The sequence below is a fragment of the Coregonus clupeaformis genome, chromosome 40 (assembly GCF_020615455.1).
Source record: "Coregonus clupeaformis isolate EN_2021a chromosome 40, ASM2061545v1, whole genome shotgun sequence".
NCBI classification, from domain to species: domain Eukaryota; kingdom Metazoa; phylum Chordata; class Actinopteri; order Salmoniformes; family Salmonidae; genus Coregonus; species Coregonus clupeaformis.
Genome location: NC_059231.1, coordinates 8,017,978 through 8,090,066, shown reverse-complemented (window position 1 = coordinate 8,090,066; position 72,089 = coordinate 8,017,978). Strand labels below are relative to the sequence as shown.

Genomic DNA, 72,089 nt, shown 5'->3' with positions numbered 1-72,089 from the left:
ATGAGTTCATGGGAGGCCACCCCAGACCACATACAGTCAGGAGACTGTAGAGATACAGTCTGTCTGCCACCACGCTGCCCTAGGTACGACCAGCACCTAAACAACACCAGCAGTACACACAGTCCCTTAGCTAAAGGGGAGACAAGGGGCGTCTGTAATGCCACACTATGTCTCACAGAAATCTATGACCAGAAGTAGTGCACTACATAGGGAATAAGGACCATAGATTCATAGATTCAGACAAACTCATCATCACATTACAAAGTGGTTCTCTCTCACCCTGACTTAGGCTGGATATCCAGGAAGTCCCGCTGATGCGTCCATGGAACAAAACGTACACAGGTTCCTCTCTCCACCTTCTCCATACCAGACTTGATTATCCTCTCATCCAAATCACCTGTGGAGGGAAAGGGAGAAACACATTCAAGAAAAAGAAGAAGACGACTGAGGAGGAGAAGATGGAGAAGAAATTCAATCAGTCAACAAAACATCCCTATTGTGTGAATATTCACCTCCAGCCCACATAGTATATACAGTGGGGAAAAAAAGTATTTAGTCAGCCACCAATTGTGCAGGTTCTCCCACTTAAAAAGATGAGAGAGGCCTGTAATTTTCATCATAGGTACACGTCAACTATGACAGACAAAATGAGAAAAGAAAATCCAGAAAATCACATTGTAGGATTTTTAATGAATTTATTTTCAAATTATGGTGGAAAATAAGTATTTGGTCAATAACAAAGTTTCTCAATACTTTGTTATATACCCTTTGTTGGCAATGACACAGGTCAAACGTTTTCTGTAAGTCTTCACAAGGTTTTCACACACTGTTGCTGGTATTTTGGCCCATTCCTCCTTGCAGATCTCCTCTAGAGTAGTGATGTTTTGGGGCTGTCGCTGGGCAACACGGACTTTCAACTCCTCCAAAGATTTTCTATGGGGTTGAGATCTGGAGACTGGCTAGGCCACTCCAGGACCTTGAAATGCTTCTTACGAAGCCACTCCTTCGTTGCCCGGCGGTGTGTTTGGGATCATTGTCATGCTGAAAGACCCAGCCACGTTTCATCTTCAATGCCCTTGCTGATGGAAGGAGGTTTTCACTCAAAATCTCACGATACATGGCCCCCATTCATTTTTTTCCTTTACGGATCAGTCGTCCTGGTCCCTTTGCAGAAAAACAGCCCCAAAGCATGATGTTTCCACCCCCATGCTTCACAGTAGGTATGGTGCAACTCAGCATTCTTTGTCCTCCAAACACGACGAGTTGAGTTTTTACCAAAAAGTTATATTTTGGTTTCATCTGTCCATATGACATTCTCCCAATACTCTTCTGGATCATCCAAATGCACTCTAGCAAACTTCAGACGGGCCTGGACATGTACTGGCTTAAGCAGGGGGACACGTCTTGCACTGCAGGATTTGAGTCCCTGGCGGCGTAGTGTGTTACTGATGGTAGGCTTTGTTACTTTGGTCCCAGCTCTCTGCAGGTCATTCACTAGGTCCCCCCGTGTGGTTCTGGGATTTTTGCTCACCATTCTTGTGATCATTTTGACCCCACGGGGTGAGAACTTGCGTGGAGCCCCAGATCGAGGGAGATTATCAGTGGTCTTGTATGTCTTCCATTTCCTAATAATTGCTCCCACAGTTGATTTCTTCAAACCAAGCTGCTTACCTATTGCAGATTCAGTCTTCCAAGCCTGGTGCAGGTCTACAATTTTGTTTCTGGTGTCCTTTGACAGCTCTTTGGTCTTGGCCATAGTGGAGTTTGGAGTGTGACTGTTTGAGGTTGTGGACAGGTGTCATTAATACAGGTAACGAGTGGAGGACAGAGGAGCCTCTTAAAGAAGAAGTTACAGGTCTGTGAGAGCCAGACATCTTGCTTGTTTGTAGGTGACCAAATACTTATTTTCCACCATCATTTGCAAATAAATTCATTAAAAATCCTACAATGTGATTTTCTGGATTTTTTTTCCTCAATTTGTCTGTCATAGTTGACGTGTACCTATGATGAAAATTACAGGCCTCTCTCATCTTTTTAAGTGGGAGAACTTGCACAATTGGTGGCTGACTAAATACTTTTTTCCCCCACTGTATATATACACACACACACACACACAACATATTAGTGTAAAGGTACAGGACCAACTATATACTCTCTCTCTCTCTCTCTCTCTCTCTCTCTCTCGTTTTAGAACACCTATTCATTCAAGGGTTTTTCTTTATTTTTACTGTTTTCTATGAAATAACACATATGGAATCAACACCAGATAAGTGTTAAACAAATCAAAAAATATTTTATGTTTGAGATTCTTCAAATAGCCACCCTTTGCCTTGACGACAGCTTTGCACACTCTTGGCATTCTCTCAACCAGCTTCATGAGGTAGTCACCTGGAATGCATTTCAATTAACAGGTGTGCCTTGTTTTAAAAGTTAATTTATGGAATTTATATACTTCTTAATAAGTTTGAGCCAATCGGTTGTGTTGTGACAAGGTAGGGGGAGGGTATACAGAAGATAGACCTATTTAGTAAAAGCGCTATGATGAAACTGGCTCTCATGAGGACCGCCACAGGAATGGAAGATCCAGAGTTACCTCTGCTGCAGAGGATAAGTTCATCAGAGTTACCAGCCTCAGAAATTGCAGCCCAAATAAATGCTTCACAGAGTTCAAGTAACAGACATATCTCAACATCAACTGTTCAGAGGGGACTGTGTGAATCATGCCTTCATGGTCGAATTGCTGCAAAGAAACCACTACTAAATGACACCAATAAGAAGAAGAGACTTGCTTGGGCCAAGAAACACGAGCAATGGACATTAGACCGGTGGAAATGTGTCCTTTGGTCTGGAGTCCAAAGGAGGAGGTGTTATGGTGTGGGGGTGCTTTGCTGGTGACACTGTCAGTGATTTATTTAGAATTCAAGGCACAATTAACCAGCATGGCTACCACAGCATTCTGCAGCGATACGCCATCCCATCTGGTTTGGGCTTAGTGGGAATATAATTTGTTTTTCAACAGGACAATGACCAAACACACCTCCAGGCTGTGTAAGGGCTATTTTACCAAGAAGCAGAGTGATGGAGTGCTGCATCAGATGACCTGGCCTCCATAATCCCCAGACCTCAATCCAATTGAGATGGTTTGGGATGAGTCGGACGGCAGAGTGAAGGAAAAGCAGCCAACAAGTGCTCAGCATATGTGGGAACTCCTTTAAGACTGTTGGAAAAGCATTCCAGGTGAAGCTGGTTGACCCCCCTTGGTATTTTTCTTATTTTGTTGCCTTACAACCTGGAATTAAAATGGATTTTGTATCATTTGATTTACACAACATGCCTACCACTTTGAAGATGCAAAATATTTTTTATTGTGAAACAAACAAGACAAAAAAACAGAAAACTTGAGCGTGCATAACTATTCACCCCCCCAAAGTCAATACTTTGTAGAGCCACCTTCTGCAGCAATTACAGCTGCAAGTCTCTTGGGGTATGTCTCTACAAGCTTGGCACATCTAGCCACTGGGATTTTTGCCCATTCTTCAAGGCAAAACTGCTCCAGCTCCTTCAAGTCAGATGGGTTCCGCTGGTGTACAGCAATCTTGAAGTCATACCACAGATTCTCAATTGGATTGAGGTCTGGGCTTTGACTAGGCCATTCCAAGACATTTAAATGTTTCTCCTTAAACCACTCAAATGTTGCTTTAGCAGTATGCTTAGGGTCATTGTCCTGCTGGAAGGTGAACCTCCGTCCCAGTCTCAAATCTCTGGAAGACTGAAACAGGTTTTCCTCAAGAATCATTCCTTCAATTCTGACCAGTTTCTCAGTCCCTGCCGATAAAAAACATCCCCACAGCATGATGCTGCCACCACCATGCTTCACTGTGGGGATGGTGTTCTCGGGGTGATGAGAGGTGTTGGGTTTGCGCCAGACATAGCGTTTTCCTTGATGGCCATAAAGCTCAATTTTAGTGTCATCTGACCAGAGTACCTTCTTCCATATTTACATTTACATTTACATTTACGTCATTTAGCATATGTTTGGGGAGTCTCCCACATGGCTTTTGGCGAACACCAAACGTGTTTGCCGATTTCTTTCGTTAAAGCAATGGATTTTAACTGGCCACTCTTCCGTAAAGCCCAGCTCTGTGGAGTGTACGGCTTAAAGTGGTCCTATGGACAGATACTCCAATCTCCACTGTGGAGCTTTGCAGCTCCTTCAGGGTTATCTTTGGTCTCTTTGTTGCCTCGGATTAATGCCCTCCTTGCCTGGTCCATGAGTTTTGGTGGGTGGCCCTCTCTTGGCAGGTTTATTGTGGTGCCATATTCTTTCCATTTTTTAATAATGGATTTAATGGTGCTCCGTGGGATGTTCAAAGTTTCTGATATTTTTGTATAACCCAACCCTGATCTGTACTTCTCCTCAACTTTGTCCCTGACCTGTGTGGAGAGCTCCTTGGTCTTCATGGTGCCGCTTGCTTGGTGGTGCCCCTTGCTTAGTGGTGCCCCTTGCTTGGTGGTGCCCCTTGCTTGGTGGTGCCCCTTGCTTGGTGGTGCCCCTTGCTTGGTGGTGCCCCTTGCTTGGTGGTGCCCCTTGCTTGGTGGTGCCCCTTGCTTAGTGGTGTTGCAGACTCTGGGGCCTTTCAGAACAGGTGTATGTACACTATCGTTCAAAAGTTTGGGTCACTTAGAAATGTCCTTGTTTTCGAAAGAAAAGCAATTTTTTTGTCCATTAAAATAACATCAAATTGATCAGAAATACAGTGTAGACATTGTTAATGTTGTAAATGGCTATTGTAGCTGGAAACGGCTGATTTGTAATGGAATATCTACATCGGCGTACAGAGGCCCATTATCAGCAACCATCAGTCCTGTGTTCCAATGGCACGTTGTGTTTGCTAATCCAAGTTTATAATTTTAAAAGGCTAATTAATCATTAGAAAACCCTTTTGCAATTATGTTAGCACAGCTGAAAACTGTTCTGCTGATTAAAGAAGCAATAAAACGGGCCTTCTTGAGACTAGTTGAGTATCTGGAGCATCAGCAATTGTGGGTTCAATTTCAGGCTCAAAATGGCAGAAACAAATAACTTTCTTCTGAAACTTGTCAGTCTATTCTTGTTCTGAGAAATGAAGGCTATTCCATGCAAGAAATTGCCAAGAAACTGAAGATCTCGTACAACGCTGTGTACTACTCCCTTCACAGAACAGCGCAAACTGGATCTAACCAGAATAGAAAGAGGAGTGGGAGGACCCGGTGCACAACTGAGCAAGAGGACAAATACATTACAGTGTCTAGTTTGAGAAACAGACGCCTCACAGGTCCTCAACTGGCAGCTTCATTAAATAGTACCCGCAAAACACCAGTCTCAACGTCAACAGTGAAGAGGCGACTCCGGGATGCTGACCTTCTAGGCAGAGTTGCAAAGAATAATACATATCTCAGACTGGCCAATAAAAAGAAAAGATTAAGATGGGCAAAAGAACACAGACACTGGACAGAGGAAGGTTGTAAAAAAGTGTTATGGACAGACGAATCGTAGTTTGAGGTGTTCGGATCACAAAGAACATTTGTGAGACGCAGACCAAATGAAAAGATGTTGGAGGATTGCTTGATGCCACCTGTCAAGCATGGTGGAGGCAATGTGATGGTCTGGGGTGCTTTGGTGGTGGTAAAGTGGGAGATTTGTACAGGGTAAAAGGGATCTTGAAGAAGGAAGGCTATCACTCCATTTTGCAACGCCATGCCATATCCTGTGGACGGCGCTTGATTGGAGCCAATTTCCTCCTACAACAGGACAATGACCCAAAGCACAGTTCCAAACTAAGCAATAGCTATTTAGGGAAGAAGCAGTCAGCTGGTATTCTGTCTATAATGGAGTGGCCAGCACAGTCACCGGATCTCAACCCTATTGAGCTGTTGTGGGAGCAGCTTGACCGTATGGTACGTAAGAATTGCCCATCAAGCCAATCCAACTTGTGGGAGGTGCTTCATGTAGCATGGGGTGAAATCTCTTCAGATTACCTCAACAAATTCACAACTAGAATGCCAAAGGTCTGCAAGGCTGTAATTGCTGCAAATTGAAGATTTTTTGATGAAAGCAAAGTTTGAAGGACACAATTATTAGTTCAATTAAAAATCATTATTTCTAACCTTGTCAATGACTACATTTCCTATTCATTTTGCTACATTTCCTATTCAAACTCAAGGAAATGTCTAAGTGACCCCAAACTTTTGAACGGTAGTGGGTGTGTGTGTATGTATGTGTATATGTATATATATATATATATTAGTAGAAAGGTACAGGACCAACAGCCCCTATCTGAAACACTACTGCGTAGCCTACGGGTAACTTACTGTAGTCCAAGGAGAGCCTGTATGCGATGTAGACGTGTCCGTCCACTGACTTGGACCACAGACAGCTGCGTGCGAAACAGGCCTTAGAGCGCCTCCCGGTGGTCACAGCGATATCTCCTTCCCTGAAACTAGTGCCGTCTGGAACCTGGGCAGCTAGGGAAGGCAGAGACAACACAACATGGGGACTCAGCCCATAAAACACCATACAGAGTGGCCAACATAGGTCAGCCCTGTCTACAAGTATCAAATCAAATGTATTTATAAAGCCCTGTCTACATCTACTAAGTATCAAATCCAATCCCATGTATTTATAAAGCCCTGTCTACATGTACTAAGTATCAAATCAAGTCACATGTATTTTATTAAGCCCTTTCTACATCAGCAGTTGTCACAAAGTGCTTATACAGAAACCCAGCCTAAAACCCCAAACAGCAGCAATGCAGATGTAGAAGCACCGTGGCTAGGAAAACCTCCCTAGAAAGGGAAAGGGATGGTCAATCTGACAGAGCTCCAGAGTTCCTCTGTGGAGATGGGAGAACCTTCCAGAAGGACAACCATCTCTGCAGCACAACACCAATCAGGCCTTTATGGTAGAGTGGCCAGACATGGTAGACCCGGCTATCCTCACCATAAGGCGATAGTTCTCCTGTATATTAAGACTACAGCGGCTACAATGAGAAGGCATAATGTTACTTAGCTTTTTTGGGCCGGAGGAGGTCCTGCAAATCTATGTCCAGATAAACTGTCCTGCAGATCCATGTCCAGATAAAGTGTCCGCAGTGAAAAAGTTGAATTAAAAAAGTTTAGAGGCCAAAACTAAGACGTTGCTAAACTTCTTCTTTGAGTTTTTATTGGCGGACCGTAACCAGAGAACAGAGGCATACACCGCCACCTACTGCCGATCACGACCTATCTATACCACTATATTCTCTATCTATACCACTATATTCTCTATCTATACCACTATATTCTCTATCTATACCACTATATTCTCTATCTATACCACTATATTCTCTATCTATACCACTATATTCTCTTAATAACTGACCCTGAATTTCGAACAAAATCTAAACTGTACTCTTTCAGTCGGATTTAAATGTCTATTCAGATCCCTACACAGGCTCAGGAACCTGGGAGTGGGGAACCTTTTCATTCAGTACTCCCTGTAACATTTTGGCTGTAAAGTCCTGGAGATCCAGAAATCTATTTGCCGCCTTCACAATGAATATGTGATGATGATGTCTAGCTTCTTAGATTTTTTTATTAGTTTGACTAATTTAACACGCAATTTATCACTTGTACTATAAACGCAACAAAGTCTATTTTCTTCACTGTTAGTTTGTTGGGATCCTTCTCCTGCATGGCAGACTGTGGGACATCCACTACCATCTCCTCTCTACTCACTCATTCACCTATTTTCACTGCCTCCACATAGGAGACCTGCTGGATAGCCCTGATTCTAGCTACTGCAACCTCCTTCATCCTTGCACTCCGGGAACTCAGGAACGTGATTCCCATCACAATTACAGCAACATGCTTCATCTGACTACGACCTTCTGTACATACGGTCTCACCTCATATCTCCGCGGTCAAACGACCACCCCTCATCACTGTCAAACGCTCCCTAAAACACTTCAGCGAGCAGGCCTTTCTAATTGACCTGGCCCGGGTATCCTGGATGGATATTGACCTCATTCCGTCAGTAGAGGATGCCTGGATGTTCTTCAAAAGTGCTTTCCTCTCCATCTTAAATAAGCATGCCCCATTCAAAAAATTCAGAACTAAGAACAGATATAGCCCCTGGTTCACCCCAGACTTGACTGCCCTTGACCAGCACAAAAACATCCTGTGGTGTACTGCATTAGCATCGAACAGCCCTCGCGATATGAAACTTTTCAGGGAAGTCAGGAACAAATATACACAATCAGTTAGGAAAGCAAAGGCTAGCTTTTTAAAACAGAAATTTGCATCCTGTAGCACTAACTCCAAAAGGTTTTGGGACACTGTAAAGTCCATGGAGAATAAGAGCACCTCCTCCCAGCTGCCCACTGCACTGAGGCTAGGAAACACTGTCACCACCGATAAATCTACGATAATCAAGAATTTCAATAAGCATTTTGCTACGGCTGGCCATGCTTTCCACCTGGCTACCCCTACCCCGGCCACCAGCTCTGCTCCCTCCGCTGCAACTTGCCCATGCCCCCCCCGCTTCTCCTTCACACAAATTCAGATAGCTGATGTTCTGAAAGAGCTGCAAAATCTGGACCCCTAAAAATCAGCTGGGCTAGACAATCTGGACCCTTTCTTTCTAAAATTAGCAGCCGAAATTGTCGCAACCCCTATTACTAGCCTGTTCAACCTCTCTTTTGTATCATCTGAGATCCCAAGAGATTGGAAAGCTGCCGCGGTCATCCCCCTCTTCAAAGGGGGTGACACTCTAGATCAGGGTTCTTCAATCCTGGTCCTGGAGGGCCGAAACACTTCTGTTTTTTATTTCTACCTGGTAGTTAATTGCACTCACCTGGTTTTCCCAGGTCTGAATTAGCCCCTGATTAGAAGGAGAGGATGAAAAACAGGGTGTTTGCCCCTCCAGGACCAGGATTGAAGAACCTGCTCTAGATCCAAACTGTTACAGACCTATATCCATCCTGCCCTGCCTTTCGAAAGTATTTGAAAGCCAAGTTAACAAACAGATCACCGACCATTTCGAATCCCATTGTACCTTCTCCGATATGCAATCCGGTTTCCAAGCTGGTCATGGGTGCACCTCAGCCATGCTCAAGGTCCTAAACGATATTATAACCGCGATCGATAAAAGACAGTACTGTGCAGCCATCTTCATCGACCTGGCCAAGGCTTTCGACACTGTCAATCATCGCATTCTTATTGGCAGACTAAATAGCCTTGGTTTCTCAAATGACTGCCTCGCCTGGTTCACCAACTACTTCTCAAATAGAGTTCAATGTGTCAAATCGGAGGGCCTGTTGTCTGGACCTCTGGCAGTCTCTATGGGGTGCCACATGGTTCAATTCTCGGGCCGACTCTAATCTCTGTGTATATCAATGATGTCGCTCTTGCTGCTGGTGACTCTCAGATCCACCTCTATGCAGACAACACCATTTTGTATACATCTGGCCCTTCATTGGACACTGTGTTAACAAACCTCCAAACGAGCTTCAACGCCATACAACACTCCTTCCGTAGCCTCCAACTGCTCTTAAACGCTAGTAAAACTAAATGCATGCTCTTCAATCGAACGCTGCTTGCACCCGCCCGCCCGACTAGAATCACTACTCTCGGCGGGTCTGACTTAGAATATATGAACAACTACAAATACCTAGGTGTCTGGTTAGACTGTAAACTCTCCTTCCAGACTCACATTAAGCATCTCCAATCCAAAGTTAAATCTAGAATCGGCTTCCTATTTCGCAACAAAGCCTTCTTCACTCATGCTGCCAAACATGCCCTCGTAAAACTGACTATCCTACCGATCCTTGACTTCGGCGATGTCATTTACAAAATAGCTTCCAACACTCTACTCAGCAAATTGGATGTAGTCTATCACAGTGCCATCCGGTTTGTCACCAAAGCCCCATATACTACCCATCATTGTGACCTGTACGCTCTCGTTGGCTGGCCCTCACTACATATTTGTCCACAAACCCACTGGCTCCAGGTCATCTATAAATCACTGCTAGGCAAATCCCCGCCTTATCTTAGCTCATTGGTCACCATAGCAACACCCACCCGTAGTCTGCGTTCCAGCAGGTATATCTCACTGGTCATCTCCAAAGCCAACACCTCCTTTGGCCGCCATTCCTTCCAGTTCTCTGCTGCAAATGACTGGAACGAACTGCAAAAATCTCTGAAGCTGGAGACTCTTATCTCCCTCACTAACTTTAACATCAGTTGTCAGAGCAGCTTACCGATCACTGCACCTGTAAACAGCCCATCTGTAATTAGCCCACCCAACTACCTCATCCCCATATTGTTATTTATTTTGCTCATTTGCACCCCAGTATCTCGATTCGCACATCATCTTCTGCACATCTATCATTCCAGTGTTAATACTAAATTGTAATTATTTTGCACTATGGCCTATTTATTGCCTTACCTCCATAACTTGCTACATTTGCACACACTGTATATAGATTTTCTGTTGTATTTTTGACTTTATGTTTGTTTTTACCCCATATGTAACTCTGTGTTGTTGTTTTTATAACACTGCTTTGCTTTATCTTGGCCAGGTCGCAGTTGTAAATGAGAACTTGTTCTCAACTGGCTTCCCTGGTTAAATAAAAATAAAAACCGAAGTTTTAACTAAGTTGGGAGAACAATTTCATCAAACGACAGTAAAACTGACAGGCTTTGCTCCTTCTTTCCGTCTATCATGTGATTGAAGTGACGTGCGTCTACCCCTCCTGGAATGTTAACCCTAAACCACACAGCCTCTATGTCCAACGAGACACCAGAGATGACACCTTTAACCGGTGCCCTACTCTGAAAACATCATACGTCGCCATCTTGTTGAGCCACAGAGCTTTCTCCTTTTACGCTTTTGACACACACAAAATCAACATCATACAGCTCCTGGTCTCTGACCGGTTCCACTTTTCCCAGTTCGTCCTTCACCATCTTCCAGACCCCAAAAAAACATCCTTGCTTGTGAATCACACTCCAAACCAACACTCCTGTCACCCACATTGAGAGACGGGTCGGACCAAGGTGCAGCGTGAAAAGCGTACATGCTTATTATATAGAATAAACATACAAAACAACGTGACGTGAAAGTGCTATACAAATAATATAATAATAATAATAATATGCCATTTAGCAGACGCTTTTATCCAAAGTGACTTACAGTCATGCGTGCACACATTTTTGTGTATGGGTGCTCCCGGGGATCGAACCCACTACCTTGGCGTTACAAGCGCCGCGCTCTACCAGCTGAGCTACAGAGGACCAGCCGAACAGGAACAAGATCCCACAAACAAGGACTGCATCCAGGCTGCCTAAGTATGATCCCCAATCAGAGACAACGTGCGACAGCTGCCTCTGATTGGGAATCACACCCGGCCAGACATAGAAATACAACAACCTAGAACTAAACATGCACACCCTGACCAAACTAACTAGAGTTCTAGAGGTCAGGGCGTGACACCTCCAAACCAACACTCCAAACCGACACTCCAAACCACACTCCAAACCAACACTCCAAACCGACACTCCAAACCACACTCCAAACCGACACTCCAAACCGACACTCCAAACCGACACTCCAAACCAACACTCCAACCCAACACTCCAACACTCCAAACCAACATTCCAAACCAACACTCCAAACCAACACTCCAACCAACACTCCAACCAACACTCCAACCCAACACTCCAACCAACACTCCAACCAACACTCCAACCCAACACTCCAACCCAACACTCCAACCCAACACTCCAACCCAACACTCCATTTCCACCTTTAGCCATTTTTACTCCACTCTTCTTCACCATCCTCACCAACTGTAGTCACGGCAACAAAATCGCACAAAGCTTCCGCTTCCGCCATTGGTCCTCCAAAGTCGGAGCTCTAGAAAGATGGCAGAGTTTCTGACTTCCTCCTCACTTCTGCTAAACTTGTTAAATACAGAGTTTTAAGTTATTTAGTTATTAAGAGTAAAAAGCTAAAAGGTTTGGCAGGTAGCCAAGTAGCAACAAACACTACAGTAGTACGGAGACAATGCGGAAGTGCGATGCGTCACCAGTCACGTGATTAGTCCTCTGAGAACTGCTCTGACTAGTGGAAGGCTGTAGACCTTTAGCAAAAGATGAAGGTTTTTTTTACCTTGGAACTCATTGGCCTCCATGATTTGATCCATTGCTGTCATCTCACTGTGTACAATGTGATCATCTAAAACATAAAAGATGTTAATCGTGGTATTCTCGTATTATGAAATGTTGGGTAATATGTGAGTTGTTTACCTGAATAACTCCTGGGGACTCTTTTGGAGCTCGTTGAAGAACTCTACCAAATAGAGCAAAATATCATTTTCATTGTAAAAACTCTACATGAAACAGTTTGGGTTACAACAGGTTGTAGTTGCAGTAGTGTTTACCTGAGCAGGTATGGCCCAGGCACAGGTAGTACAGCTGGAAACCACCATGGACAGCAGGGTCGTCACAGTCAGGTCCATCATGGGAATCAGGAAATGTTGAGTACTGCTGGCATCAGCCTTATATACAGCAGCTTCTAGGGATAACTTTACAAAGCATTCCAACCTAATTGTAGAGCCTTCAACCTGCTGTTTAACATAATAACCGGTATTCCAGTTTAGGGCTTGGTGGGACACGCCTCGTAAACAGCAACATCATTCAGCACCGTAGAGTCATGTCTGTATGCATAATGATAATGACTCCAGCTTTGGAGTGGTATGATTCAGCAACAAGGCCAGAGGGGGTGTGGTATATGACCAATATACCACGGCTAAGGGCTGTTCATACGCCTGACGCAACACGGAGTGGATAAGCCTTATCACTATTATAAACCGGTTAGTTATTGTGTCTTGTTTCAGTTAGTTAATGTGTCTTGTTTCAGTTAGTTAATGTGTCTTGTTTCAGTTAGTTAATGTCTTGTTTCAGTTAGTTAATGTCTTGTTTCAGTTAGTTAATGTGTCTTGTTTCAGTTAGTTATTGTGTCTTGTTTCAGTTAGTTATTGTGTCTTGTTTCAGTTAGTTAATGTGTCTTGTTTCAGTTAGTTAATGTCTTGTTTCAGTTAGTTAATGTGTCTTGTTTCAGTTAGTTATTGTGTCTTGTTTCAGTTAGTTATTGTGTCTTGTTTCAGTTAGTTAATGTGTCTTGTTTCAGTTAGTTAATGTCTTGTTTCAGTTAGTTATTGTGTCTTGTTTCAGTTAGTTATTGTGTCTTGTTTCAGTTAGTTATTGTGTCTTGTTTCAGTTAGTTAATGTGTCTTGCGAAATCAGCCACACATTAGATATTGTACCAATTATTTCTGACTTATAGTTAATATTAATGGGGCTTGCGCAGCGAGAGACCCCACTTTAAATCTTTAACTTCTTATTATTCAACTGCTAAATAGCTAAATGGCATATTATTGTTATATTATTAACTAATACCCTTGTATTTCATTGTTTCTTTTTGCACTGACTCTATGCACACTCACAGGTCTCTATTCACACTCACAGGTCTCTATTCACACTCACAGGTCTCTACACACTCACAGGTCTCTATTCACACTCACAGGTCTCTATTCACACTCACAGGTCTCTACACACTCACAGGTCTCTATTCACTCACAGGTCTCTATTCACACTCACAGGTCTCTATGCACACTCACAGGTCTCTACGCACTCACAGGTCTCTATTCACACTCACAGGTCTATGCACACTCACAGGTCTCTATTCACACTCACAGGTCTCTACACACTCACAGGTCTCTACGCACTCCACAGGTCTCTATTCACACTCACAGGTCTATGCACACTCACAGGTCTCTACACACTCACAGGTCTCTATTCACTCACAGGTCTCTATTCACACTCACAGGTCTCTACACACTCACAGGTCTCTATTCACTCACAGGTCTCTATGCACACTCACAGGTCTCTATTCACACTCACAGGTCTCTATTCACACTCACAGGTCTCTATTCACACTCACAGGTCTCTATTCACTCACAGGTCTCTATTCACACTCACAGGTCTCTATGCACACTCACAGGTCTCTACGCACTCACAGGTCTCTATTCACACTCACAGGTCTCTATGCACACTCACAGGTCTCTATTCACACTCACAGGTCTCTACACACTCACAGGTCTCTATTCACTCACAGGTCTCTATTCACACTCACAGGTCTCTATGCACACTCACAGGTCTCTATTCACACTCACAGGTCTCTACACACTCACAGGTCTCTATTCACTCACAGGTCTCTATTCACACTCACAGGTCTCTATTCACACTCACAGGTCTCTATTCACACTCACAGGTCTCTACACACTCACAGGTCTCTATTCACTCACAGGTCTCTATTCACACTCACAGGTCTCTGCACACTCACAGGTCTCTATTCACTCACAGGTCTCTACACACTCACAGGTCTCTATGCACACTCACAGGTCTCTATTCACACTCACAGGTCTATGCACACTCACAGGTCTCTATTCACTCACAGGTCTCTATTCACACTCACAGGTCTCTATGCACACTCACAGGTCTCTATTCACTCACAGGTCTCTACACACTCACAGGTCTCTATGCACACTCACAGGTCTCTATTCACACTCACAGGTCTCTAAACACTCACAGGTCTCTATTCACTCACAGGTCTCTATTCACACTCACAGGTCTCTATTCACTCACAGGTCTCTGTGCACACTCAGCAGGTCTCTATTCACACTCACAGGTCTATGCACACTCCACAGGTCTCTATTCACACTCACGGTCTCTATTCACTCCCAGGTCTCTATTCACACTCACAGGTCTCTAAACACTCACAGGTCTCTTGCACACTCACAGGTCTCTATTCACACTCACAGGTCTCTAAACACTCACAGGTCTCTATGCACACTCACAGGTCTCTGTTCACACTCCCGGTCTCTACACTCACAGGTCTCTATTCACTCACAGGTCTCTATTCACACTCACAGGTCTATGCACCTCACAGGTCTCTATTCACACTCACAGGTCTCTAAACACTCACAGGTCTCTATTCACACTCACCCACATCATATATCCTGTTGCCTAGTCACCTTACCCCTATACATATCTACCTCCATCACTCCAGTATCCCTGCACATTGTTAATATGGTATTGGAACTGACCCTGTATATAGTCACCTGACCCCTATACATATCTACCTCCATCACTCCAGTATCCCTGCACATTGTTAATATGGTACTGGAACTGACCCTGTATATAGTCACCTGACCCCTATACATATCTACCTCCATCACTCCAGTATCCCTGTCCCCTTCCCCCTATACATATCTACCTCCATCACTCCAGTATCCCTCCACATTGTTAATATGGTATTGGAACTGACCCTGTATATAGTCACCTTACCCCTATACATATCTACCTCCATCACTCCAGTATCCCTCCACATTGTTAATATGGTATTTGAACTGACCCTGTTATAGTCACCTTCCCCTATACATATCTACCTCCATCACTCAGTATCCCTGCACATTGTTAATATGGTATTGGAACTGACCCTGTATATAGTCACCTGACCCCTATACAGTATCTACCTCCATCACTCCAGTATCCCTCCACATTGTTAATATGGTATTTGAACTGACCCTGTATATAGTCACCTTACCCTATACATATCTACCTCCATCACTCCAGTATCCCTGCACATTGTTAATATGGTATTTGAACTGACCCTGTATTTAGCTTTTTTATTTCTTGTGGGTTTTTGTTCTACCTTGATATTTTTTAGTACTACAGGGATATTTGGGTTTAGAGGTGTCATTTAAAAAAACTCACCCCCTCCCCAACATAACAAATATTTTCATGACACTCCCTTGTGCCGTAGAAAAAGAGCACACCCTCTCCCCTCATATAATTAACTCAGAATAATGTTTACGATCACAAATAACAATAACTGTAGTGACCCTGTGTTTATGAATGTGGATATCAACTTTTGTCTATTCAGCATGCTTTTTGTCGCACAGTCGATGACACGCAGTGCTCCGGGCCCAGAAGGTTGAGGTTCGCTGACCACCACGGACGAGCTCACAGCTCTCCCTGCCTGTTTCATTGGACTACGGTCGAGCCGGCTGCAGACAATGATCATCTAGGTGGAAATCAGATTTTTCAACATTTTGATGCTATATTAATAATTATTACTGTCAAGAGTAGACCCACAACTGATCCAAATGGAACGAATGAAATTAAATAATCAAATCACAGGGCTTTTGCACCGTTATTCAAATGACATTTTCACTGCAGTTTACAGCCCAGAGTAATTTTGTACTCACTTGAAAACAATAATGCAGTTATTAGGCTAGTCTAGGTTGGATAACTGTATTGCCCCTAAACAAGATCAGTAGGGGAGTTTTTTTTTAAACTGCGTGTCTCTGGCTTCACTGTTCTTTCATGCGCATCGCCACACCATGGCCTTTCCACTTATATTGAAAGGTGGTGCGCTCTGAATGATTCGATGTGTGTATGCGTGCTATCACATTTTGCAGATCTGGACAAACTATCCACCTACCACTACTGTCACTATGAATGGTGGATAGAGGACAGGACAGGACAGACTTGCAAACCTATGTGTTATTCAATCATTTCACCACACACGTGCGTGAACAGCAAAGCTCTAACGTAGAACTTGTTCTATTTGAGACGCCTGATGCGCTGGAAGTCCCGCCTCTTCCATCTACTCATTGGTTTTCAGGAGCATACAACTCCCCACGTGGGTATCTGAAAGATGAACGAGGAGAGATTCATCATAAGATTAACTAACTAAAAAACTCAAGAGAGAGCATCATTTTGAGGTCATATGAATTTAAAATGTTAACTACTCAGCCATTTTTCAAGTCATGTCCCCTGTCCTTGGCCCCCCTTCCTTCACCAGTTGGCTGCCATCTGACAATGGCCCAGAAACTACACCTGAACTATCATCATAACTCATTTCACATAGGCCTATATAATAATAGATGTAGTCTAAAGACAGATTGTTTAAATTGACAATAGTCTGATGGGTGACAATATTATCAATTGACTTGTGAATGAAGAGACTGCAGGCGCTGGCGTGGTAAGAGCTTAACAAAAGCAACTTGTTCAAATCGTCCTTCATGCAGGTAAGCGCTTCAAATCGTCCTTCATGCAGGTAAGGCGCTTTGATTTCCCAAAGAAAGAAGAAAGAGGTTCTATGGTTTCTAAATCAACTTCAAATTAAGGCTTGGGCTCTATTTCAAAAGATCACCTTTTTTTTTTGTAGAATATTACAGCCGCTATTCAATGCGTTCTCCATGTGAGCATTTGAGGCAGCATAGCCACAGGTTACTAAGCAACAGACTAGTAACATAATACAACTTAAAATATGATATGATGTTCTTTTGAAATACAATTCATTCTGGGTTTTTTATGTTTCTAAAGACCTGCCTTAAAATAATTATGCATTTATTTGTGATGGTGTATTTCTTTGTTATGGTGAATTTGAGAAATATTTTGACATATTTACGGATGATGGTTTTATTTACAAAATATTTAATATATTCACAGATCGTAGTTTTATTTGTGAGTTACGTTTAATATATACGCACGGATCGTGGTAGACACACGTACAGAATAAAGATACAAATCTAACTCAGTAAAGGTATGCACTATGAAATGTGCTCTGGCAACAAATAGATAGTGTGTGTGTAAGGATGCTCTTTTAGCGCCGCATACAGGTACAGTTTAATAATGTGCAGAATGCCTCCAAAAAACTTCCAGGTGCATTTAACATTCCTGTAGCATTGAAGACAGTCGCAGGGACCCTACATTGAAGACAGTCGCAGGACCCTACACTGAAGACAGTCCAGGACCCTACACTGAAGACAGTCGCAGGACCCTACACTGAAGACAGTGCAGGGACCCTACACTGAAGACAGTGCAGGACCCTACACTGAAGACAGTCGCAGGACCCTACACTGAAGACAGTCGCAGGACCCTACACTGAAGACAGTCGCAGGACCCTACACTGAAGACAGTCGCAGGACCCCTACACTGAAGACATGTCAGGACCCTACACTGAAGACAGCTCGAAAACAGCTGAAACCACCACGAGGAGAAGCATGACGTTTGTCTGACCTGACTTCACCCTCCGACGTTTCTTCCTGAGCGAAAAACAACTCGAGGTAAAGTAGTCGCACATTCTTCACGAGTGCTACCGTCAACAGCAATTAGACCAGGCTACTAGCAGTTGCAGGTATGCTAGAGTTAATCGAACCATTCTTTTCGAAATATAATAGGGTTGGTTGAACAACTTCAAGACGGCATCATTAATGTCAGTGAGAAGTGAACATCACTAAGGAAGAGAGGGACGTGAGAAGGGCATCAGAAGAGGGTGGTAGCCTACAGTTTTTCCACAGGTAGCCTTGTTCTCACCTGTGAAGGAATGCTGCTGCTCGCTGTCCGACCAAGGGGGTTCAATTGAAGACTTATTGGTCAGATTTCTCCGACTGGTTTAGCTAATCACATTATTCACATTACCACTTTATTTCCATGGAAGCCTCCGACACGCATTGGTTCTAGTACATTCAATAAGAAATACATTATTAGGTGTGCTTGCTGAAAGCAAAACACAACTGTAGATTTCTTACATACTCATATTAGTATTTGATTTAGCTGCTCCAAAACCGCCCTAAAAAAGCCAGACTACGGTTTGCAACTGCACATGGGGACAAAGATCGTACTTTTTGGAGAAATGTCCTCTGATCTGATGAAACCAAAATAGAACTGTTTGGCCAAAATGACCATTGTTATGTTTGGAGGAAAAAGCCTCTCCTATCATTGCTACGCTGACGATACACAACTAATCTTCTCCTTTCCCCCTTCTGATAACCAGGTGGCGAATCGCATCTCTGCATGTCTGGCAGACATATCAGTATGGATGACGGATCACCACCTCAAGCTGAACCCCAGCAAGACGGAGCTGCTCTCTTCCTCCCGGGAAGGACTGCCCGTTCCATGATCTCGCCATCACGGTTTGACAACTCGCTGTGTCCTCCTCCCAGAGTGCGAGAGGCCTTGGTGTGACCCTGGACAACACCCTGTCGTTCTCCGCTAACATCAAGGCGGTGACCCGCTCCTGCAGGTTCATGCTCTACAACATTCGGAGAGTACGACCCTGCCTTACACAGGAAGCGGCACGGGTCCTAATCCAGGCACTCTGTCATCCTCCCGTCTGGACTACTGCAACTCCCGCTGTTGGCTGGCCTCCCTGCCTGTGCCATTAAACCCCTACAACTCATCCAGAATGCCGCAGCCGTCTGGTGTTCAACCTTCCCAAGTTCTCTCCGCTCACCCCCTCCTCCGCGAACACTCCACTGGCTTCGGTTGGAAGCTCGCATCCGTTACAAGACCATGGTGCTTGCCTATGGAGCAGTGAGGGAACGGCACCTCTGTACCTTCGGGCTCTGATCAGTCCCTATACCCAAACGAGGGCATTGCGTTCATCCACCTCTGGCCTGCTGGCTCCCCTTCCACTGCGGAAGCATAGTTCCCGCTCAGCCCAGACAAAACTGTTCGCTGCTCTGGCACCCCCAATGGTGGAACAAGCTCCCTCATGGCCCTAGGACAGCGGAGTCACTCACCACCTTCCGGAGACATTTGAAACCCCACCTCTTTAAGGAATACCTGGGATAGGATAAAGCAATCCTTCTACCCCCTCTCCCCCAAAAAAAATTGTAAAGTGGTTATCCCACTGGCTATAGGGTGAATGCACCAATTGGTGAGTCGCTCTGGTTAAGAGCGTCTGCTAAATGACGTAAATGTGCCCTTGAGCAAGGCACTTTAACCCTAATTGCTCCTGTAAGTCGCTCTGGATAAGAGCGTCTGCTAAATGACTAAAATGTAATGTAAATGTAATGCTTGCAAGCCGAAGAACACCATCCCAACCGTGAAGCACGGGGGTGGCCGCATCATGCTGTGGGGGTGCTTTGCTGCAGGAGGGACTGGTGCACTTCACAAAATAGATGGCATCATGAGGAAGGAAAATTATGTGTATATATTGAAGCAACATCTTAAGACATCAGTCAGGAAGTTAAAGCTTGGTCGCAAATGGGTCTTCCAAATGGACAATGACCCCAAGCATACTTCCAAAGTTGGGCAAAATGGCTTAAAGGACAACAAAGTCAAGGTATTGGGTGGCCATCACAAAGCCCTGACCTCAATCCTATAAAAATGTGTGGACAGAACTGAAAAAAGCGTGTGCGAGCGAAGGAGGCCTACAAACCTGACTCAGTTACACCAGCTCTGTCAGGAGGAATGGGCCAAAAATTCACCCAACTTATTGTGAGAAGCTTGTGGAAGGCTACCGAAATGTTTGACCCAAGTTAAACAATTTAAAGGCAATGCTACCAAATACTAATTGAGTGTATGTAAACTTCTGACCCACTGGGAATGTGATGAAATAAATAAAAGCTGAAATAAATCATTCTCTCTACTATTATTCTGACATTTCACATTCTTAAAATAAAGTGGTGATCCTAACTGACCTAAGACAGGGAATCTTTACTAGGATTAAATGTCAGGAATTGTGAAAAACTGGGTTTAAATGTATTTGGCTACGGTGTATGTAAACTTCCGACTTCAACTGTAAATGTAATTAGGCCCTAATCTTTGGATTTCACATGACTGGGTGCAGCCATGAGTGGTCCTTGGAGGGCATAGGCCCTTCCACTTGGGAGCCAGGCCCACCCACTTGGGAGCCAGGCCCACCCACTTGGGAGCCAGGCCCACCCACTTGGGAGCCAGGCCCACCCACTTGGGAGCCAGGCCCATCCACTTGGGAGCCAGGCCCAGCCAATCAGAATGAGTTTTTCCCCACAAAAGGGCTTTATTACAGACAGAAATACTCCTCAGCACCCCCCCATCCCCACTTAGACGATCCCGCAGGTAAAGAAGCCGGATGTGGAGGTCCTGGGCTGGAGTGGTTACATGTGGTCTACGTTTGTGAGGCCGGTTGGACGTACTGCCAAATTCTCTAAAACGACGTTGGAGGCGGCTTATGGTAGAGAAATTAACATTAAATTATTTGGCAACAGCTCTGGTGGACATTCTGCAGTCAGCATGCCAATTGCACGCTCCCTCAAAACTTGAGACATCTGTGGCATTGTGTTGTGTGACAAAACTGCACATTTTAAAGTTGCCTTTTTTGTCCCCAGCACAAGGTGCACCTGTGTAATGATCATGCTGTTTAATCTCTTCAGGATCGGACCCTTTTTTTCCATTTTCGCCTAGGACGACATACCCAAATCTAACTGCCTGTAGCTCAGGACCTGAAGCAAGGACATGCATATTATTGATACCATTTGAAAGGAAACACTTTGAAGTTTGTGGTAATGTGAAATTAATGTAGAAGAATAAAACACATTAGATCTGGTAAAAGATAAATCAATCAAAAAAACATGAGTTTTTTTTTTTGTTCCATGCGTCTTTGAATGCAATTAAAGGCCACAATATAATATTGCAGTTGAGGCGCAATTTAGATTTTGGCCACTAGATGGCAGCAGTGTGTGTGCAAAGTTTCAGATTGATCCAGTGACGCATTGCCATACTGGACTATTTTGTATCAAGTCTGCCCAAATGTCCCGAATTGGTCAATTGATACATTTACATTTACATTTTCGTCATTTAGCAGACGCTCTTATCCAGAGCGACTTACAGATTGGTGCATTCACCTTATGATAGCCAGTGGGACAACCACTTTACAATTATTATTATTATTCTACTTTTTTTTGGGGGTGGGGTAAGGGGGTAGAAGGATTACTTTATCCTATCCCAGTTGTTCTTAAAGAGGTGGGGTTTCAGTGTCTCCGGAAGGTGGTGAGTGACTCCGCTGTCCTGGCGTTGTGAGGGAGCTTGTTCCACCATTGGGGTGCCAGAGCAGCGAACAGTTTTGACTGGGCTGGAGCGGAACTGTGCTTCCACAGAGGTAGGGAGCCAGCAGGCCAAAGGTGGATGAACGTAGTGCCCCTCGTTTGGGTGTAGGGACTGATCAGAGCCTGAAGGTACGGGAGGTGCGTTCCCCTCACAGCTCTGTAGGCAAGCACCATGGTCTTGTAGCAGATGCAGCTTCAACTGGAAGCCAGTGGAGTGTGCGGAGGAGCTGGGTGACGTGAGAGAGCTTGGGAAGGTTGAACACCAGACGGGCTGCGGCGTTCTGGATGAGTTGTAGGGGTTTAATGGCACAGGCAGGGAGCCCAGCCAACAGCGAGTTACAGTAATCCAGACGGGAGATGACAAGTGCCTGGATTAGGACCTGTGCCGCTTCCTGTGTAAGGCAGGGTCGTACTCTGCGAATGTTGTAGAGCATGCACCTACAGGATCGGGTAACCGCCTTGATGTTAGCAAAGAACGACAGGGTGGTGTCCAGGGTCATGCCAAGGCTCTTTGCACTCTGGGAGGAGGACACAACGGAGTTGTCAACCGTGATGGCGAGATCATGGAACCGGCAGTCCTTCCCCTTGAGGAAGAGCAGCTCCGTCTTGCCGAGGTTCAGCTTGAGGTGGTGATCCGTCATCCACACTGATATGTCTGCCAGACATGCAGAGATGCGATTCGCCACCTGGTTATCAAAAGGGGGAAAGGAGAAGATTAATTGTGTGTCGTCTGCGTAGCAATGATAGGAGAGACCATGTGAGGATATGACAGAGCCAAGTGACTTGGTGTATAGCGAGAATAGGAGAGGGCCTAGAACTGAGCCCTGGGGGACACCAGTGGTGAGAGTACGTGGTGCAGAGACAGATTCTCGCCACGCCACCTGGTAGGAACGACCTGTCATGTAGGACGCAATCCAAGAGTGAGCCGCGCCGGAGATGCACAACTCGGAGAGGGTGGAGAGAAGGATCTGATGGTTCACAGTATTAAAGGCAGCAGACAGGTCTAGAAGGACGAGAGCAGAGGAGAGAGAGTTAGCTTTAGCAGTGCGGAGAGCCTCCGTGACACAGAGAAGAGCAGTCTCAGTTGAAACCTGACTGGTTTGGATCAAGAAGGTCATTCTGAGAGAGATAGCAAGAGAGTTGGCTAAAGACGGCACGCTCAAGAGTTTTGGAGAGAAAAGAAAGAAGGGATACTGGTCTGTAGTTGTTGAAATCAGAGGGATCTGTCCCAGCTTTGACACACCTGTACTGTCTCCTCCTTCTAGATGGTAGTGGGGTAAACAGGCCTTGACTCAGGTGGCTGAGGTCCTTGATAATCATTTAGTTCAGTTACCTTCGCTTTCTTGGGTACAGGAACAATGGTGGACAACAGACTGGGATAGGGAGAGTTTGAATATATCCGTAATCACTCCTGGGCAAAAACCAAAACGTGGCACCCAGGACCGAGTTTGGGAAACCCTGATCAGAGCATATTATAAATCATATATTAACAAGATGTTTCCGGAATGTTAATGTTAAGTGGATTCCATATAAAATATATCTTCATGAGAAGGCCATAAACAGTACCTAGAAATGCCTTATACTGTTAGAAAGTTCAGATTTGTTGCTTTAAAAAAAATAGTATCTATGATTTGTATGCACTTTTTGAACTAGTATAGTAAATACTAGAATGCACTGCTATAGGAAATAGTATGACAAATAGTACATTGTAGATTTCATTTTCAAATGTCATATGCTATGAACAACCTATTCCTGAAAAAAATGGGGGAATAGGATTTGAACGTTTTTTTAAATAATCTACATATACTCACAATAAACTATAGAACTGACATGCTACAAGACTTCAGCTGCCTTAATACTGTATTCATCTTTTATATGAGTGGTCAGTGAAAATCTGACTCATTTCCTGGGGCACTGCTCTCATTCATTGCTGTCTCTATCCCCCTGTGATTACTCTAATGATTCGTCACGATCTCGATTTGGCTTTACATAAGCGATTTGGCTTTACATAACTTGATATGCCTTGATAAAACTGTTACATTAAAAAAAAAAAAAGTCCCCTATATGGAGGAATTAACATTTAAGAGGTTTTAATACGAGATCATTTCAGTATCACGTATTAATGTGATCATTATTTTTGTATTTAGGTGATAAAATAAAATGATTTTTTTGTGTGTGTATGGCAGCACTGCACCACCATACTTTGAAGACCCAAATGTTTCAGATACAAATTGTGTCTAGTACACATAAAATATGAACTTCAATTGACAGCACAATTAGGGACAGTTACTGGGGGAGTGTAACTGCTGGGGGAGTGTAACTGCTGGGGAGTGTACGTTTTCTTTGTCACTTGGGGTAGGGTAGTGTGGATTGTTTGTGGGCACAGGGGAGGGTAGTACGTTTTTTTCCCCTGGTTTAGAGTCTGCATTTTCCTATTACACCGGCTCTGATGCTCGTCGGATGTGGCAGGGCTTCGCAAACTATCGGACTACAAAGGGGGAACCCAGCCGCGAGCTGCCGAAAGTGTCGTGAGCCTACCAGATGAGCTAAATGCCTTTTATGATCGCTTCGAGGCAAGCAACACCTGAAGCATGCATGAGAGCACCAGCTGTTCCAGATGACTATGTGATCACGCTCTCCATAGCCAATGTGAGCAAGACCTTTAAACAGGTCAACATTCACAAGGCCACGGGGCCAGAAGGATTACCAGGACGTGTACTCAGAGCGTGCGCGGACCAACTGCCAAGTTTCTTCACTGACATTTTCAACCTCTCCCTGACTGATCTGTAATACCAACATGTTTCAAGCAGACCACCCTAGTCCCTGTGCCCAAGAAAGCAAAGGTAACCTGCCTAAATGACTACCGCCCCATAGCAATCACTTCGGTAGCCATGAAGTGCTTTGAAAGGCTGGTCATGGCTCACATCAACACAATCATCCCAGAAACCCTAGACCCACTCCAATTCGCATATAGCCCCAACAGATCCACAGATGATGCAATCTCTATTGCACTCCACACTGCCCTTTCCCACCTGGACAAGAGGAACACCTACGTGAGAATGCTATTCATTGACTACAGCTCAGCGTTCAACACCATAGTGCCCACAAAGCTCATCACTAAGCTAAGGACCCTGGGACTAAACACCTCCCTCTGCAACTGGATCCTGGACTTCCTGACGGCCACCCCCAGGTGGTAAGGGTAGGCAACAACACATCTGCCACGCTGATCCTCAACACTGGGGCCCCTCAGGGGTGCGTGCTTAGTCCCCTCCTGTACTCCCTGTTCACCCACGATTGCATGGCCAAGCACGACTCCAACACCATCATTAAGTTTGCCGATGACACAACAGTGGTAGGCCTGATCACCGACAACGATGAGACCGACTATAGGGAGGAGGTCAGAGACCTGGCAGTGTGGTACCAGTACAATAACCTCTCCCTCAACGTGATCAAGACAAAGGAGATGATTGTGGACTACAGGAAAAGGAGGGCCGAACAGGACCCATTAACATTGACAGGGCTGTAGTGGAGCGGTTCGAGAGTTTCAAGTTCCTTGGTGTCCACATCACCAACAAACTATCATGGTCCAAACACATCAAGACAGTCGTGAAGAGGGCACGACAACATATTTTCCCCTTCAGGAGACTGAAAAGATTTGGCATGGGTCCCCAGATCCTCAAAGAGTTCTACAGCTGCACCATCGAGAGCATCCTGACTGGTTACATCACCGCCTATTATTGCAACTGCTCGGCATCCGACCGCAAGGCACTACAGAGGGTAGTGCGTACGGCCCAGTACATCACTGGGGCCAAGCTTCCTGCCATCCAGGACCTCTATACCAGGCGGTGTCAGAGGAAGGCCCAAAAAATTGTCAAAGACTCCAGTCACCCAAGTCATAGACTGTTCTCTCTGCTACCACACGTCAAGCGGTACCGGAGCGCCAAGTCTAGGTCCAAAAGGCTCCTTAACAGCTTCTAACCCCAAGCCATAAGACTGCTGAATTATTAATCAATTGGCCACCCAGACTATTTACATAACCCCCCTTTGTTTTTACAATGCTGCTACTCACTGTTTATTATCTATGCATAGTCACTTTACCCCTACCTACATGTTAAAATTATCTTGACTAACCTTTTTAGTTTAGTTTATTTAGTAAATCTGAGTCCTTTAGGTGCCTTTTGGCAAACTCCAAGCCGGCTGTCATGTGTCTTTTACTGAGGAGTGGCTTCCGTCTGGCCACTCTACCATAAAGGCCTGATTGGTGGAGTGCTGCAGAGATGGTTGTCCTTCTGGAAGGTTCTCACATCTCCACATAGGATCTCTGGATCTCTGTCAGAGTGACCATCAGGTTCTTGGTCACCTCCCTGACCAAGTCCCTTCTCCCCCGATTGCTCAGTTTGGCCAGGTGGTCAACTCTAGGAAGAGTAGTGGTGATTCCAAACTTCTTCCATTTAAGAATGATGGAGGCCACTGTGTTCTTGGGGACCTTCAATGCTGCAGAAATGTTTTTGGTACCCTTCCCCAGATCTGTGCCTCGACACAATCCTGTCTCAGAGCTCTACGGACAATTCCAAAGACCTCATGGCTTGGTTTTTACTCTAACATGCACTGTCAACTGTGGGACCTTATATAGATAGGTGTGTGTCTTTCCAAATCAGGTCCAATATATTGAATTTACCACTGAAGGATGATCAAGGATGATCAATGGAAACAGGATGCACCTGAGCTTAATTTCGAGTCTCGCAAATAGTCTAAATACTTATGTAAATAAGGTTTTTCTGTTTTTTTATTATTATGAATTTGCTAAAAAATTATAAAACCTCTTTTCGCTTTGTCATTATGGGGTATTGTGTGTAGATTGATGAGGAAAAACATTCATTTAATCAATTTTAGAATAAGGCTGTAACATAACAAAGTGTGGAAAATGTTTAGTGGTCTGAATACTTCCCGAATGCACTGTATATACAGTACCAGTCAAACGTTTGGACATACCTACTCATTCAAGGGTTTTTCTTAATTTTTACTATTTTCTACATTGTAGAATAATAGTGAAGACATCAAAACTATGAAATAACACATATGGAATTATGTAGTAACCAAAAAAGTGTTAAAGAAATCAAAATATATTTTATATTTGAGATTCTTCAAATAGCCACCCTTTGCCTTCATGTTAGCTTTGCACACTCTTGACATTCTCTCAACCAGCTTCACCTGGAATGTTTTTCCAACAGTCTTGAAGGAGTTCCCACATATGGTGAGCCCTTGTTGGCTGCTTTTCCTTCACTCTGCCGTCCGACTCATCCCAAACCATCTCAATTGGGTTGAGGTCGGGTGATTGTGGAGGCCAGGTCATCTGATGCAGTCTCACAAAGACACAGCGGTTGGAACCAAAAATCTCCAATTTGGACTTTCCTCCTGTCTAATGTCCATTGCTCGTGTTTCTTGGCCCAAGCAGGTCTCATCTTCTTATTGGTGTCCTTTAGTAGTGGTTTCTTTGCAGCAATTCGACCATGAAGGCCTGTTTCACACAGTCCCCTCTGAACAGTTGATGTTGACATGTGTCTGTGACTTCAACTCTGTGAAGCATTTACTTTGGGCTGCAATTTCTGAGGGTGGTAACTCTAATGAATTATCCTCTGCAGCAGAGGTAACTCTGGGTCTTCCATTCCTGTGGCGGTCCTCATGAGAGCCAGTTTCATCATAGCGCTTGATGGTTTTTGCGACTGCACTTGAAGAAACATTCAATGTTCTTGAAATGTTCCGTATTGACTGACCTTCATGTCTTAAAGTAATGATGGACTGTCATTTCTCTTTGCTTATTTGAGCTGTTCTTGCCATAATATGAACTTGGTCATTTACTAAATAGGGCTATCTTCTGTATACCCACCTACCTTGTCACAACACAACTGATTGGCTCAAACGCATTAAGAAATACAAAAATTCCACAAATTAACTTTTAAGAAGGCACAACTGTTAATTGAAATGCATTCCAGGTGTATACCTCATTAAGCTGGTTGAGAGAATGCCAAGAGTGTGCAAATATGTCATCAAGGCAAAGGGTGGCTATTTGAAGAATCTCAAATATATAATATATTTTGATTTGTTTAACACTTTTTTGGTTACTACATTATTCCATATGTGTTATTTCATAATTTTGATGTCTTAACTATTATTCTACAATGTAAAAAATTCTATACAATTAAGAAAAACCCTTGAACGAGTAGGTGTGTCCAAACCTTTGACTGGTGGTATATATATATATATTTGATCATATTACTCCAGTGCTAGCTTCCCTACACTGGCTTCCTGTTAAGGCAAGGGCTGATTTCAAGGTTTTACTGTTAACCTATAAAGCGTTACATGGGCTTGCTCCTACCTATCTTTCCGAGTTGGTCCTGCCGTACATACCAATACGTACGCTACGGTCACAAGACGCAGGCCTCCTAATTGTCCCTAGAATTTCTAAGCAAACAGCGGAGGCAGGGCTTTCTCCTATAGATCTCCATTTTTATGGAACAGTCTGCCTACCCATGTGAGAGACGCAGACTCGGTCTCAACCTTCAAGTCTTTACTGAAGACTTATCTCTTCAGTAGGTCATATGATTGAGTGTAGTCTGGCCCAGGAGTGTGAAGGTGAACGGAAAGGCTCTGGAGCAACGAACCGCCCTTGCTGTCTCTGCCAGGCCGGTTCCCCTCTCTCCACTGGGATTCTCTGCCTCTAACCCTGTTACAGGGGCTGAGTCACTGGCTTGCTGGTGCCCTTTCATGCCGTCCCTGGGAGGGGTGCGTCACTTGAGTGGGTTGAGTTACTGACGTGATCTTCCTGTCTGGGTTGGCGCCCCCCCCCCCCTTGGTTTGTGCTGTGGTGGAGACCTTTGTGGGCTATACTCGGCCTTGTCTCAGGATTGTAAGTTGGTGGTTGAGGATATCCCTCTAGTGGTGCGGGGCTGTGCTTTTGGCAGAGTGGGTGGGGTTATATCCTTCCTGTTTGGCCCTGTCCGGGGTTTCTTCGGATGGGGACACAGTGTCTCCGGACCGCTCCTGTCTCAGCCTCCAGTATTTATGCTGCAGTAGTTTATGTGTCGGGGGGTTGGGGTCAGTTGGTTATACCTAGAGTACTTCTCCTGTCTTATCCAGTGTCCTGTGTGAATTTAAGTATGCTCTCTCTAATTCTCTCGTTTTCTCTTCCTCTCTGAGAACCTGAGCCCTGGGACCATACGTCGGGACTATCGGGCATGCTGACACCTTGCTGTCCCCAGTCCGCCTGGCCTTGCTGCTGTTCCAGTTTCAACTGTTCTGCCTGCGGTTACGAAACCCCTACCTGTCCCAGACCTACTGTTTTCGACTCTTAATGATCGGATATGAATTGCCAACTGAGAGACCTGAGCCCTAGGACCATACGTCGGGACTGCCGGCCGTGGTGACTCCTTGCTGTCCCCAGTCCGCCTGGCCTTGCTGCTATTCCAGTTTCAACTGTTCTGCCTGCGGTTACGAAACCCCTACCTGTCCCAGACCTACTGTTTTCGACTCTTAATGATCGGATATGAATTGCCAACTGAGAGACCTGAGCCCTAGGACCATACGTCGGGACTGCCGGCCGTGGTGACTCCTTGCTGTCCCCAGTCCGCCTGGCCTTGCTGCTATTCCAGTTTCAACTGTTCTGCCTGCGGTTATGGAACCCCTACCTGTCCCAGACCTGCTGTTTTCAACTCTTAATGATCGGCTATGAAAAGCCAACTGAGATTTATTCCTGATTATTATTTGACCATGCTTGTCACTTATGAACATTTTTGAACATCTTGGCATGGTTCTGTTATAATCTCCACCCGGCACAGCCAGAAGAGGACTGGCCACCCCTCATAGCCTGGTTCCTCTCTAGGTTTCTTCCTAGGTTTTGGCCTTTCTAGGGAGTTTTTCCTAGCCACCGTGCTTCTACAACTGCATCACTAGCTGTTTGGGGTTTTAGGCTGGGTTTCTGTACAGCACTTCGAGATATCAGCTGATGTATGAAGGGCTATATAAAATAAAATTGATTGATTGATTGATATATATATATAGATAGATAGATAGATAGATATACAAATATATTCACCAAAAAATACATAGGGGATCGGAAATGATGCAGACAATTTCATTGATGGAAGCTGCAATCTATCTGCAATATTAAAGCTGATCTACCAATGTTATTTTATTTTTTATTACAACAATTCGTATTATTTTTTAAACAATTACGAGACAGCCTACAGGGAGGAGGTAGGCACTCTGACGGCGTGGTAGCTGGTAAACAACCTCTCCCTCAATGTTAGCAAAACAAAGGAGCTGATTGTGGACTTAATAATAATAATAATAATAATATGCCATTTAGCAGACGCTTTTATCCAAAGCGACTTACAGTCATGCGTGCATAATTTTTTTTGTGTATGGGTGGTCCCGGGGATCGAACCCACTACCTTGGCGTTACAAGCGCCGTGCTCTACCAGCTGAGTTACAGAGGACCACACTTCAGGAGGAACCAGGCTAGACATGCCCACATCCTCATCAACGAGGCCACCGTGGAGACGGTCAATAACTTAAAATTCCTCTGCATACACATCTCAGAGAAGCTGAAATGGTCTAACCACACAGACACTGTGGTGAAGAAGGCACGACAGCGACTCTTCAACCTCAGGATGCTGAAGAAATTTGGCCTGTCCCTGAGGGCCCTCACATTGTTCTACAGAAGCACCCCCCTGGAGACACCACTAGTCAGCTACCTGCTCCCTCCTCCCCCCTGGAGACACCACTAGTCAGCTACCTGCTCCCTCCTCCCCCCTGGAGACACCACTAGTCAGCTCCCCCCTCCCCCTGGAGACACCACTAGTCAGCTCCCCCTCCCCCTGGAGACACCACTAGTCAGCTACCTGCTCCCCCTCCCCCACTGGAAACACCACTAGTCAGCTACTTCCCCCCTCCCCCTGGAGACACCACTAGTCAGCTCCCCCCCCCTGGAGACACCACTAGTCAGCTACCTGCTCCCCCTCCCCCCTGGAGACACCACTAGTCAGCTACCTGCTCCCCCTGGAGACACCACTAGTCAGCTACCTGCTCCCCCCTGGAGCCACCACTAGTCAGCTACCTGCTCCCTCCTCCCCCCTGGAGACACCACTAGTCAGCTACCTCCTCCCCCCTGGAGCCACCACTAGTCAGCTACCTGCTCCCTCCTCCCCCCTGGAGACACCACTAGTCAGCTACCTCCTCCCCCCTGGAGCCACCACTAGTCAGCTACCTGCTCCCTCCTCCCCCCTGGAGACACCACTAGTCAGCTACCTACTCCCCCCTCCCCCCTGGAGACACCACTAGTCAGCTACCTGCTCCCCCCTCCCCCCTGGAGACACCACTAGTCAGCTACCTGCTCCCTCCTCCCCCTGGAGACACCACTAGTCAGCTACCTGCTCCCCCTCCCCCTGGAGACACCACTAGTCAGCTACCTCCTCCCCCCTCCCCCTGGAGACACCACTAGTCAGCTACCTACTCCCCCCTCCGCCCTGGAGCCACCACTAGTCAGCTACCTGCTCCCCCCTCCCCCCTGGAGACGCCACTAGTCAGCTACCTGATCCCTCCTCCCCCCTGGAGCCACCACTAGTCAGCCCTCTGCTCCCTCCTCCCCCCTGGAGACACCACTAGTCAGCTACCTGCTCCCCCTGGAGCCACCACTAGTCAGCTCCCCCTCCCCCTCCCCCCTGGAGACACCACTAGTCAGCTCCCCCTCCCCCCTCCCCCTGGAGACACCACTAGTCAGCTACCTGCTCCTCCTCCCCCTGGAGACACCACTAGTCAGCTACCTGCTCCCCCTCCCCCCTGGAGACACCACTAGTCAGCTACCTCCTCCCCCTCCCCCTGGAGACACCACTAGTCAGCTACCTGCTCCCCCTCCCCCCTGGAGCCACCACTAGTCAGCTACCTGCTCCCCCTCCCCCTGGAGACACCACTAGTCAGCTACCTGCTCCCTCCTCCCCCCTGGAGACACCACTAGTCAGCTCCCCCTCCCCCCTCCCCCCTCCCCCCTGGAGACACCACTAGTCAGCTACCTGCTCCCCCTCCCCCTGGAGACACCACTAGTCAGCTACCTGCTCCCTCCTCCCCCTGGAGACACCACTAGTCAGCTACCTGCTCCCCCTCCCCCCTGGAGCCACCACTAGTCAGCTACCTGCTCCCCCCTCCCCCTGGAGCCACCACTAGTCAGCTACCTTCTCCCTCCTCCCCCCTGGAGACACCACTAGTCAGCTCCCCCCTCCCCCCCTGGAGACACCACTAGTCAGCTACCTGCTCCCCCCTCCCCCTGGAGACACCACTAGTCAGCTCCCCCCTCCCCCCTGGAGACACCACTAGTCACCTACCTCCTCCCCCTGGAGACACCACTAGTCAGCTCCCCCTCCCCCTGGAGACACCACTAGTCAGCTACCTGCTCCCCCCTCCCCCTGGAGACACCACTAGTCAGCTCCCCCTCCCCCCTGGAGACACCACTAGTCACCTACCTCCTCCCCCTGGAGACACCACTAGTCAGCTACCTGCTCCCCCTCCCCCTGGAGACACCACTAGTCAGCTACCTGCTCCCCCCTCCCCCTGGAGACACCACTAGTCAGCTACCTCCTCCCTCCTCCCCCTGGAGACACCACTAGTCAGCTACCTGCTCCCCCTCCCCCCTGGAGCCACCACTAGTCAGCTCCCCTCCCCCTCCCCCTGGAGACACCACTAGTCAGCTACCTGCTCCCCCCCTCCCCCCTGGAGACACCACTAGTCAGCTACCTACTCCCTCCTCCCCCTGGAGACACCACTAGTCAGCTACCTGCTCCCCCTGGAGACACCACTAGTCAGCTACCTGCTCCCCCTCCCCCCTGGAGACACCACTAGTCAGCTACCTCCTCCCCCTCCCCCTGGAGACACCACTAGTCAGCTACCTGCTCCCCCTCCCCCCTGGAGACACCACTAGTCAGCTACCTGCTCCCTCCTCCCCCCTGGAGACACCACTAGTCAGCTACCTCCTCCCCCCTGGAGCCACCACTAGTCAGCTACCTGCTCCCCCTCCCCCTGGAGACACCACTAGTCAGCTCCCCGCTCCCCCTCCCCCTGGAGACACCACTAGTCAGCTATCTGCTCCCCCCCTCCCCCTGGAGACACCACTAGTCAGCTACCTGCTCCCTCCTCCCCCTGGAGACACCACTAGTCAGCTACCTCCTCCCCCTGGAGCCACCACTAGTCAGCTACCTGCTCCCCCCTCCCCCTGGAGACACCACTAGTCAGCTACCTGCTCCCCCTCCCCCTGGAGACACCACTAGTCAGCTACCTACTCCCTCCTCCCCCTGGAGACACCACTAGTCAGCTACCTGCTCCCCCCTGGAGACACCACTAGTCAGATACCTGCTCCCCCCTCCCCCCTGGAGACACCACTAGTCAGCTACCTCCTCCCCCCTCCCCCTGGAGACACCACTAGTCAGCTCCCCGCTCCCCCTCTCCCCCTGGAGACACCACTAGTCAGCTACCTGCTCCCATCTCCCCCTGGAGACACCACTAGTCAGCTACCTCCTCCCCCTGGAGCCACCACTAGTCAGCTACCTGCTCCCCCCTCCCCCTGGAGACACCACTAGTCAGCTCCCCGCTCCCCCCTCCCCCCTGGAGACACCACTAGTCAGCTACCTGCTCCCTCCTCCCCCTGGAGACACCACTAGTCAGCTACCTCCTCCCCCCCTGGAGCCACCACTAGTCAGCTACCTGCTCCCTCCTCCCCCTGGAGACACCACTAGTCAGCTACCTGCTCCCTCCTCCCCCTGGAGACACCACTAGTCAGCTACCTCCTCCCCCTGGAGCCACCACTAGTCAGCTACCTGCTCCCTCCTCCCCCTGGAGACACCACTAGTCAGCTACCTACTCCCCCCTCCCCCTGGAGACACCACTAGTCAGCTACCTGCTCCCCCTCCCCCTGGAGACACCACTAGTCAGCTACCTGCTCCCTCCTCCCCCTGGAGACACCACTAGTCAGCTACCTACTCCCCCTCCGCCCTGGAGCCACCACTAGTCAGCTACCTCCCCCCCTGGAGACACCACTAGTCAGCTACCTGCTCCCTCCTCCCCCTGGAGACACCACTAGTCAGCTACCTGCTCCCTCCTCCCCCCTGGAGACACCACTAGTCAGCTACCTCCTCCCCCCTGGAGACACCACTAGTCAGCCCTCTGCTCCCTCCCTCCCCCTGGAGACACCACTAGTCAGCCCTCTGCTCCCTCCTCCCCCTGGAGACACCACTAGTCAGCTCCCCGCTCCCGCTCCCCCTGGAGCCACCACTAGTCAGCTACCTGCTCCCCCTCCCCCTGGAGCCACCACTAGTCAGCTACCTGCTCCCCCCTCCCCCCTGGAGACACCACTAGTCAGCTACCTGCTCCCTCCTCCCCCTGGAGACACCACTAGTCAGCTCCCCCCCCCCCTCCCCCTCCCCCTGGAGACACCACTAGTCAGCTACCTGCTCCCCCCTCCCCCCTGGAGACACCACTAGTCAGCTACCTGCTCCCTCCTCCCCCCTGGAGACACCACTAGTCAGCTACCTTCTCCCTCCTCCCCCCTGGAGACACCACTAGTCAGCTCCCCCCCCCCCTGGAGACACCACTAGTCAGCTATCTGCTCCCCCCTGGAGACACCACTAGTCAGCTACCTACTCCCCCCTGGAGACACCACTAGTCACCTACCTCCTCCCCCCTGGAGACACCACTAGTCAGCTCCCCCCCCCCCTGGAGACACCACTAGTCAGCTCCCCCCTCCCCCTGGAGACACCACTAGTCAGCTCCCCCCTCCCCCTGGAGCCACCACTAGTCAGCTACCTACTCCCCCCTGGAGACACCACTAGTCAGCTCCCCCTCCCCCTGGAGACACCACTAGTCAGCTACCTGCTCCCCCCTCCCCCCTGGAGACACCACTAGTCAGCTCCCCCCCCCCCCCTGGAGACACCACTAGTCACCTACCTCCTCCCCCCTGGAGACACCACTAGTCAGCTCCCCCCTCCCCCCTGGAGACACCACTAGTCAGCTACCTGCTCCCCCCTCCCCCTGGAGACACCCACTAGTCAGCTCCCCCCCTCCCCCTGGAGACACCACTAGTCACCTACCTGCTCCCCCCCTCCCCCTGGAGACACCACTAGTCAGCTACCTGCTCCCCCCTCCCCCTGGAGACACCACTAGTCAGCTACCTGCTCCCCCCTCCCCCTGGAGACACCACTAGTCAGCTACCTGCCCCCCTCCCCCTGGAGACACCACTAGTCAGCTACCTCCTCCCCCTCCCCCTGGAGACACCACCTAGTCAGCTACCTGCTCCCCCCTCCCCCCTGGAGACACCACTAGTCAGCTACCTGCTCCCCCCTCCCCCCTGGAGCCACCACTAGTCAGCTACCTGCTCCCCCCTCCCCCCCTGGAGACACCACTAGTCAGCTACCTGCTCCCTCCTCCCCCTGGAGACACCACTAGTCAGCTACCTGCTCCCCCTGGAGACACCACTAGTCAGCTACCTGCTCCCCCCCCTCCCCCTGGGAGACACCACTAGTCAGCTACCTCCTCCCCCTCCCCCTGGAGACACCACTAGTCAGCTCCCCCCTCCCCCTGGAGACACCACTAGTCAGCTCCCCCCTCCCCCTGGAGACACCACTAGTCAGCTACCTGCTCCCTCCTCCCCCCTGGAGACACCACTAGTCAGCTCCCCCCTCCCCCCTGGAGACACCACTAGTCAGCTACATGCTCCCCCCTCCACCCTGGAGACACCACTAGTCAGCTACCTGCTCCCCCCTCCACCCTGGAGACACCACTAGTCACCTACCTACTCCCCCCCCCCCCCTGGAACACCACTAGTCAGCTACCCCCCCTCCCCCTCCCCCCTGGAGACACCACTAGTCAGCTACCTACTCCCCCCTGGAGACACCACTAGTCAGCTACCTACTCCCCCCTCCCCCCTGGAGACACCACTAGTCAGCTACCTCCTCCCCCTCCCCCCTGGAGACACCACTAGTCAGCTCCCCCCTCCCCCTGGAGACACCACTAGTCAGCTATCTGCTCCCCCCTCCCCCTGGAGACACCACTAGTCAGCTACCTGCTCCCCCCCCCCCCCTGGAGACACCACTAGTCAGCTCCCCCCTCCCCCCTGGAGACACCACTAGTCAGCTATCTGCTCCCCCCTCCCCCCTGGAGACACCACTAGTCAGCTACCTCCTCCCCCCTGGAGACACCACTAGTCAGCTACCTCCTCCCTCCTCCCCCCTGGAGACACCACTAGTCACCTACCTGCTCCCCCCTCCCCCCTGGAGACACCACTAGTCAGCTACCTGCTCCCCCCTGGAGACACCACTAGTCAGCTACCTGGACAAGACATCAAATCAAATCAAATGAAATTGTATTTGCCACCTGCCCCGAATACAACAGGTGTAGACATTACAATGGAATGCTTACTTACAAGCCCTTAACCAACAATGCAAAGAAAAAAAAGAAGGAAAAAAGTGTTAAGCAAAAAAAAGAAAAGCAGATGACTAAAGAGCAGCACTAAAATAAAATAACAGTAGGGAGGCTAAAAACAGGGGGGTACCGGTACAGAGTCAATGTGCGGAGGGCACCGGCTAGTTGAGGTAGTTGAGGTAATATGTACATGTAGGTAGAGCTAAAGTGACTATGCATAGATAATAAACAGAGATGCAAATAGTCCGGGTAGCCATGATTAGCTGTTCAGGAGTCTTATGGCCTGGGGTTAGAAGCTGTTAAGGAGCCTTTTGGACCTAGACTTGGTGCTCCGGTACCGTTTGCCGTGCGGTAGCAGAGAGAACAGTCTATGACTAGGGTGGCTGGAGTCTTTGACAATTTTGAGGGCCTTCCTCTGACACCGCCTGGTATAGAGGTCTTGGATGGCAGGGAGCTTTGCCCCAGTGATGTACTGGGCCGTACGCACTACCCTCTGTAGTGCCTTGCGGTCGGAGGCCGAGCAATTGCCATACCAGGCGGTGATGCAACCAGTCAGAATGCTCTCGATGGTGCAGCTGTAGAATCTTTAGAGGATCTGAGGACCCATGCCAAATCTTTTCAGTCTCCTGAGGGGGAATAGGCTTCGTCGTGCCCTCTTCACGACTGACTTGGTGTGTTTGGACCATGTTAGTTCGTTGGTGATGTGGACACCAAGGAACTTGAAGCTCTCAACCTGTTCCACTACAGCCCGTCGATGAGAATGGGGGCGTGCTCAGTCCTCTTTTTTTTCCTGTGGTCCACAATCATCTCCTTTGTCTTGATCACGTTGAGGGAGAGGTTGTTATCCTGGCACCACACGGCCAGGTCTCTGACCTCCTGCCTATAGGCTGTCTCATCGTTGTCGGGGATCAGGCCTACCACTGTTGTGTCGTCGACAAACGTAATGAAGGTGTTGGAGTCGTGCCTGGCCATGCAGTCGTAGGTGAACAGGGAGTACAGGAGGGGACTGAGCACGCACCCCTGAGGGGCCCCCGTGTTGAGGATCAGCATGGCAGATATGTTGTTACCTACCCTTACCACCTGGGGGCGGCCCGTCAGAAGTCCAGGATCCAGTTGCAGAGGGAGGTGTTTAGTCCCAGGATCCTTAGCTTAGTGATGAGCTTTGAGGGCACTATGGTGTTCAACGCTGAGCTGTATTCAATGAATACCATTCTCACGTAGGTGTTCCTCTTGTCCAGGTGGGAAAGGGCAGTGTGGAGTGCAATAGAGATTGCATCATCTGTGTGGATCTGTTGGGGCTATATGCAAATTGGAGTGGGTCTAGGGTTTCTGGGATAATTGACCAGCCTTTCAAAGCACTTCATGGCTACAGACGTGAGTGCTACGGGTCGGTAGTCATTTAGGCAGGTTATCTTAGTGTCCTTTGGGACAGGGACTATGGTGGTCTGCTTGAAACATGTTGGTATTACAGGTGTAGTACGATTCAATCTTAGTCCTGTATTGACTCTTTGCCTGTTTGATGGTTCGTCGGAGGGCATAGCGGGATTTCTTCTAAGCGGGATTTCTTCTAAGCATATTCCAGTCTGTGCTAGCAAAACAGTCCTGTAGCTTAGCATCTGCGTCATCTGAACACTTTTTTATTAACCGAGTCACTGGTGCTTCCTGCTTTAGTTTTTGCTTATAAGCAGGAATCAGGAGGATAGAGTTATGGTCAGATTTTCCAAATGGAGGGCGAGGGAGAGCTTTGTATGCGTCTCTGTGTGTGGAGTAAAGGTGGTCTAGAGTTTTTTTTTTCCTCTGTTGCACATTTAACATGCTGGTAGAAATGAGGTAGAACTGATTTAAGTTTCCCTGCATTAAAGTCCCCGGCCACTAGGAGCGCTGCCTCTGGATGAGCGTTTTCCTGTTTAGTTATGGCCCTATACAGCTCATTGAGTGCAGTCTTAGTGCCAGCATCGGTTTGTGGTGGTAAATAGACAGCTACGAAGAATATAGAAGAAAAATCTCTTGGTAAATAGTGTGGTCTACAGCTTATCATGAGATACTCTACCTCAGGCGAGCAAAACCTTGTGACTTCCTTAGTATTTGATTTTATGCACCAGCTGTTGTTTACAAATATACACAGACCACCACCTCTTGTCTTACTGGAGTCAGCCGTTCTATCCTGACGATGTGCTGAAACTAGGCTAAGTCGAGTAATTCATTTCAACAGTCTTCATTTTAATTTGAATTAACTAACAACAAGAGGTCTTTGTTTAGAACCTATTTCTGCCTATATAAGAAATAAGAGATATGCCTACCTGTTTGACAGATGAAATTATACACTATCAATAGATTTGTCGGTGAATTCCTCCAATAGTGTCACCACTCCTTAAATACCTCTGTGTCCATGAAGGGCTTGGTGTGTGAAGTTAAAACCAGGGATCTAATGAGGGGGTTGGTCTATGTGAGGGTATGCCATAGCCTACGTTTTGATAAAGAAAATGTCAAAAAGCAAACCTCTTGTTAGCTTAAGGTTTTGAAGAAACTAAAACGGATTCTGATTATATAAAGTGATCTATAACGACGCTTTCCTCCGTGATGCTTTCTGCTAGAAATGAGCTGCAAAATGCGCAAGAAAGCCGTGACTCCGATGCTCATGAGGGTATCTCTATCTGTTTAATCTCCATGACATTCAGAGGCTGAGCAAATTACCTTTATTGGAAAGTAATCTAATATGTCTACAATGTGTAACTCTGTTTGCTATCAATTGAGCTATTCACTTTCTGTAAAAGAGACGATCTTTAAACCCAGGCAGCTTTTAGGGACGCACTTGTGACCTCCTCTTGTTGGGTTAAGCCACAGAAGAGTAGCCATCAGTTAAGTTTAAATTGTTCTGCGTCAGGCCTCTGTCTATGGTGGAAAGGTAATGTGTCTCTGTCCGTTCTTCCCTCAAACTTCGGTTTTCTAAATCCGCCTTTCTTTTGGGTCTTTTTGTGAGCGCCAACAAGCTGATTGTTTTGAACTAATAAAAAGTAGGATATGGTCCCTGTTTTTACCCAATCAATGAACAAAACTAATTTCCTAGAGACATTGTGATTTTATATAAATGATTATGTAATTGTCATTGAATTGATTATGTTTTAACCAGATATGTTAAAAATGTTGTTCAAAACAGTCTAGGTCTATGAATTGCACTGTTACTGTATTATGTTCTGGCCCGCCGACTATTAGTTCAGATAAAACTGTGGTATTAAAAAATACATTCTGCTAATTTCTTCAGAATTACATGAAATCTGTTTAGAAAAGGCCTTTTTTCCAGGACCCACAAATACGATGATAGAGGGATGCAATGCTCTAATATAAAGGTGATTTTTTTTTTTCACCCCCTGATCATAGCAAGGAGGTAGGCCTACTTTCTCACTGTGACTGGTCATAATCATGATTGAGTTAATTCAATGAAGGTGGAGGGTATTGTAACTTTTTTCAAGTAAAAGGTGAGGGTCATGTGAAAATATTTTTTATGCTGGGGAGGGGTGTGCATCTCGAGTTGTACCCACCCTCCCCCAGTAATTTTTGGAAGGTGGTTTAAAACTATGATTTTGATTTCATGGATGGTCAGTCCTTGCATAGCCCATTTTATGAATTTGAGAATGGTTACATTTCCCCAGCCCCATCCTTAAGCTGTTTACCTAAAAAAGTGGCGTGGTACCCGCTTTGTTGTAGTTTGAACTGCAGATTGCCCCTTTAATGTCATAATGGCTGATGTGGATGCGGTGTTGGAGTCAGGCGCAGGACACAGAAGCTTAGTCTATCCGACTTTAATAGTCTCAGGAGCAAAATACAAAATCAACGGCCTCGTAAACAGGAGGCGAGCGATGACGCAAAACAGTGCGTAAAGTGCGAACAGCACTAACAATAGGAAAAAAACAATAACCTACACCAACAGACAGGCGTACAACAACACACAATATACCTAACACAAAACAGGGAACTTATAGGCCACGTAATTAGGACACAAACAGAAACAGGTGTACCAGACAGACTAAAGCAATCAACACACGAAACATACAACGGTGGCAGCTAGTATTCCGGGGACGTCGAACGCCGAAGCCTGCCCGAACCAGGAGGAGGAGCAGCCTCGGCCGAAACCGTGACATTTAAGATCAGTGGATGATAGAAGAATATCTGGATTTTAAATATTCTCAAAATTACAATTTGATATCAAGTCATTATTGAGATACATAAGCATACATAATCCATTTTTGAACATGGTATTGAATATGGTATTTAAGAGATTCCATTTGGTTTTTGAAAACAATTGCATCTGGAGTTCATTCACTCCCATTGTTTTTGTGCCCCAACATTTTTTGGGCCTATATTGACTGTGACATTCCAAATACCGTTATTTGAAATCTAGGTCCTAGTTCTAGAGTCCAAAGCTAATATGTCTTGTTTTGTCTGTCCCCTGAAGGTAGACTGGTGTCAGGATGAAGTGGCAGCTGCCACGGCTGTGTGGAGAAACATCTGTTCTTCAACATGTCCGTCCTGCAGCCAGTGGAGCAACTCTCTCTGGCGCAGCTGGAAATCAAGTTCCAGTCCCACAGGTCCTCAGTGTGTCCCTGTACAAGGTGCTGCGTGCAACCCTGAGGGGAGTGAGACACAAGGCCAACCGCAGGCTGGTGCTGTCCTAGTTGGCGCAGCAGGATCCAGAGCCGAATCCCTCACCCTGGACCTCACAACCCTGGCAGAGAACTGGCGTAAACCGGGTCGCACGGACTGGTACTGAAGCTGCAGCCATACCCTGACCACGGATACCTTCATGTCCCACCACCCACCCGGGGGAACGCCGCCCCGTTCAGGCCGACCGTAACCCTCCCAGAGTTCCAGGCCTCACTGGTGGCTGTATCCCTGAACCCTCTCCAGTGCCGCTCTTGGCGGAAGAGGAGCGCCGTCTACCTCCCGGTGATGCCCAGAAACGTGTGTAAACCCAGTCGCCTCTACATCGACTTCAAGGGCTGGCAGGACTGGACCATCACTCCGCAGAGCTACTGGCCAACTACTGCCACGCTGAGAGCCTGAACGGCACCAACCACGCCATCCTGCAGACACTGGTACTGTCCCTGGATCCCCGCAGCACGCCCCAGCCCTGCAGTGTACCCATCCACCTGTCACCTGTCTCCATGCTCTACTACGACAACAACAACAACAACAACATAGTCCTATGCCACTACCAGGACATGGAGGTGGATGAATGTGGCTGCAGATGAAATACTTTGGGAGGTGTGAAAAGTGGATTAACATTAACTTGAAGAAAGTGGCTGGTTGGTGGAGTGGATTTTAGGAAAGTTTCATTTGCCATGTTATTTTTTTTTCATCACTCATAAATAAAACCGATATATTTAGGGAGTCTCCTGCATTATTTAGACAGATGGTCTCTTCTCAGTTTAATACAGACACACCTATCAGCGAACGCAGAAAGTTCCGCTACAAATTGACTTCATAGAACAGACATACAAGTTATCCCTCTCTGTCCTCTCTGTTTCACTCTGCAGTAAAAAAAAAATATGTACCCCCTAAGGTCGATGTCCTTGCCCCCGTGGAAATCTAATTAGCATTGTTTTTAAATCCCCTTAAAAATCTGTCAGTTTAAGCTAGATATATCCGTTTTTTTTTGCATAGGATGCATCTCAATCCACCGCATCCTCCGATGTCGCACTTCCACATCTGCGGTGAAAGGTGACAGAGTTAGAGTGGTGCTTGTCAGTTCATGAGACGTCCCGAAAATCGGTCTTCTCACAAAATCATCTGTAGCGTCCGAACGGTTTGGCCTACGTCAAAGGCTGCACTGAAATCTAACAATACATCTCCAACTATCCTTTAATTATTCATTTATTTTTACCAATCATCAGTCATCTGAGTCAGTGCACTACAAGTTGAGTGCCCGTCTCTAGATGCATGCTGAAAGTCAGTAGCTAACCTGTTCTCTGAAAGATATCATTGTATTTGGCCGAACACAATCCTTTCCATAAATTCACTAAGAACAGCCAGCTTGAAGTGGTTCAAAATTCAGTTCAGATGGACATTTTTTAAGTCTATGGGGATGTTCCTATGGAATTCCACTATTCATTTTGATTGAATTTGCTGTAGCGAATACACCATGAAACGATGCCCTCTCATCAACTTCCCTACTGCCACATGTCTTACACAATAGCAGGTTGACATGTGGCATGCCGTCTTGTCTCCTGAGGTTCAGGATTATGGTCCAAACTGAGCACTGACATCACCCAAAACAGTTACATTTGGCTCGTTACTCCAGCATTTTGGATTTGACATCAAATGTTTAATATGAGGCCACATTATAGAATGCCACCTTTTATTTTAGGGTATTTTCATACACATCTGTTTTACCGGTTAGAAATGAAAACACCTTATGTATTTGGACAACTTCACTTGTAGTGTATTAATGTTAGTAACCCTTTACTTCCTTCAGCACACTACTACAACAGTGTGACTGTTTTGGAATAAAATGTTCAGTATATTTCCTTTAACATCCTCTGTGTTGTGTGCTTATTGTTTAACCATTGATATGTTCTAGGTCATTTTGAGACCTTAAGGAGCATCAGGTACTGCTGGAATGTCTACCAATGGCATGTCCATCTTTTTGTGAGAATTTACAATGGTCACTCAAAACATTTATATTTAAGTATTAAGAAAGTATGAATAGTCATCACTTTAGATTAGGAACTGCATAAATCATTAATACATAAGTTATTTAGAAATGTGAGAATACCTAGATTACTAAATTTAACAAATGTGAGAGTAATGATTAATAAATGGTGAGAAAATTGTAAATTCCTTACACATGGTTTATTACAGAAACACTATAAAGTGTTACCCATGATTGCATATTCTTGCATTTTACCCTCAACTACTTACACAATACACCGTTGAGATAGACTTGGACGTTATCTGATATCATGCATTATTGTACATTTCAACTCTACCACACTTGATGAAGGCGTTGTATCCCAATTGAGCCACTAGAGGGTGATGTTAAACAACATATATAATGAATCTTGACGTCCTCGGAATGTACTATTAGAATACTTCCTTTTTATCATTAAATAACATGGAACAACCACAGACTTTGGTATTTGGAATATACAAACCAAATTGACTACAATGTATTTTATAAAACAAGCTTATGCCTTCATATACCTTCTCCAAGTCATTCCATTCCAATCCATCCAAATCATTCTGTATCACCACCACATGTATCTATGATGACAACACTGAGATGAATAATGTCAGTGTATTGTTACATGAAAGAAGCAATTACAACAAATGTATTACAAAACATATCAAACCTATGTGTGTCATATTTAGGAATAAAAGCATAGGAACTATGAACATCTTAACTTCAAAGTTAAAATAAGTTTAGCTGTTACTTTGAACCATGGATAAAAGAAAGCATAAATTATTGGATTAATTAAGGAATTAACAAGTGGCAGACAGCTGATGATAAATGATAAAAAATTGTCAATGAAAAAAAAAAGTACATAAAAATAAAATGGAATCCAACAACTTAGATAGGTGAAAACAACAATAGCTAGAGTTTTTGCTGCTTTTCTCTCTGACTTATTTGCCTGTACAGTTTTAACACCAGACACACTGGCAGCCTCTTTTGAAAATACCTTTCTGGCCTGTGATATGGCCACCACAAATATTTTCAAATAAAGTGTTATAATAATAGAGCATGGGACAACCATTGTAATTACAAAGTCAATTCTATTACCCAAGACTGACCCTTCTACAGTAAAACATTCTTTCAAACATCTACTGGGTACCTGTACATTTACAAATATGTTTATAATAGCAGCATCGTATATGATACAAAAACACCAGGTAATGGATATACAATACATCATTCTTGTTATTGTTATTTTAGAGTGGTACAATAAGGGATCACACACAGCAACATAACGGTCAATAGATATCAAGACCAAACTGCCCAGAGATAAAGAAGCACATAAACAAGTGATGTAGAAATAAAACCCACAGAAATATTCCCCAAAATCCCAGCATGGTTCCATTAATGCTACAGTCGTCAATGGTATCACAATCAGTCCCACCAGGAAATCTGCCACAGCCAGAGAGAGGATGAGCAGGTTGGTTGGAGTGTGGAGCTGCTTGAAGTGAGAGATGGAGATGATCACCAGCATGTTCAAAAATACTGTAACTGCTGAAATCAATGAGAAGAAGATGTACAGTGTTATGTAGATAGATGTCGATAGCAAAGCCTTTCTGCAAGAAGAGTTTCTGTCTTGAAAACAGTATTGAACATCTTCCTGTGTCTCCATTTGTAATAAAGGGTCCAAATGCTGAGGTCCTGCTCCTGCTTGGTCCTGTGTGTGACCCTGTCAGGTCAACCTTCTGACAAACTCTGAGCTCTGCCTCTCTATTTATCCCTGAATGACTTACAGACGCTCCCCTCCCCAGCGTCTCTCTGCACACACACACACACACACACACACACACACACACACACACACACACACACACACACACACACACACACACACACAAAAGTGAGCACAGAAATGAACAAACGGTGTGATAACAAATCATTTGTGAAAGCATGATGTAATGTATGACAGGATTGGATGTTGCTATGGCCACCTAGCCTGTCCTTCATTCTTACTGATAGTTAGACATCAGAGAAAAGGTACATTTTCTCAACTGAGCATTTTAATGGAGAAAATATAGTATGGTTGATGTTTTGGTCACTCAAAGGGTATTTTACATGGGAAACAGGAGAACTGTGTAAGACTAAGTGTTTTGGTTGATGTCAGTGCTCAGTTTGGACCATAATCCACAACCTCAGGAGACATGACAGCACACCACATGTCAGCTAGTCAGTGTGGAGGAAAGCTGACAGTCAGGAAGTTGATGAGAGGGTATAACTTCATGGTGTACCCGCTTATAGCACATGCAATCAAAATGAATTGTGCCATTCCATAGGAACATCCCGTAGACTTGTAAAAATGTCCATCTGAACTGAATTATAAAACATACTTCTTATAGTTGAGGGAGACTTTGTCTCAGTTACATAATGGGGACAAATACTATTTGTCAGACATAAAAACAACCACACTGTATTCTGACCCAATCACCCCTTGATGTTTTATTTATTTTTCATTTCTGGTGTGTCTTCTTGTTTTCTCTGATAAAAAAAAAAGAAGTGACTACGAAATGTGATTTCCAGTTCAGTTCAGTTGTATCGATCAATGATCTCAAAAGCCCTTTAAGTAATTAGGGACAGTTCAAAATGTACTGGGAATATTTTCACATGACCCTCCCCTTGTACTGTAAAAAGAAAGTGCACACCCTCCCCCCTCATAGAATTAACTCTAAATAATGCTCATGACTATAAATAATATCTGTGTTTAAAAACGTGGATATCGACTTTGCCACTTCGGCATGCTTTTGTGGCACAGTCGATGCCACGCAGGGTTACGGGCCAGAAGGTTGAGGGCTCGCCGACCACCACGGATGAGCTCAATCTCCCTGCATGTTTCATTAGGCCTACAATACGATCAGAGCCGGCTGCAGACAATGATCAGCTAGTGGGATATCAGATTTCCAACATTTTGATGCCAATTATATAACATATATTCAACATATTTTCCACTAACAGGTTTCTGTGCCAATGCACCCCACAACCAATAAACAAAGCACGCCAACTTCGGGCACTTCAATATCATGGCTTGAGTTTTCAACACCACAATAAACAGACTATGACAATCGCGACAAACACAAAATACATCCCTGCCTACCTTGTAGGCCTACACAGTATCGAAGGCTTTACAATCTCAGAATGTCATTCGCCTTATTTGTGTTCATGGGCGGCGCACAATTGGCCCAGCGTCGTCCAGGGTAGGGGAGGGAATGGCCGGCAGGGATGTAGCTCAGTTGATAGAGCATGGCGTTTGCAACGCCAGGGTTGTGGGTTCGATTTCCACGGGGTATTCACTAACTGTAAGTCGCTCTGGATAAGAGCGTCTGCTAAATGACGTAAATGTAAATGTAAATGTAATGTAAATGTTTTGTAACAGATGTCTCTTTCCATTCATGAAATGTCCACTGCACTGTTTGAATTGATTGAGTGATTTTTTGTTGTTGTCAGTAAACATTTGTATATATAGACACTACCGTTCAAAAGTTTGGGGTCACTTAGAAATGTCCTTGTTTTCGAAAGAAAAGCAATTTTTTTGTCCATTAAAATAACATAAAATTTATCAGAAATACAGTTTAGACATTGTTAATGTTGTAAATGGCTATTGTTGCTGGAAACGGCAGATTTTTTATGGAATCTCTGCATAGGCGTACAGAGGCCCATTATTAGCAACCGTCAGTCCTGTGTTCCAATGGCACGTTGTGTTTTCAAATGTTTTTGTTGATATATATATATATATATTTTTTACCTTTATTTAACCAGGTAAGCCAGTTGAGAACAAGTTCTCATTTACAACTGCGACCTGGCCAAGATAAAGCAAAGCAGTGCGATAAAAACAACAACACAGAGTTACATATGGGGTAAACAAAACATAAAGTCAAAAATACAACAGAAAATATATATACAGTGTGTGCAAATGTAGTAAGTTATGGAGGTAAGGCAATAAATAGGCTATAGTGCAAAATAATTACAATTAGTATTAACACTGGAATGATAGATGTGCAAGAGATGATGTGCAAATAGAGATGCTTGGGTGCAAATGAGCAAAAAAAATAACAATATAGGGATGAGGTAGTTGGGTGGGCTAATTTCAGATGGGCTGTGTACAGGTGCAGTGATCGGTAAGCTGCTCTGACAACTGATGCTTAAAGTTAGTGAGGGAGATAAGTGTCTCCAGCTTCAGAGATTTTTGCAATTTGTTCCAGTCATTGGCAGCAGAGAACTGGAAGGAATGGCGTCCAAAAGGAGGTGTTTGCTTTGGGGATGACCAGTGAGATATACCTGCTGGAGCGCATACTACGGGTGGGTGTTGCTATGGTGACCAATGAGCTAAGATAAGGTGGGGATTTGCCTAGCAGTGATTTATAGATGGCCTGGAGCCAGTGGGTTTGGCGACGAATATGTAGTGAGGACCAGCCAACAAGAGCGTACAGGTCACAGTGGTGGGTAGTATATGAGGCTTTGGTGACAAAACGGATGGCACTGTGATAGACTACATCCAATTTGCTGAGTAGAGTGTTGGAGGCTATTTTGTAAATGACATCGCCGAAGTCAAGGATCGGTAGGATAGTCAGTTTTACGAGGGCATGTTTGGCAGCATGAGTGAAGGAGGCTTTGTTGCGAAATAGGAAGCCGATTCTAGATTTAACTTTGGATTGGAGATGCTTAATGTGAGTCTGGAAGGAGAGTTTACAGTCTAACCAGACACCTAGGTATTTGTAGTTGTCCACATACTCTAGGTCAGACCCGTCGAGAGTAGTGATTCTAGTCGGGTGGGCGGGTCTCAGCAGTGTTCGATTGAAGAGCATGCATTTAGTTTTACTAGTGTTTAAGAGCAGTTGGAGGCTACTGAAGGAGTGTTGTATGGCATTGAAGCTCGTTTGGAGGTTTGTTAACACAGTGTCCAATGAAGGGTCAGATGTATACAAAATGGTGTCGTCTGCGTAGAGGTGGATCTGAGAGTCACCAGCAGCAAGAGCGACATCATTGATATACACAGAGAAAAGAGTCGGCCCAAGAATTTAAACCTGTGGCACCCCCATAGAGACTGCCAGAGGTCCAGACAACAGGCCCTCCGATTTGACACAATGAACTATATCTGAGAAGTAGTTGGTGAACCAGGCGAGGCAGTCATTTGAGAAACCAAGGCTATTTAGTCTGCCAATAAGAATGCGGTGGTTGACAGAGTCGAAAGCCTTGGCCAGGTCGATGAAGACGGCTCCACAGTACTGTCTATTATCGATCGCGGTTATAATATCGTTTAGGACCTTGAGCGTGGCTGAGGTGCACCCATGACCAGCTCGGAAACCGGATTGCATAGCGGAGAAGGTATGGTGGGATTCGAAATGGTCGGTGATCTGTTTGTTAACATGGCTTTCAAAAACTTTTGAAAGGCAGGGCAGGATGGATATAGGTCTGTAACGGTTTGGATCTAGAGTGTCACCCCGTTTGAAGAGGGGGAAGACCGCGGCAGGATCTCAGACGTTACGAAAGAGAGGTTGAACAGGCTAGTAATAAGGGTTGCGACAATTTCGATGGCAAGTTTTAGAAAGAAAGGGTCCAGATTGTCTAGCCCAGCTGATTTGTAGGGGTCCAGATTTTGCAGCTCTTTCAGAACATCAGCTGTCTGAATTTGTGTGAAGGAGAAGCGGGGGGGGGGGGGGGTATGGGCAAGTTGCAGCGGAGGGTGCAGAGCTGGTGTTTGCTAATCCAAGTTTATCATTTTAAAAGGCTGATTGATCATTAGAAAACCCTTTTGCAATTATGTTAGCACAGCTGAAAACTGTGGTGCTGATTAAAGAAGCAATTAAACTGGCCTTCTTGAGACTAGTTGAGTATCTGGAGCATCAGCATGTCACGTCTCCTCCCGTTGCTCCCCTCCGGCGCTCTGATTCGCCGGTCTACTGAGCCACCGGTCTGAGCGCACCACCTCGGCAACACCGGAATGGAAACCCAACGCACCCTAATCACCTCCAGCGCACCTGCACCTCATCATCTCATCACCACCCCTATTTAGCCCTGGACTGTTCTGGATGATGTTGTGTGTGATTGTTTAGCTTCGTGTCGTTTACTCTCTCTTTGTTATTTCTCTTTGTCATTATTTAGTAAACCTTGACCTTGTTAATTCCTGCGTCTGCGTCCTACCTCTTCGTATACTCAGTACTCATCATACAGCAATTGTGGGTTCGATTACAGGCTCTAAATGGCCAGAAACAAATAACTTTCTTCTGAAACTCATCAGTCTATTCTTGTTCTAAGAAATGAAGGCTATTCCATGCGAGAAATTACCAAGAAACTGAAGATCTCGTACAACGCTGTGTATTACTCCCTTCACAGAACAGCGCAAACTGGCTCTAACCAGAATAGAAAGAGGAGTGGGAGGCCCCGGTGCACAACTGAGCAAGAGCACAAATACATTAGAGTGTCTAGTTTGAAAAACAGACGCCTCACAGGTCCTCAACTGGCAGCTTCATTAAATAGAACCCGCAAAACACCAGTCTCAACGTCAACAGTGAAGAGGCCACTCCGGAAAAAGCCATATCTCAGACTGCACATCTTAATCTTTTCTTTTTATTGGCCAGTCTGAGATATTCTGTAGATGTTTGGGGCTGCTGAGCTATTAAGTGCATAATCAAAGGGACACTAGACTAGAGCACTTGCCAGAGTCTTTAAGGTGCCTATAGCTATAGGTTTTCCATCTAATTGGCGACAGACTGGTGAAAGCCCTCAATGGTGCTGCCCATGCTAAAACAGGCTTTGGGCAAAGAGGGCCCTCTATCCACTCGATGATCAGCTCAGACAGCTGAGTTCCAGAAATCAGACAGGGAAGCTATTCTGAAGTTGTCCATACCTGCATTTCCAGCTGTCTCTTCAGATGTAGAAGACATACAGCAGTACGTGATCAGCTGAAGTGTGTACATGCACACTAAAACCAAATGGTTCTACATGGTGCCAGATAAGGGTTCTTTGTCTTGTAACCATAGCGGATACCTTTTTGGTGCTATATGGAACCATTCTGGAAGGTTCTACCCTTTAATGAACCCTGTTCTCAACCAGCTGGTAGGGCATGTTTTGACAATAGATTTAGAAGTGGATATGAAAAAAAACATCACTTGAACCTGATTGGTCAACTCCCTCAGCCCTCCTGCATCAATTAACATAATATGTATGATTTTGGGTTGCTGCAGATCAGTGTTGTGGCACTCTAACTTTGCCCATTCAGAGGGCTGGAAGAAAACTCAAAATCAGTCACCAAAGTTGTTGTACAAAAGTCAGGAATTCAATTAGTCAGGGATTAATATAGCACCATTCCTGTTAGTAGAGACCTTGAATAGTAGGAATATGTAAATACAAAAGTTTCAATGTAAAAAGGTTCAAAAGCAAGAATTTGAATATGAATTTGGAGGACAGAAATTATTAAATATTAAAGTATTAGACCTATCACTAAAAGCTTCAGTCATACAAAAGTTATACCTAAATCTGAACTAGTTTTCAAGCAAATTAGTAAGATTGTCTCACCCAATGTTCAAGAATGGCCTTTTTCCCTTTATTCAGATTACAATCACTCATTTTCAGTTATTTGAAAAGGAAATCATCTCCCAAATATCACTATTTCTAAAACAAGCCATAGAAAGTTGGTTGCAATTTCAATTTAATCCTCCAGAAACGACAGAACAAATAATGCAACAAATATTGTGGTTAAATTCAAAAATACTAATTGACAAAAAAACTTTATTTTTTGACAGAATGTTTAAAAAAGGTATAATCTTCATAAATTATATCATCGGTAGGACTGGTGGAGTTATGTCGCACATGCAGCTAACAAAAACGTATGGAAATGTCTGCTCTACCCAAAATTACAACCAAATAATTGCAGCCTTACCGCAGAAGAGGAAAGTGGAACGGGGAGAAAGTAAGGAACTTGTCTGTTGGCCTTGCATTAAAGAACATAATTGGTTAAGGAAAACTGTGATAAATAAAAAAGTATATCAGTTTCATTTAAGGACCAAAGGATTGACAGCCGTCCCATATAGATGGCAAAATAGTTGGGAAGAGATTTTTGACGTACCGATCCCATGGCATAGTGTTTATGAACTGATACGCAAAACGATACCAGATTCAAAACTTAGAATCTTTCAATTTAAATTATTATATAAAATTCTTGCTACCAATAGAATGTTATTTATATGGGGGATACAATCTTCCCAGCTCTGCAGATTTTGCTGTGAAGACACAGAATCATTAGATCATTTGTTTTGGTTCTGTCCATTTGTAGCTAGTTTCTGGACACAGGTCCAGGAATGGCTGAAGGATTGCAATATTTACCTGGAGCTAACCCTGCAGATAGCATTACTGGGTGATCTGAAAAGTCATAGTCAATCGATCAATAATATAATAATACTTTTAGCAAAAATGTTTATTTTTAATTCACAATCTGTAGAAGCAATGAGAATAGAAAGGTTCAGAACTTTTGTAAAACATCACAGTACAGTTGATATAATCAAATATACATGGCAAATAGAAATCCTATATGGATGGTGTTAAAAGATATATGGGAGGTGTTGAATGGAGCTGAAGGTTGGGACTAATAACAACTAATAACAACAAGATAACTAATGTAAAACATACTGTGTCCATAATAAGTATATAGGTTGTATGTTGGGAGCTTTTGTGAAAGAGCACAGTTAGAAAGATATGGCATATAGAAGCAAACCGGATGGACATCATGAAAATGATCGGAGAGGTTGAGAGTAGAAGAAGTTCAGGAGCAAAAACAAATAAAATATAATTATTGTAAAATTAACTCTGTCCATAAGGTGTAGATAGTAAGTATAAGCTGGAAGTAGAGGCCTGGGCGTTGTTGTTCACTAATTTACCCCAAGTAGGGAAAGGATGGCGGGGTTGAAAAGTAATAAAGGGGAGTATGTATATAAAAAACATGGGGGATTGGAAGTGATGCAGACAATTACATTGATGGAAGTTACAATCTTTCTGCAATATTAAGCTGATCTACCCCCCCAAAAAAAATATAAATATTGGAAACAAAAAATAAAAAGACATAAAATATAAGAAAAATATATTTAAAAAAAAGATTTTCGTAAAAATGTGCTTAACCGGGTGGTTTATACAGTGCATTAGGAAATTATTTAGACCCGTTGGCTTTTTCCACATTTTGTTACTTTACAGCCTTATTCTCAAATGGATTAAATAAATGTTTTTCCTCGTCAGTCTACACACAATATCCCATAATGACAAAGCGAAAATAGTTTTTTGAAAGTTTTGGCAGTTAAAAATAAAATAAAACGTATTTACATAAGTATTTAGACCCTTTGCTATGAGACACGAAATTGAGCTCAGGTCCATCCTGTTTCCATTGATCATCCTTGAGATGTTTCTACAACTTGATTGGAGTCCACCTGTAGTAAATTCAATTGATTGGACATGATTTGGAAAGGTCCCCAAGAACACAGTGGAACCACCAAGACTATTCCGAGAGCTGGCCGCCCGGCCAAACTCAGCAATCGGGGGGAGAAGGGCCTTGGTCAGGAAGGTGATGGTCACTCTGACAGAGCACCAGAATTCCTCTGTGGAGATGGAAGAAACTTCCAGAAGGACAACCATCTCTGCAGCACTCCACCCATCAGGGTGAAGCCACTCTTCAGTAAAAGGCACATGACAGCCCACTTGGAGTTTGCCAAAAGGCACCTAAAGGACTCTCAGACCATAAGAAACAAGATTCTCTGGTCTGATGAAACCAAGATCGAACTCTTTGGCTTGAATGCGAAGCGTCATGTCTGGAGGAAACCTGGCACCATCCCTACGGTGAAACATGTTGGTGTTAGCATTATGCTGTGAGGATGTTGTTCAGCGGCAGGCACTAGGAGACTATTCAGGATCGAGGGAAAATTGAACAGAGCAAAGTACAGAGAGATGAAAACCTGCTCCAGAGCTGTCAGGACCTCAGACTGGGGTAAAGGTTCACCTTCCAACAGGACAACGACCCTAAGCACACAGCCAAGACAACGCAGGAGTGGCTTCGGGACAAGTCTCTGAGTAGCCCAGCCAGAGCCCGGACTTGAGTCTGATCGAACATCTCTGGAGAGACCTGAAAATAGCTGTGCAGCGACGCTCTCCATCCAACCAGACAGAGCTTGAGAGGATCTGCAGAGAAGAATGGGAGAAACTTCCCAAATACAGGTATGCCAAGCTTGTAGCATCATACCCAAGAATACTCTAGGCTGTAATCGCTGCCAAATGTGCTTTAACAAAGTACTGAGTAAAGGGTCTGAATACTTATGTAAATATGGGAGTTTTTATACATTTGCTAAAATTTCTAAAAACCTGTTTTTGCTTTGTCATTATGGGGTATTGTGTGTAGATTGATGAGGAAATTGTTTTATTTAAACCATTTTAGAGTAAGGCTGTAACGTAACAAAATGTGGAAAAAGTCAAGGGGTCTGAATATTTTCAGAATGCACTCAGTAAAAAGTACGGTGGAATAAGAATAGGGTACATCTATTTTTTATAAAATAATACTTATTTTGGTGAAAACTAAGATTTCATTGTTGACAAGACACTACATTTGTGATGAGTGTGACAGAAGGAGTCAGGCGCAGGAGGGTAATCACCGAATGCAGAGTTTATTCCGTCGTACACAAATAGCGCTGGATAGCGACAAATGAAACAGGCACAGGGGAAAATCTACCCTGGCAATACAAGGTAAAGGTAGCTCCAACAATAACAGGCACAGGGGAAATATCTACCCCGGCAATAATAAGGTACAAATAAACAATCACCCATAAAGACAAGGGGGGCAGAGGGAACACTTATACACGGACTAATGAGGGGATAAGAACCAGGTGTGTGTGATTGACAAGACAAGACAAATGGAATGATGAATAATGGAGCGGCAGTGGCTAGTAAGCCGGTGACGACGAACGCCGAAGCCTGCCCAAACAAGGAGGGGAGGCAGCCTCGGCGAAAGTCATGACAGTACCCCCCGCTTGACGCGCAGCTCCAGCAGTGCGCCGACCCCGGCCTCGGGGGTGGACAGGAGGACGCGGAGCAGGGCGAGCCGGATGGCGACGGTAAAGAAATCCTGCAACAGGGAGGGATCGAGGATATCCCTCACTGGGACCCAGTACCATTCCTCCGGACCGTACCCCTCCCACTCCACAAGGTACTGAAGGCCCCCCACCCGATGCCTCGAATCCAGGATGAAATGGACAGAGTACAACGGGGCCCCCTCGATGTCCAGAGGAGGTGGAGGAACCTCCCGCACCTCAGACTCCTGGAGCGGACCAACCACCACCGGCCTGAGGAGAGACACATGAAACGAGGGGTTAATACGGTAATCAGGGGGAAGTAATAACCTATAAGTGACGTTGTTGATTCTCCTCAGGACTTTGAACGGCTCCACAAACCGCGGGCTCAGCTTCCGGCAGGGCAGGCGGAGGGGCAGATTCCGGGTTGAGAGGCAGACTCGATCCCCCGGTACGAAGGGACGGTCAGCATTGGCCTTCTGACGACGTACGGCGCGCTGGAGGTGAAAGTGGGCAGCGTCCCACGTCTCCCCCGCACGCCGAAATCAGTCATCCACAGCAGGAGCCTCAGTCTGGCTCTGGTGCCACAGTGCCAGAACCGGTTGGTAACCTAAAACACATTGGAATGGTGTTAGGTTAGTAGAGGAGTGGTGGAGAGAGTTCTGGACATATTCTGCCCAAGGAAAGAACACCGACCACTCCCTCGGCCGGTCCTGGCAATAGGACCGCAGGAACCTACCCACATCCTCATTTACCCGTTCCACCTGCCCTCTGGGTGGAACCCAGAGGTCAGGCTGACCGAGACCCCCAGACGTTCCATGATGCCTTCCAAACCTTGGACGTGAACTGGGGACCTCGGTCGGACACTATATCCTCTGGCACCCCGTAGTGCCGGAAGACATGAGTAAACAGGGCCTCCGCAGTCTGCAGGGCCATGGGGAGACCGAGCAGAGGAAGGAGGCGGCAGGACTTGGAAAAGCAGTCCACAACGACCAGGATGGTGGTGTTACCTTGGGAGAGGGGAAGATCAGTCAAGAAATCAACACTAAGGTGAGACCATGGTCGTTGTGGAACTGGTAAAGGTTGTAACTTACCCGCTGGGAGGTGTCTAGGTGCCTTACTCTGGGCCACACCGAGCAGGAGGAGATGTACACCCTCACGTCCTTAGCCAAGGTAAGCCACCAGTGCTTTCCGATCAGGCAGCGCACTGTACGACCGATACCTGTGTGACCAGAGGAGGGTGACTTGTGTGCCCAGAAGATCAGACGATCATGGATAAGAGCAGGCACGTACCGCATTCCAGCTGGACTCTGAGTTGGAGATGGATCTGTGCATAATGCCTGCTCTATATCCGTGTCCATCGCCCATACTATCGGCGCCACAATGCAGGAGGCCAGGAGTATGTGGGTGTTGTCTCTGGGCCTCTCCTCTGGGCCTCTCCGGCTGTCATACAGCCGGGTCAGTACGTCTGCCTTCACCTTCTTCGTACCCGGAATGTATGACAGTGTAAAATCAAACCGGGTGAAGAATAGGGCCCACCTGGCCTGGCGAGGATTCAGCCTCCTCGCTGCCCGGATGTACTCCAGGTTACGGTGGTCCGTCCAGACGAGGAAAGGGTGTTTCGCTTCTTCGAGCCAATGCCTCCACACGGTCAAAGCTCGGACAACAGCCAACAACTCCCGATCACCAACGTCGTAGTTCTGCTCCGCCGGGCTGAGCTTCTTAGAGAAGAAGGCACAGGGGCGGAGCTTGGGTGGTGTGCCCGAGCGTTGGTATAGGACAGCGCCTATCCCTACCTCGGACGCATCCACCTTCACTACGAACGGTAGTGATGGATCGGGGTGGGCCTGTCACGAGTTGCTAAGCCAGAACCCAGAAGCAGACCAGGACAAGGTAAGTTGAAACGAAGGTGAGTGTTTATTTACAAATTCAAGAGTGATGCTGAATAATCCAGGGAACAGAGCGGGCGGCGTTGATTAGTTGTTGGGGGTGCAGTGGTTGATCCCATCCTGGGTCGGCAGCCGCCGACCACCAGGCAGAGGTTGGATGAAGGTTCCGGACGGGTGACTGCAGATGGAACAAAACGGGGGTAAGTAAGCAACAAACCAACAAGGTGCAAAAACAACAAAACTAACGCTAGGCTCTAAGACTGATACTCTGGTAAACCTACTGTTCATGGCTAACGATCCGGCAGGGAATGGATGTTAGGCCAGAGCCTAAGAAGGGTGATGATCAGGACCAGGTGTGCAGCTTGCTGATGGGATGCAGGTGCGGAAATCAAGAGAGCTCCCCCGGAGCGTTCCCCGAACCCTCGGGAAACTGGAGATCACGAACAGAAAAACTAGTCCACAGACAGGACCCGACTCAGACTGCCGGGATCGTTACAGTACCCCCTCCGACTGAACGCCACCGGGCGGACTCCCCGGAGCGCCAGGATGGAGGCGGTAGAAGTCACGGATGAGGTCAGCATCTAGGATCTGTCGCCGCGGAATCCAACTCCTCTCTTCAGGACCATACCCCTCCCAGTCCACGAGATACTGGAAACCCCGGCCCCGCCGTCTGGAATCCATGATGCGTCGCACCGTGTAGGCAGGACCACCTCCGATCATCCGAGGAGGAGGAGGAGGAGGCGGAGGAGGCAACAGAGGACTGAGAAAAACAGGCTTGAGGCAGGAGACATGAAAGGTGGGATGGACTCTGAGCGTCCTCGGTAGTTTGAGTCGAACTGCCACTGGATTGATCACCTTCTCCACCACAAACGGACCAATGAACTTCGGTAACAACTTCCTAGACTCAGTCCGTAACGGAAGATCCCGTGTGGCCAACCAGACCCTATCTCCGATGGTATAGGTGGGAGCGGGGATCCGGCGACGATTCGCCTGGAGCTGATACCGGTCCGAAACTCTAAGGAGTGCCTTTCTGGCCCGATGCCAGGTCCGGTGGCAACGACGAATATGGGCCTGAACAGAAGGCACTGAGAGCTCCTTCTCCTGAGAAGGGAACAGGGGAGGTTGGTAGCCATACAGGCACTGGAAGGGAGACATCCCAGTGGCAGATGTAGGGAGAGTATTGTGGGCATACTCAACCCAAGGCAACTGAGAGACCCAGGAGGTGGGGTTGGAAGAGGCCAGGCAGCGTAGCGTGGATTCCATCTTCTGGTTGGCTCTCTCCGCCTGACCATTGGATTGGGGGTGAAAACCAGATGTGAGACTGACTGTAGCTCCAATGGCCAAACAGAAGGACTTCCAGACAGCAGAGGTAAACTGAGGGCCACGGTCGGAAACGATATCACTGGGCAAACCGTGGACCCTGAAAACCTCCCTAACCAGGATCTCGGACGCCTCCGAGGCAGAGGGAAGCTTGGCAATTGGCACAAAGTGGGCGAACTTGCTGAATCTGTCCACGATAGTCAGAACGACCGTGTTCCCCTCAGAAGCGGGCAACCCAGTGACGAAGTCCAGGGCCAGATGCGACCATGGTCGCCGGGGAATAGGAAGGGGGTGAAGTAGTCCAGAGCTGGGCCGATTGGTACTCTTATTCTGCGCACACACTGGACAGGCAGCAACAAAACCCCGAGTATCCTCGGCCATGGCAGGCCACCAAAAACGTCTGCGAAGAAACGCCATTGTCCGAGCCACGCCAGGGTGACAAGCCATCTTGCTGGCGTGGGACCATTTGAGGACAGCAGGACGAACCGACTCAGGCACAAACAACCGACCGGGTGGACCGTTACCGGGACCGGGCTGAGTCCGAAGGGCCGCCAGCACCTCCTCCTCAATCTTCCACATAACTGCTCCCACGACGCAGTTCCGGGGGAGAATTGTCTCGGTCTTGGACCCACTCTCCTCCGTCTTGGAGAACATCCGGGACAAGGCGTCCGCCTTGCCGTTCTTAGATCCAGGTCGGAACGTCAGGGAAAACTTGAATCGTCCGAAAAACAACGCCCACCTGGCCTGACGGGAGTTGAGACGTTTAGCCGATTGCACGTAAGCAAGATTCTTGTGGTCAGTCCAGACAATAAACGGTTGCTCCGCCCCCTCCAACCAGTGGCGCCACTCCTCCAAGGCAAGTTTCACCGCGAGAAGCTCCCGGTTACCCACATCGTAATTCCTCTCCGCAGGCGAAAGGCGACGAGAGTAGTAGGCGCAGGGATGGAGTTTACTGTCCGTGGAGCATCGCTGCGACAGGATGGCGCCAACTCCCACATCAGACGCGCGTCACTTCAACGACGAACTGACGGGCCGTGTCCGGGTTGAGAGAGAATCGGTGCGTTGGTGAATCGCCTCTTCAAATCCAGAAACGCTCGATCCGCCTCCGGATTCCACTTGAAGGTCCTGATACTGGAAGTCAAGGCAGTTAACGGAGCGGCCACACGGCTGTAATCCCGGATGAATCTGCGGTAGAAATTCGCAAACCCCAAAAAATCTCTGGAGCTGCAATCTCGTACCGGGCTGGGCCCATTCCAGAACCGCTCTAACCTTCTCCTGGTCCATCCTAATCTCTCCCCTGGAGATGATGTACCCGAGAAAGGATGTCGTGTGGGCGTGAAACTCGCACTTCTCGGCCTTCACGAACAGGCGATTCTCCAACAATCGCTGCAGAACCTGCCGGACATGCTGGACGTGGTCGGAAGGTTCCTTCGAGAAGATCAGAATGTCATCCAGGTAAACAAACACAAAGAGACCGATCATATCTCTCAGGACGTCGTTCACCATACTCTGGAATACCGCTGGAGCATTGGTCAGTCCAAACGGCATCACCTGATACTCAGGTGACCCATCGGTGTATTGAAACCCGTCAACCACTCGTCCCCTCTCTGATCCGGACCATGTGATACGCATTGCGTAGGGTCTAGCTTGGTGAACACCGTAGCACCCTGTAAGGAGTCGAAGGCAGAACTCATCAAGGGCAGGGGATACTTGTTCTTGACCGTGATGTCATTCAACCCCCGATAATCAATACACGGTCGAAGAGAGCCATCCTTCTTACCCACAAAGAAGAATCCTGCCCCCAGGGGTGATGACGAGGGACGAACGAGACCAGCAGCTAGGGACTCCTTGATGTAGGTCTCCAAAGCCTCACGTTCAGGTCGGGAGATACTGTATAACCTTCCCTTGGGGTAGACAGCTCCAGGGAACAGGTTGATGGCACAATCATAGGGTCGGTGGGGAGGGAGTGACAGAGCCTTCTGCTTACTGAAAACTTCCCCCAAATCGTGATATGTCTCGGGAACCAGGGACAAATCTGGGGGTTTAGCCTCAATCACCTGACTGGGAACCGAATGGGGGCAGGCAGTCTTGAGACAGTTAGCATGACAATCAAGGCTCCAACTCGTTACCTTGCCCGTCACCCAATCGAACGTGGGATTGTGTTCCTTCAGCCAGGGGTATCCAAGGACCAAAGGAACATGGGAAGACGGCAGAATGAAGAATGAAATCATCTCAGAATGATTCCCCGACAACCGCATCTTAACCGGTTCAGTCCTCATCGTGATACGTGCCAGACTACTGCCGTCCAGAGTGGTAGCTTCAATGGCTTCCGGCAATTGCTCCTTGGAAAGCCCCAGCTGTTCCACCAACTCGGCATCTAGAAAGCTTCCATCGGCACCTGAATCGATAAAAGCGTTAATCGCTAAGCTCTGATTCCTGTTCATAAGGGTAGCCGGGAAACGGGGTCTGACAGAGGTATTGAGAGGTCGAAACTGGCTCGCTAAAAGTCCTCCCAACTTTAGCGAGCCGCGCAGTTTGGACGCAACCGACTGGAACCTGAGAAGCTGATCGGTTGGACGGAACCCATTGCTTCTCCCTCCTTCGCTCTCGGACTCGATTATCCACCCGAATAGACAAGGCTACCAAGCTGTCCAGGTCACTAGGCTCCGGATAGGAGATCAACTCATCCTTGAGCTGCTCCGACAGACCCTGGTAAAAGGCCGCTTGCAGAGCCTCCTCATTCCACCCACTCTCCACAGCCAACGTCTTGAACTCGATCACGAAGTCGGCCACGCTGCGAGTTCCTTGGCGAAGCGAAAACAGGCGCCTAGCTGCGTCCCTCCCTCGGACGGAATGGTCGAAGAGCTTCCTCATCTCGGCCGTGAACCCCTGGTATGAAGCCATGCAGGGATCCTGTCGTTCCCAAACGGCTGAAGCCCACTCCAGCGCTCGACCACGCAGCAACTCAATCACAAAGGCTATCCTAGCCTTGTCTGTGGCATAAGAGTAGGGCTGTAGATCGAACACTAATCCACACTGCATAAGGAAGGAACGGCATCTTCCCAGCTCCCCCTCATATTTATCCGGCGTCGGAACCTTGGGCTCACGGAAGGACACAGCTTCAGAAGCGGCAGGCGAGATGGGTGAAACCGGTAGTGGATCCTCCACCGGACACTTGCGTTGGTTCTGGACCTCCGTCAGACCGGTAGAAAGGTTCCGAACTGACAACGCGATCTCCTGTAGTACCGTGCTATGATGGCCCAACATCTTCTCCTGCTGGGTAATGGCATGGCGAACAGAGTCCAGGTCCGCTGGGTTCATTACTGGCCGGATCGTTCTGTCACGAGTTGCTAAGCCAGAACCCAGAAGCAGACCAGGACAAGGTAAGTTGAAACGAAGGTGAGTGTTTATTTACAAATTCAAGAGTGATGCTGAATAATCCAGGGAACAGAGCGGGCGGCGTTGATTAGTTGTTGGGGGTGCAGTGGTTGATCCCATCCTGGGTCGGCAGCCGCCACCACCAGGCAGAGGTTGGATGAAGGTTCCGGACGGGTGACTGCAGATGGAACAAAACGGGGGTAAGTAAGCAACAAACCAACAAGGTGCAAAAACAACAAAACTAACGCTAGGCTCTAAGACTGATACTCTGGTAAACCTACTGTTCATGGCTAACGATCCGGCAGGGAATGGATGTTAGGCCAGAGCCTAAGAAGGGTGATGATCAGGACCAGGTGTGCAGCTTGCTGATGGGATGCAGGTGCGGAAATCAAGAGAGCTCCCCGGAGCGTTCCCGAACCCTCGGGAAACTGGAGATCACGAACAGAAAAACTAGTCCACAGACAGGACCCGACTCAGACTGCCGGGATCGTTACAGGGCCAGTACTGGGGATGAGGTGAACAGACCCCGCAGTTTGCTGAAGGTCAGCCTCAGCAGACCAGCGGAGCCGGGACGGCCCACCCTTCAACAGGGATGTAATGGGAGCTGCGACCTTGCCAAATCCCCGGATAAACCTCCGATAGTAGTTGGCGAAGCCAAGGAAGCGCTGCACCTCCCTAACCATGGTTGGAGTCGGCCAATTAAGCACAGCTGAAATGCCATATCCCTCCATCTCCACACCTGAGGTGATAATACGGTATCCGAGGAAGGAGACGGACTGCTGGAAAAACATACACTTCTCTGCCTTGGCATAAAGGTCATTTTCCAACAGTCGGGCCAGCACTTTGTGAACCAGGGAGACATGCTCGGCGCGCGTAGCGGAATACACCAGGATGGCATCGATGTAGACCACCACAACGCGACCAAGCATGTCCCGAAACACCTTGTTCACAAAGGACTGGAAGACGGATGGAGCATTCATCAAACCGTAGGGTATCACCAGGTATTTATAATGCTGTCTACCACTCATCCCTCTCCCAAACACGCACCAGGTTGTATGCAAGATGGCGTAGCAGTGCGGTCGTATTTCTGTCATGTCCTCGTGTAAACAGACAGTTTTTTAGTTTTTTATTCTTTAACTAAATATACCTTCCAGCAACCTGCCTCACCCAACGTGGAAAGGATTTTATTATTTCTTTATAACTTTTATCAAGAACCTTAAGCTGAAACTAGTCTAGCTGCAACCGAATGGCTGTTGTAGCCAGCTAGCTAGCAAACTTGCTATTAGCTGACGTTAGTGGTCTAAACCATTGTCCGTGGCCTGCACTACCCACCAGCCAGCTCTAGCTCTAACCTGGACAATTTGTCGGCCAGTCTGCACAGCGTGCAATCGACCCAGAGCATATCGGATCATCGCAACTAGCTAGAGGCAACCGTATGGCTGTTGTCGTTGGCTAATTACCGCTGATCCTTAGCAAGCACCAGTTAGCCTTGAGCTAGCCTCGAGCCAGGCCCATCTCCCGGCTATCTACCTCTCTGTCAACCGGACGGGACCTCCTAGTGTTCACACGGAGCCCTGCCGATCCAACACGACTGGTCTGCCCACGAAATCGTCTGATGTGGTTTCAACAGGCTTCCCGTTACGACGTCGACCACGAAGAGCCATCTGCTAGCCCCGGCCCGCTAGCACACGCAAGCCGTGCCTCTTGCTCGCCAGTGCTGTAGCAGCCCCCGAACTACCTCCGAACTCTCCTATTGCTGTTCACCGGACCTTATGATAACTCAGCTATACAGCTGATGCCTGCTGGACTGTTCCTTTATACGGTACCGCATCCTGTTTATGTTTAGCCTCAGCCCTAACTTTGTCGCCATTACCAGCTGTTGTCTTAGCTCTCTCGAATAACACCTGTGATTGCTTTATGCCTCTCTGCCATGTCAATATGCCTTGCTTATTGCTGTTTTGGTTATTTCTTATTGTACTATTTCACTGTAGAGCCCCCAGTCCAGCTCAACCTGCCTTAGATAGCTCCTTTGTCCCATCACAATACACGCGGAGACCGACTCAATCGGTGCCTCCAGTGATGCTATCTCTTACATCGTTACCCAACGCTTAGGTTTACCTCCACTGTACTCAGATCCTTCCATAACCTTGTCTTTACATTATCCCAGAAACCCTAGACCCACTCCAATTTGCATACCGCCCCAACAGATCCACAGATGATGCAATCTCTATTGCACTCCACACTGCCCTTTCCCACCTGGACAAGAGGAACACCTACGTGAGAATGCTATTCATTGACTACAGCTCAGCATTCAACACCATAGTGCCCTCTAAGCTCATCACTAAGCTAAGGATCCTGGGACTAAACACCTCCCTCTGCAACTGGATCCTGGACTTCCTGACGGGCCGCCCCCAGGTGGTAAGGGTAGGTAACAACACATCTGCCACACTGATCCTCAACACGGGGGCCCCTCAGGGGTGCGTGCTCAGTCCCCTCCTATACTCTCTGTTCACCCATGACTGCATGGCCAGGCACGACTCCAACACCATCATTAACAATGGAACTGGAACAAATTGCAAAAATCTCTGAAGCTGGAGACACTTATCTCCCTCACTAACTTTAAGCATCAGTTGTCAGAGCACCTTACCGATCACTGCACCTGTACACAGCCCATCTGAAATTAGCCCGCCCAACTACCTCATCCCTATATTGTTATTTATTTTGCTCATTTGTACCCCAGTATCTCTATTTGCACATCATCTCTTGCACATCTATCATTCCAGTGTTAATACTAATTGTAATTATTTTGCACTATAGCCTATTTTATTGCCTTACCTCCATAACTTGCTAAATTTGCACACACTGTATATATATGTATTTCTGTTGTATTTTATTTATTTTTTATTTTTGTTTGTTTGTTTTTTTACTTTGTTTTGTTTTACCCCATATGTAACTCTGTGTTGTTGTTTTTATCGCACTGCTTTGCTTTATCTTGGCCAGGTCGCAGTTGTAAATGAGAACTTGTTCTCAACTGGCTTCCCTGGTTAAATAAAGGTGAAATAAATAAATAAAATAAATAAAAAAATTAAGTTTGCCGACGACACAACAGTGGTAGGCCTGATCACCGACAACGATGAGACAGCCTATAGGGAGGAGGTCAGAGATCTGGCCGTGTGGTGCCAGGACAACAACCTCTCCCTCAACGTGACCAAGACAAAGGAGATGATTGTGGACTACAGGAAAAAAAAGAGGACTGAGCACGCCCCCATTCTCATCGACGGGGCTGTAGTGGAACAGGTTGAGAGCTTCAAGTTCCTTGGTGTCCACATCACCAACGAACTATCATGGTCCAAACACACCAAGACAGTCGTGAAGAGGGCACGACAAAGCCTATTCCCCCTCAGGAGACTAAAAAGATTTGGCATGGGTCCTCAGATCCTCAAAAAATTATACAGCTGCACCATCGAGAGCATCCTGACTGGTTGCATCACCGCCTGGTATGGCAACTGCTCGGCCTCCGACCGCAAGGCACTACAGAGGGTAGTGCGTACGGCCCAGTACATCACTGGGGCAAAGCTTCCTGCCATCCAGGACCTCTATACCAGGCGGTGTCAGAGGAAGGCACTAAAAATTGTCAAAGACTCCAGCCACCCTAGTCATAGACTGTTCTCTCTGCTACCGCACGGCAAGCGGTACCGGAGTGCCAAGTCTAGGTCCAAAAGACTTCTCAACAGCTTCTACCCCCAAGCCATAAGACTCCTGAACAGCTAATCATGGCTACCCAGACTATTTGCACTGCCCCCCCCTCCCATCTTTTTACGCTGCTGCTACTCTGTTAATTATTTATGCATAGTCACTTTAACCCTACCCACATGTACATATTACCTCAACTACCTCAACTAGCCGGTGCCCCCGCACATTGACTCTGCAACGGTACCCCCCTGTATATATAGCCTCCCTACTGTCACTTTATTTTACTTCTGCTCTTTTTTTTCTCAACACTTTTTTTGTTGTTGTTTTATTTTTACTTTTTTTGTTTAAAATAAACGCACTGTTGGTTAAGGGCTGTAAGTAAGCATTTCACTGTAATGTCTGCACCTGTTGTATTCGGCGCATGTGACCAATAAAATTTGATTTGATTTGATTTGATTTGACATAATGCCCTGAATCTATTCTACAATGCCCGGAAATCTGCCCCTTTTATTCTCTGTACTCAACGCACTAGAAGACCAGTTTTTAAAGCCTTTAGCCATATTCTTATTCTACTCCTCCTTTGTTCCTCTGGTGATGTAGAGGTTAACCCAGGCCCTGCAGCCCTCAGTATCACTCCTACTCCTCAGGCGTTATCATTTGTTGACTTCTGTAACCGTAAATGCCTTGGTTTCTTGCACATTAACATCAGAAGCCTCCTTTCTGTCTAGATAGAACTGCCAAAGGGGGTGGGGTTGCAATCTACTGTAGAGATAGCCTGCAGAGCTCTATCATACTATCCAGGTCTGTGCCCAAACAGTTTGAGCTTCTACTTCTAAAAATCCACCTTTCCAGAAATAAGTCTCTCACTGTTGCCGCTTGCTACAGACCCCCCTCAGCCCCCAGCTGTGCCCTGGATACCATATGTGAACTGATTGCCCCCCATCTATCGTCAGAGTTCGTACTGCTTGGTGACCTAAATTGGGATATGCTTAACACCCCAGCCAACCTACAATCTAAACTAGATGCCCTCAATCTCACACAAATTATCAAGGAACCCACCAGGTACAACACTTAATCTGTAAACATGGGTACCCTCATAGATATCATCCTGACTAACTTACCCTCTAAATACACCTCCGCTGTCTTCAACCAGGATCTCAGCGATAACTGCCTTATTGCCTGCATCCGTAATGGGTCCGCGGTCAAACGATCACCCCTCATCACTGTCAAACGCTCCCTAAAACACTTTAACGAGCAGGCCTTTCTAATTGACCTGGCCCGGGGATCCTGGATGGATATTGACCTCATTCTGTCAGTAGTGGATGCCTGGTTGTTCTTTAAAAGTGCTTTCCTCTCAATCTTAAAAAAGCATGCCCCCATTCAAAAAAATCAGAACTAAGAACTTATAGCCCCTGGTTCTCCTCAGACTTGACTGCCCTTGACAAGCACAAAAACATCCTGTGGCGTACTGCATTAGCATCAAATAGCCCCCGCGATATGCAAGTTTTCAGGGAAGTCAGGAACCAATATACACAATCAGTTAGGAAAGCAAAGGCTAGCTTTTTCAAACAGAAATGTGCATCCTGTAGCACTAACTCCAAAAAGTTTTGGGACACTGTAAAGTCCATAGAGAATAAGAGCACCTCCTCCCAGCTGCCCACTGCACTGAGGCTAGGAAACACTGTCACCATCAAGAATCTCAACAATTATTTTGCTACGGCTGGCCATGCTTTCCACCTGGCTACCACTACCCCGGCCACCAGCTCTGCACCCTTTGCTGCAACCACCGCACTCTTATTGGCAGACTAAATAGCCTTGGTTTCTCAAATGACTGCCTTGCCTGGTTCACCAACTACTTCTTAGATAGAGTTCAATGTGTCAAATCGGAGGGCCTCTTGTCTGGACCTCTGGCAGTCTCTATGGGGGTGCCACAGGGTTCAATTCTCGGGCCGACTCTATTCTCTGTGTATATCAATGATGTCGCTATTGCTGCTGGTGACGCTCGGATCCACCTCTATGCGGACGACACCATTTTGTATACATCTGGCCCTTCATTGGACACTGTGTTAACAAACCTCCAAACGAGCTTCAACGCCATACAACACTCCTTCCGTAGCCTCCAACTGCTCTTAAACACTAGTAAAACTAAATGCATGCTCTTCAACCGAATGCTGCTTGCACACGCCCACCTAACTAGAATCACTACTCTCGGCGGGTCTGACCTAGAATATGTAGACAACTACAAATACCTAGGTGTCTGGTTAGACTGTAAACTCTCCTTCCAGACTCACATTAAGCATCTCCAATAAAAAGTTAGATCTAGAATCAGCTTCCTATTTCGCAACAAAGCCTCCTTCACTCATGCTGCCAAACATGCCCTCGTAAAACGGACTATCCTACCGATCCTTGACTTCGGCGATGTCATTTACAAAATAGCCTCCAACACTCTACTCAGCAAATTGGATGTAGTCTATCACAGTGCCATCCGTTTTGTCACCAAAGCCCCATATACTACTCACCATTGTGACCTGTACGCTCTTGTTGGCTGGCCCTCACTACATATTCGTTGCCAAACCCACTGGCTCCAGGCCATCTATAAATCACTGCTAGGCAAATCCCCGCCTTATCTTAGCTCATTGGTCACCATAGCAACACCCACCCGTAGTCTGCGCTCTAGCAGGTATATCTCACTGGTCATCCCCAAAGCAAACCTCTCCTTTGGCCGCCATTCCTTCCAGTTCTCTGCTGCCAATGACTGGAACGAACTGCAAAAATATCTGAAGCTGGAGACTCTTATCTCCCTCACTAACTTTAAGCATCAGTTGTCAGAGCAGCTTACCGATCACTGCACCTGTACCCACCCAACTACCTCATCCCCATATTGTTATTTGTTTTGCTAATTTGCACCCCAGTATCCCTATTTGCACATCATATTTTGCACATCTATCATTAAAGTGTTAATATGAAATTGTAACTATTTTGCACTATGGCCTATTTATTGCCTTACCTCCATAATTTACTACATTCGCACACACTGTATATATATTTTCTGTTGTATTTTTGACTTTATGTTTTGTTTACCCCATATGTAACTCTGTGTTGTTGTTTTTATCACACTGCTTTGCTTTATCTTGGCCAGGTCGCAGTTGTAAATGAGAACTTGTTCTCAACTGGCTTACCTGATTAAATAAAGGTGAAATAAAAATAAATAAAATAAAAATGCACTCCTGAGATCTAATTTGGTGATGAAGTGTGCCCCATGCATTGACTTAATCACTAAAGGAATGAGGGGGAGAGGACAACTAAATCTTATATTCTCCTTGTTCAGTGATCGCTAATCAATGCACGGGCGCAGACCGTCGTCTTTCTTCTTCACAAAGAAGAAACTCGAGGAGGCGGGTGAAGTGGAGGGACGTATATACCCCTGGCCCAGGTACTCTGTGATGTTTCCATAGCCTCCGTTCCAGCCTGTGACAGGGGGTACACATGACTCCTGGGAGGTACAGCGTCTACCCGAAGATCTATCGCGCAATCCCCCGCCGATGAGGTGGTAATTTTGTCGCCTGTGTCTTAGAAAACGCATGCACCAGATCATGGTATTTGGGGGGAATGCACACGTTGGAGGTACCGTCTGGACTTTTCACAGTGGTTGCACCAACGGAAACACCTGGACACCTACCCTGACACTCTCACGACCACCCCGTGAGAACCCTCTGCGGCCATGAGAAGGTGGGGTTGCCAAGGGATACCTAATACCACAGGGAAAGCAGGAGACTCAATAATCGAATAAGTAACCTGCTCACAATGAGTCTCCTGAGTGATCATGGTGACTGGTCCAGTGACTTCCTTTATAAACCCGGACCCTAATGGTCGACTATCAAGTGCTCTGATGGGAAGTGGAATGGATAGGGGAACCAATGAAATGCCTTGACAGCGTGAGAATGCCCTGTCCATAAAGTTCCCAGCTGCGCCTGAATCGACTAGCGCCTTACACTGGGGAACTACCATGTGATCGGGAAAGTGGATAGGTAGGGTACAGTGCACAACAGAGGGCTCTGAACGAGTGTGGGTGTTCGATACCTGGGGTGATGCGAGAGTGCCCTGCCTGCCGCCTCCAGACCCAAAAGAGTGTTGACTACGACGTGTGGTGTACTGTCCCTTCGTGACACCAGAGTGGCACTGTCGCTGTCGTCCTCCGCTCTCTCGGACGGCGGCTCCACCCAGCTCCATCAGCTCGGGATCCGAGTCATCCGGGGTGGAAAGGGCAGACCCCTACCAGGGCGTCCTCTGGCTGCCAGCAGGTTGTCCAAACGGATGGTCATGTCCACCAGTTTCGTGAAAGACGACATGGTGTCCCGGCAGGCTAGCTCCCGTCGGACGTCCTCCCGCAGATGGCACCGGAAATGGTCGATCAGGGCCCGCTCATTCCAACCGGACCCCGCTGCCAGAGTCCAAAACTCCAACACAAAGTCCTGCACGGTCTTCGTCCCCTGCCTCAGGTGGACCAGCCGCTCGCCCGCCTCTCGACCCTCGGGCGGGTTATCGAAGACCGTCCAAAAGAGGCGAGCGAACTCCCCGTAGTCCTCCAACGCGACTCCTCCTTCGTTCCAAACTGCGTTGGCCCACTCCAGGGCTTTCCCCGAGAGGCAGGAAACGAGGACGGACACCTTCTCCCGCTCCGATGGCGTCGGCCTGATGCTGGATAAAGCTCCAGTTGGGGGAGGAATCTTTCGCAGAGCGCCGCCGTCCCGTCGAACGCCCGTGGTCGGGATATCTGGATCCCTCCGGGTGCTGGGGTGTAGGTGGCTGGATCCGGTTGGCCAGCTGGTCTCGACAGATCGGGTTCTCTCCTCTCCAGGCATTGGACGACCTGGAGAACCCGATCCATCGCTTCCCCCAAGCTGGCCAGCATCGTGGAATGCTCCTGGACCCGTGCCACGACTCCAGGCATGCGCTCCTCTCCCGCTGACTCCATAACGGGTGGGTGATTCTGTGATGAGTGTGATAGAAGGAGGTTAATCACCGAATGCAGAGTTTATTCCGTCGTACACAAATAGTGCTTTATAGCGACAAGCGAAACAGGCACAGGGGAAAATCTACCCTGGCAATACAAGGTAACGGTAGCTCCAACAATAACAGGCACAGGGGAAATATCTACCCCGGCAATAACAAGGTACAAATAAACAATCACCCATAAAGACAAGGGGGGCAGAGGGAACACTTATACACGGACTAATGAGGGGATAAGAACCAGGTGTGTGTGATTGACAAGACAAGACAAATGGAATGATGAATAATGGAGTGGCAGTGACTAGTAATCCAGTGACGACAAACGCTGAAGCCTGCCCGAACAAGGAAGGGAGGCAGCCTCAGCGGAAGTCGTGACAACATTAGGCAACATACATTGGTTTAACAACATTTCATGACCCATGGAATTAATTAATCCATATTCAGACTTAATGTCGCCTATAAAATAATGCCTCTAATAGTAATAAAACTGCACTTAGTCATATATTATCTCAACATGTAGTCTGAACATGTGGGAAACATTGTGGAAGGACCTGGATTAATTGAACTTTAAGAAAACCAACACCACCTGAAAACACATTAATTTAATATATGCAATCAACGTCATTTATAAAAATTTGACATCAGTCCTCATTTAACAATGCTCACCTACATACAGTATATAAGCCATTGAAGCAGACCTAAAGTAATTTTTGAAATATTGTTGAGATGAGTAAAAATGCTATGCAAATTGCCATTCTAATATGTTATCGCTGGTACGACCCTCTTGTGTGACACTCTGGCTCCATGGACTTTATTATTGAGCCAGGGTTGTTCATTTTCCTTGTTTGGGTGTATTTCTATGTTGGGTATTCTGGTTGTTTCATTTCTATGTGTGGTGATTGTTCGTGATTATTCAGGTGACTCCCAATCGGAGGTAACGAGTGACAGCTGTCGGCTCGTTATCTCTGATTGGGAGCCATATTTATACTGTGTGTTTTCTCGTGGGTATTGTGGGTTTTTGTTCCATGTTTCTGTCAGTGTTACAGAGGACTTCACTATCGTCATTTGTTGTTTTTCGTGGTTGCTTTATTAAATAAAGTCATCATGTTCACTCCACGCGCTGCGTATTGGTCCGCTTCTTCAGACGATCGTGACAGAAAAACCCACCTTAGAAGGACCAAGCAGCGTGTCCAGGAGCAAGACAGCTGGACATGGGAGGAAGCGCCTGGTAAGGAGCTCGAGAGGCTGGCGATGGCCCAGGTGGGCAAATCGTGGTCCTGGGAGGACATGCTCGGGGGCAAGGGACCTTGGGGGAAGATCAAGGCCCTGGCGAGAGAGGAGCAACGGCGTCAGCAGGGCCATCATCGTTGGAAGGACGAGAGGCAACCCCAAAAAAGTTTTGGGGGGCACATGGCTTGGACGACGGGGCTAACGGAGGCAGAGAAGGGGCGATCCAAGAGGCAACCAGGTTACGGGGGTCACTGGCCAAAGTAGGGAAAGGAGATGTAGAGGCACGGCGTGAGAGACTGAGGTGTGTATCCAGTCCGGTCCGGCCCGTTCCAGTTCCCGGGGTAGAGCCAGTGGTGTGTGCCTCCAGTACGGTCCGGCCTGTTACGACCCTCGCACCAAGGATACGGTGCGCCAGCCAGCCCGGCCCGGCCTGTTCCGGCTACTCGCACCAGGGATACGGTGCGCTTCGCCAGCCCAGCCCGGCCTGTTCCGGCCACTCGCACCAGGGATACGGTGCGCGTCGCCAGCCCTTTCCCACCAGTGCCTACACCACGCCCCCAAGCCTCCTGTGTGTCTCCCGAGTCCTGTGCGTCCTGTTGCTGCTCTCCGCACTAGGCTTAATGTGAGTCCCCAGGGTCCAGCATGCCCTGTTCCGGCTCTCCGCACTAGCCCTTATGTGCGTCCCCAGGGCCAAGCATGCCCTGTTGCTGCTTCCCGCACTAGCCCTGAGATGCGTGTCCTCAGCCCGGTACCTCCAGTTCCGGCACCACGCATCAGGCCTACGGTGCGTCCCCAGGGCCAAGCATGCCCTGTTGCTGCTTCCCGCACTAGCCCTGAGATGCGTGTCCTCAGCCCGGTACCTCCAGTTCCGGCACCACGCATCAGGCCTACGGTGCGTCCCCAGGGCCAAGCATGCCCTGTTGCTGCTTCCCGCACTAGCCCTGAGATGCGTGTCCTCAGCCCGGTACCTCCAGTTCCGGCACCACGCATCAGGCCTACGGTGCGTCCCCAGGGCCAAGCATGCCCTGTTGCTTCTCCCCCGCACTAGCCCTGAGATGCGTGTCCTCAGCCCGGTAACTCCAGTTCCGGCACCACGCACCAGGCCTACGGTGCGCCTCAGACGGCCAGAGTCTGCCGTCTGCCCAACGGGGCCTGAACTGTCCGTCTGCCCAACGCCGTCTGAACTGCCCGTCTGCCCAACGGCGCCTGAACTGCCCGTCTGCCCAACGGCGCCTGAACTGTCCGTCTGCCCAACGCCGTCTGAACTGCCCGTCTGCCCAACGCCGTCTGAACTGTCCGTCTGCCCAACGCCGTCTGAACTGCCCGTCTGTACTGAGCCTGCAAAGCCGCCCGTCTGCCATGAGCCTTCAGAGCCGTCCGCCAG

General features: G+C 47.4%; 2 protein-coding genes and 1 pseudogene across 2 annotated transcripts in view; 1 reads left to right on the top strand and 2 right to left on the bottom strand.

The window, feature by feature from the left end:
• LOC121554883 (hatching enzyme 1.2-like) overlaps positions 1-12,593 on the bottom strand; it is a 13,082-nt gene extending 489 nt beyond the window's left edge. The window contains exons 1-6 of the mRNA XM_041868603.2: positions 12,462-12,593; positions 12,328-12,370; positions 12,191-12,256; positions 6,352-6,504; positions 280-397; positions 1-96 (exon numbers count right to left, since the gene is read on the bottom strand). The exon at positions 1-96 is cut by the window's left edge and continues 83 nt beyond it. Of these exons, the coding sequence (XP_041724537.2) occupies positions 1-96; positions 280-397; positions 6,352-6,504; positions 12,191-12,256; positions 12,328-12,370; positions 12,462-12,542 (557 nt within the window). The 5' untranslated portion in view covers positions 12,543-12,593. The remainder of the gene's footprint in view (positions 97-279; positions 398-6,351; positions 6,505-12,190; positions 12,257-12,327; positions 12,371-12,461) is intronic.
• Positions 12,594-17,105: 4,512 nt separating this feature from the next.
• Positions 17,106-41,674, top strand: LOC121554884 (annotated as a pseudogene).
• A 2,005-nt stretch (positions 41,675-43,679) lies between these two features.
• Positions 43,680-45,376, bottom strand: LOC121554885 (trace amine-associated receptor 8a-like). Its single transcript, XM_041868604.2, has 2 exons — positions 45,344-45,376; positions 43,680-44,824 (listed from the first exon to the last, which is right to left on the bottom strand). The coding sequence occupies exons 1-2, from the start codon at positions 45,374-45,376 to the stop codon at positions 43,811-43,813; spliced, it is 1,047 nt and encodes a 348-aa protein (XP_041724538.1). The 3' UTR covers positions 43,680-43,810.
• Between the last annotated feature and the right edge of the window lie 26,713 nt (positions 45,377-72,089).

Excerpts from the sequence above, each read along its gene's own strand:
- LOC121554885 (XM_041868604.2), bottom strand. The coding sequence starts at position 45,376 with ATGAAGTTATACCCTCTCATCAACTTCCTGACT. Across the intron at positions 44,825-45,343 it reads CTCTCATCAACTTCCTGACT|GGTCACACACAGGACCAAGC; the intron begins GTCAGCTTTCCT and ends TTGACCTGACAG.